Source organism: Triticum aestivum, chromosome 1A (genome assembly GCF_018294505.1).
Source record: "Triticum aestivum cultivar Chinese Spring chromosome 1A, IWGSC CS RefSeq v2.1, whole genome shotgun sequence".
NCBI lineage: Eukaryota > Viridiplantae > Streptophyta > Magnoliopsida > Poales > Poaceae > Triticum > Triticum aestivum.
In genome coordinates, this window is record NC_057794.1 from 23,233,736 (window position 1) to 23,305,824 (window position 72,089).

General features: G+C 43.2%; 1 protein-coding gene and 1 pseudogene across 7 annotated transcripts; both read left to right on the forward strand.

Moving 5' to 3' along the window:
* Positions 1–30,320: 30,320 nt before the first annotated feature.
* Positions 30,321–44,149, forward strand: LOC123187409 (protein MICRORCHIDIA 2). Of its 7 annotated transcripts, none has more exons than XM_044599315.1 (21): positions 30,321–30,368; positions 31,484–31,573; positions 32,013–32,047; positions 32,167–32,245; positions 32,359–32,448; positions 33,088–33,163; positions 33,273–33,351; positions 33,431–33,559; positions 35,084–35,182; positions 36,149–36,253; positions 36,337–36,486; positions 37,823–37,915; positions 38,732–38,783; positions 38,856–38,967; positions 39,828–40,036; positions 40,763–40,818; positions 41,228–41,313; positions 42,599–42,641; positions 42,723–42,849; positions 43,540–43,616; positions 43,735–44,149. In XM_044599315.1, exons 4-19 carry the CDS (start codon positions 32,230–32,232, stop codon positions 42,822–42,824), a joined length of 1,497 nt encoding a protein of 498 aa, XP_044455250.1. In that variant the 5' UTR covers positions 30,321–30,368; positions 31,484–31,573; positions 32,013–32,047; positions 32,167–32,229; the 3' UTR covers positions 42,825–42,849; positions 43,540–43,616; positions 43,735–44,149. The 7 variants fall into 7 exon arrangements, with proteins under 7 accessions (XP_044455250.1, XP_044455226.1, XP_044455209.1 ...); XM_044599291.1 differs by lacking the exon at positions 30,321–30,368 and adding an exon at positions 31,177–31,409 and having other exon boundaries at positions 43,540–43,620; XM_044599274.1 differs by lacking the exon at positions 30,321–30,368 and adding an exon at positions 31,177–31,409.
* A 1,694-nt stretch (positions 44,150–45,843) lies between these two features.
* LOC123072102 (protoheme IX farnesyltransferase, mitochondrial-like) lies at positions 45,844–48,780 on the forward strand (annotated as a pseudogene).
* The last annotated feature ends 23,309 nt before the right edge of the window (positions 48,781–72,089 follow it).

Consider the following 72,089-nt stretch of genomic DNA (forward strand, 5'->3'; position numbering starts at 1 on the left):
TTGGAAGAGATAAGTCAACGGGGAAGAAGGGGACCCCTTTTATAGTGAGGGACAAAGATCCAACCGTTATCCACCTACCAGCCCGTGGCCAGCGGTACTACCGCACCAGGCCAGCAGTACTACCATGGGCCCACGCAGTACTTCCGCTTGCTGCCAAGCGGTACTACCGCAAGGTCACGCGGTACAACCGTGCAGGCCCGCGGTACTACCGCTGCACCGGCAACAGCTAGGGCAGACTTGTAGCACAAGTGCTGAGGGCGGTACTTCCACGGGCGCGGTACTACCGCTCCCCCTTGCGGTACTACTGCAAGGCAGGAACCCCCTAGCCTGGGAGGAGTGTGGATAAGGAAACATCCGTGCCTACTTCCGCTCAAAGATGGAAGAAGCAAAAACCCGATACAGTACTACCGCAGAGGGGCGGTACTACCGCCTGACAGCTACGCACGGTACTACCACGAAAGGAAAGCGGTACTACCGTGGTAGGCGCGGATGTAAAAAATTACATCCGCCCCTACTACCGCGAGGGAGCGGTACTAGCCTGGTGTGCCACGGTAGTGCAGCTTCAGGGGAGCGGTACTACCGTGGGAACCTGCGGTACTACTGCGCCGCAGCACGGTACTACCGCGGGTGCCTACGGTACAACCGCTCACCTGGGAGCAGTACTACCGCGAGCCAACACAGCAGCCAGAAACAAGGTGACGAGATAACAACGGAGGAAGCTCCAAGGTGCAAGGGAAAGGAGGGGACTAGGAAGAAACGTGTATGTGGTGATTCCACCCAACCTTTCCGACGCGGACCCCCTCTTAATAGTACGGCTTTCCTACGACTCAAATCCACCAAAAAGAAACGTAGAAAAGACGTCGTCTTCAACAGTCTTCGAGGGGCACCCAACCTTGTGCCTAGCGATGAAACATCTGGGATACTCAAGGCACATGATTAGTCCGCAAACGCATTGTCATCAATCAACAAAACACCTTAGGGATAAATATGCCCTTACAATCTCCCCCTTTTTGGTGGATTGATGACAATACGGGATTTGCACAAGGAAAATAATATTAAGCAAACGCAAACCCCTCCTCTCTAGAATATAGACGGGCCCCCCCTAGATGTGTGCCAACTAGATGGATGCTTTGGACTGCACGTCACACATACTAGGACCAAAGCTCCCCCTATATTATAGAGACAAGGCATATCTTGCAATAGAAAGGCTAACACTAGACAAGATAGCACAAACATAAGTTAACTAAGATATACTAGAGTGCATATGTCTTACACCATATGTAGGATAAGTCTCGAAGGCACAAACCAAACAAAGGCAAACGAGGTTCAAACGACAAAGCAAACACACCAAGCACGACACAACGCAAATCCCTACACTCTCTCCCCCTTTGGCATCGAGACGCCAAAAAGGAAGAGAGGACACCTACACACACGGGGTGGCTCAGACAGAGAAGTCATCCCACTGCTCCTCGTGCTCCTCGTCAGACTCAGCGGCAGGGATGGACTCCTCGATGTCCTCCTCAAAACTAGTCCACTTGTACCCCTGCTTCGCCATCCATGCAGCCTCTGGTGTGATGACATCCTCAAAACCGCCAGAGACATCCTCTCCAAAGAGCCTCATGACCCTCTTGTCGCGGCGGCGACTCTCCTTGTCTGCCACGTGAGTCATATACTGTCCCTTTGCCTGCATGCAGAAGAGAGTCTTCATCTTGTCCTTTAACTTCTTGGCCCATGATGGCTCAGAGGAAGATGTGGTAGACCTAGTAGCACGGTCCTCAGCAACATTCTCCGCACCAGCCTCCTCCTCACCAACAGCCCTCCTAGCAGTAGAAGCCTCAGCACGGGGAGTAGTGTTGGCCCAGTTGGGCTTGACGCAGAGACTGATGGACTCATGCCGAATCCAGTCTGGAGCAAGGAACTCATCACCAGGGTACATCTTCTCCCAAGTTGTGGAGAGCAGCAGAAATAGGTACGGTCCATAGATAGGTACCTTGCGAGTGAACACCGCAAACCGAAGCTCACACCACATGATGTGTGAGACATCAAGTGGCTGAGTCTGAGACGAATGTGCCTCCGCACACAGGAGCAACATGTCCACTAGATAGGAATGAACCTTGTCCTTGTCGTCAATGCGTGGGAACAGAGTGTTGCGGAAGATGCGATGCATGATATCCAGAAAGGAATTCAGTACCCAAGTCGACTTGCCATTGGGGAGCACCTTCTCAACAAGGAATGGCCGAAGCATGTTCTTGTTAGCAGACTCAGAGTTGGCGTGGGGGCGAACACTAACGGGTGTGTGAAGCCCGTCATCAGGAATGTGAAGAAGATCCATGAACTCCTTCCATGTATGAAAGTGCAACTATCCCTAGGTGGTTTTGGTAATTCATAACAACATATAGCTCATTGAGCTAATGCTATTCCAAGATGATTATTTCAGGAAAGCTCAATGATTGGCATGGCATGGATGTGAAAGTGGAACCCTCAAAATGCTAAGGACAAAGGATTGGCTCAAGCTCAAAAGCTCAAGACTCTTCATTTTATATTTTAGTGATCCAAGATCACATTGAGTCTTTAGGAAAAGCCAATACTATCAAGGAGGGATGAGGTGTTGCTTAATAAGCCTCTTACTTCATGTGCTTAGTGATATGCTCCAAAATTCTCAAATACTTTCCCATATCCACATATGACCTAAACCCTAAGCCAAACTCGGTCCTACCGATTCTTTCTATCCGGTGCCACCGAGTTTCATTTGTCATAAGCCACTGCCAAACCCTAGCAATTCAGTTCTACCGATAGGGATCTCGGTCTCACCGAGATGGGATTGCAAACTCTCTGTTTCCCTTTCGTAACTTTTCGGTCTCACCGAAAGAGCGAATCGGTCCCATCGAGATTGCAATGTAAATTCAGTGTTTCCTTTTTGTAACTTTTCGGTCTCACCGAAGGAGCAAATCGGTCCCACCGAGTTTGCCTGACCAACTCTCTGGTTAGCTAATTACCAAAATCGGTCTCACCGAGTTTGTGTAATCGGTCTCACCGAGATTACGTTATGCCCAAACCCTAACCATATCGGTCCTACCGAGTTGCATGTCAGTCCCACCGAAAATCTCTAACGGTCACTAGGTTTACCTTTTCGGTCCGACCGAGTTTTTTGATTCGGTCCCACCAAGATTGGAAAACTGTGTGTAACGGTTGGATTTTGTGTGGAGGCTATATATACCCCTCCACCTCCTCTTCCTTCGTGGAGAGAGCCATCAGAACACATACACAATTCCAACTCATATGTTCTGAGAGAGAACCACCTACTCATGTGTTGAGACCAAGATATTCCATTCCTACCATATGAATCTTGATCTCTAGCCTTCCCCAAGTTGCTTTCCACTCAAATCTTCTTTCCACCAGATCCAAATCCTATGAGAGAGAGTTGAGTGTTGGGGAGACTATCATTTGAAGCACAAGAGCAAGGAGTTCATTACCTACACACCATTTGTTACTTCTTGGAGAGTGGTGTCTCCTAGATTGGCTAGGTGTCACTTGGGAGCCTCCGACAAGATTGTGGAGTTGAACCAAGGAGTTTGTAAGGGCAAGGAGATCGCCTACTTCGTGAAGATCTACCGCTAGTGAGGCAAGTCCTTCGTGGGTGATGGCCATGGTGGGATAGACAAGGTTGCTACTTCGTGGACCCTTTGTGGGTGGTTGCTTCTTCGTGGACCCTTTGTGGGTGGTTGCTTCTTCGTGGACCCTTTGTGGGTGGTTGCTTCTTCGTGGACCCTTCGTGGGTGGAGCCCTCCGTGGACTCGCGCAACCATTACCCTTTGTGGGTGGAGCCCTCCGTGGACTTGCGCAACCGTTACCCTTCGTGGGTTGAAGTCTCCATCAACGTGGATGTAGGATAGCACCACCTATCCGAACCACGGGAAAAACATCCGTGTCTCCAATTGCGTTTGAATTCTCCAAACCCTTCCCTTTACATTCTTGCAAGTTGCATGCTTTACTTTCCGCTGCCAATATACTCTTTGCATGCTTGCTTGAATTGTGTGATGATTGCTTGACTTGTCCTACAATAGCTAAAATCTGCCAAGAACTAAAATTGGGAAAAGATTAAGTTTTTATTTGGTCAAGTAGTCTAATCACCCCCCTCTAGACATACTTTCGATCCTACAATGTAGCAGACAGCTGACGACCGTTGGTCATCCTCCGCTCATCCCCGGGGTGAAAGTAAACGGAGGCAAAGAACTAACAAATAAGCTCAGGGTCATAGTCAAGGTGAAAGGAGATCACAGGCTCAATAGCAAACTGATCCACCAAGTCTAGAGCTTCTCCAAAATAGTCACGAAACTTGTCCTTCCTCATGTGATTCATGTCTATCCACTTGACATCCACGAAGGTATTCTGCTTGTTCTTGATCACATCCAAATAAATGAGAGTCTGTTGCTTGGTCCAAAACAACTCAGTGCCTCTGAGGACAGTACGGGGATTCACATAGGGGTTGATCTTCCGGCGTTCGACATACTCATTGAGGGAAATCTCGTCCATGCCCTTAGCAGGTTCCTTTTGCTTGCTGGCAGTGGTCTTGACATTGCGCTTGGGGGCATTGGAGCCCTCTGGTGCTTCATCTTGGGGATCACGCAGACGCTTGGAGCCAGTGTCACGACTGGGATTGGAACGGCAAGAGCCACCACCTGAGACACAAAGCGCAAAACACACACGACAAGCAAGAAGGATCAATGCAAAGACCACAACAAAGCAAAAGAAACATGTAGAAAGCACACAAGAGAATTGCCATGAGAGAGATTTGACCCCTACGGTAGAACTGCCAAGTGCTGCGGTACTAAGATTGTAGTACCGCTCCTAGTCGCCGTAGTACCGTGTAAGGTCACGCTAGTACCGGGTCTGGGAGCGGTAGTAGGATCTTAGTGCCACAGCTGGCGCGGTAGTACCGCACCTGATGGGCGGTAGTACCGCACGTGAGACACGGTAGTACCGCACCGCGTCATCTCCGAACAAGTTCAAATCTGAGAAAGCCCGTGAAACCATGGCGGTACTACGGTTGGACAAATCTATCACAGGACAACATATCAAGTATGATTCCTACGCAACATGACTCTCCTACAACCTACTCTTGCACAGATTTGGCCTAAAATCTCAAGAACAACATGCATCTCCCCAAAAACCTAGAAGCTAGAGAACAATCAAGAAAGAGAGGGATTTGGGGAAAAACCTTGTTCCGTGGCAAGAGGAAGTGGCGGGGAACGATCCCACCGGTCGGAATCCGAGGAGAGTAGCCGGAGAAGGAGATCCGGCGAGGACCTCCGGCGCCGTTCTTAAGCGAGAGAGAGAGAGAGACGTGGGGATAGAGACAAGTGAATGGGTATGGGGAGTTGGAACTCCCCTGCCCGAGTCATAACCCCCACGCCCACTCGACGGCGCAGTAGTACCGTGCATCATCGCGGTAGTACCGCTCGGCGGAAGTACCGCACCTGAGTGGTAGTACCGCTCTCCGGCGCGGTAGTACCGCACCCTCTCAACGTGGTAGTACCGCGGCAAGCCGCGGTAGTACCGTGGGCTCAAAAAGTTGCGAGTTTCAAGCACACGAAAAAAATGGTCTTTGCATGAGAACTTCGAGGCAACACGACACCACAAGACCACGCGACACACGAAGGCAGAAAGGCAAACGACCACACGAAACAACCACGAGACACCACCTCTCCAAAGAGAGGGCAGTGGTCGGAGCCACCTATGTTTGAGTCAATTGGTATGGCACCGCGAATAATTATCCTTGGGCCCATGACCAAAACTCGTCTTTGAAGCACAAGTACCATCAAACATGGCTAATGTGAAAGACTTGATCAATTTATGCATAATGGGGGGAAGGAGAGTTCATTGAGAGAACAACACTCCCCCTATGTCCATGCCTACATCTAAACAAGACAACAATTTGAGTATGGTGGAGTGTGCAAGGGTTCAAGTGTAACGCCCCGAGACCGATGTGCCAGGTGTCCTCCAGTTATTCGCTGTTGTTGCGTTGTCATTGCTTGCATGTCATGCTTTTCATATCATGTCGTCATGTGCATTTCATTTGCATACATGTTCGTCTCATGCATCCGAGCATTTTTCCCGTTGTCCGTTTTGCATTCTGGCGCTCCTATGTCACCCGGTGTCCCTTTCTACCTCTTTTCGTGTGTGGGTGTTAAACGTTTTCGGATTGGACCGAGACTTGCCATGCGGCCTTGGTTTACTACCGGTAGACCGCCTGTCAAGTTTCGTGCCATTTGGACTTCATTTGATACTCCAACGGTTAACCGAGGGACCGAAAAGGCCTCGTGTGTGTTGCAGCCCAACACCCCTCCAAAGTGGCCCAAAACCCACCTAAACCTCCTCCATCATCTAGAGCGTTCAATCACGATCGCGTGGCCAAAAACCGCACCTCATTTGGAGCTTCCTAGCTCCCTCTACCTCTATAAATAGACCCCTTCATTTTCGTTTTCGGATCTTTTTCCCCGAAACCCTAACTTCGTCCTCCTCGCGCCGCCGGACGAAATCCCCACCGCGCCCGGACATGTCCAGCCGCCGCCGCCGATGAATCCGGCTGCGCCACGTCATCCCGCCACCCTCTCTCTCCTCCCGCACCACGACCGGCCCGCCGGGGCCCGTGGCCGGCCCTCCCCGTTGCAGATCTGGGCCGCGCCCCGCGTGCCCGGCTCCCTCGTCTTCCTCCGCCTCAGCTTCGCCCCACTCTCCCCGCTGCCCCGCCGGGGCAGCTCGCCACCGACCAGCGCGCCCTCGCCGCCCGAAGCACTCCGGCAGCCCGCGCCGACGCCGCTCCGGCTTCCGCATCAACGCCGCCGCCTCCTCGTCGCCCCCTCGTCGCCGCGCGCCGCCCTCCTCCATCTCCGGCCGCCGGAGCAAGTCCGGCGACCTCGGGCCCCATCCCCGACAGGAACTCCGGTGACTCCGGCGAGCATCCTCGGGAGGCGCGCCAGCTACAGTGCGTGGATCTAGATCTGAGATCCGGTTGACCTTTTGACCTAATACCCGTAATTTTTAGCATTTTTCCGCATGTCATAACTTTGCACCCGTTGCTCCGATTCTTGTGTGTAGCATATCAAAATGTTTGCCTCGACGAGTACATCATTTCGTATCATTGCATCATTTTCATTTGGGCTCATCTTGATGCCCGAAATGCTATTGGAAGAGGGCTATGTGATGAATATGTCAGATCTGTTTCAGCAAATGCCCTTTTGTCATTTTTGCCATGTTTAATTGTGCATGATATGATCCTAAGCTCTACATGTGTTTTGTAGAATGTCATGCCACCTTTACAGGGGTGTATGCCATGTATTTTTGTGATCTTTGTGGTGACTAGCACAAGCATGCAAAGTAGCTTACTCAATGATGCTGATTTCAGGGACTTAGAATTTCACTAAGTCCTTGTCCTGTTATTGTTTTTATGTCATATGTTCATGTTGTTTCCTAGTGATCCGTGCCTCTTTTGAGGATGATTAGTAAGGATGTTTTGTTAATATTGTGGTGCTCTATCCATCCATGTCTATTTTTGCATTTATGGAGCACCCTAGCTTGAGTCAATCGAGCTCTACTTTTGCTATAAAATGTTTCTGGCAGATTGTTAACATGTTTAGCAATTTTGCCGAGCTTGTTGTTGTTGATCCGTGCATGCTATGTTGTTGTTCTTGCCATGTATAGCTTATATGCCATGTCTATTTGATGGGTGTATGTTTTTTTTGTCATGCAATGCCTCGTAGTGAGTGCATCGAGCTCGTAAACATGCCTACTCGTTATCTGTTTTGCCATGCTCCAGTTTTTCACTAAGTCTGAATCTATTTATGTTTTTGCTATGTTCACATGCTTGTAATTGTATTTTATGATCCCTTTTGGCTCATGGCAGTAAGGGACTTTTGTTATATGCTTAGAGTACCTTCATGACATGCCTTGCTTTGCCATGATATGATCCTGTAGCATGTAGTTTTCATGCTCTAAAGATTGCTTCCTGATGATAAATTCCTGACTTGTGGTTAATTTCACTAAGTCTGAAACCTGTTATCTTTTGCACTTTTGCCATGCTTGTTTGAACCTGTTATTGAGTGAATTAGCCGTAGCTCAGTGTTCATATTTTGTCAAGCATCATGAGTGGATCCCTGGCATGTATTTTGTTGTTATGTTTGAGTGTTGTAGCATATTTATCTTGATGCATTTAGTTGGTCACTTGCTGATTAACGCAGACCGGTGCCATATTTGTTTTGCTTGTCATTTCCAAACCGTGCATCCAATTCCGGTGATCTTTATATCGATTTCAACCGAAATCAACTCACCTTTACAGTGCCACTCTTGGTTTTCCAAGTTGAGGCCATGTTCTATCATTCCTTTCCAAATCATGCATATGCACTGCATACCGCATCCCGCATGTCATGCCATGTTCATGTGTTGGTTGTTTACTATGTTGTGTGCTTCTTTCCGGTGTTGCTTCTTCGGGTTGGTTCTATTAACCTCGCGTTTGTGAGGAACCATTCGACTACGTCCGTTTGTCTTCTTCATGGACTCGTTCTTCTTCCTTGCGGGATTTCAGGCAAGACGATCATACCCTCAAAATCACTTCTATATTTGCTTGCTAGCTGCTCGCACTTTTGCTATGCCTATGCTGCGATACCTACCACTTGCTTATCATGCCTCCCATATTGTTAAGCCAAGCCTCTAACCCACCTTGTCCTAGCAAACCGTTGTTTGGCTATGTTACCGCTTTGCTCAGCCCCTCTTATAGCGTTGTTAGTTGTAGGTGAAGATTGGAGTTTGTTCCTTGTTGGAACATGGATATTTGTTGGGATATCACAATATCTCTTATTTAATTAATGCATCTATATACTTGGTAAAGGGTGGAAGGCTCGGCCTTATGCCTGGTGTTTTGTTCCACTCTTGCCGCCCTAGTTTCCGTCATATCGGTGTTATGTTCCCAGATTTTGCGTTCCCTACACGGTTGGGTTATAATGGGAACCCCTTGACAATTCGCTTTGAATAAAACTCCTCCAGCAAAGCCCAACCTTGGTTTTACCATTCACCACCTAGCCTTTTATTTTCCCTTGGGAGTCGCGCTCCCGAGGGTCATCATTATTTTAACCCCCCCGGGCCAGTGCTCCTCTGAGTGTTGGTCCAACCTATCAGCCGCCGGTGGCCACCAGGGGCAACTCTGGGCTGGCCTACCGGAAGTTTGGACAATCCGGTGTGCCCCGAGAACGAGATATGTGCAGTTCCTATCGAGATTTGTCGGCACATTCGGGTGGCTTTGCTGGACTTATTTTACCATCTTCGAGGATGTCTTGTAACTGGGATGCCGAGTCTGATCGGATTGTCTTGGGAGAAGGAATATCCTTCGTTGACTGTGAGAGCTTGTGATGGTCTAAGTTGGGACACCCCTGCAGGGATTGAACTTTCGAAAGTCGTGCCTGCGATTATGGGCAAATGGGAATTTGTTAATGTCCGGTTGTAGAAAACCTGAAGTTGATCTTAATTAAAATGCACCAACCGCGTGTGTAACCATGATGGTCTCTTCTCGGCGGAGTCCGGGAAGTGAACATGGTGTTGGAGTAATGCTTGACGTAGGTTGTTCTAGGATCACTTCTTGATCATAGATTCTCAACCGTGCTTTGCCTTCTCTTCTCGCTCTCATTTGCGTAAGGTAGCCACCATATATGCTAGTCGCTTGCTGCAGCTCCACCTCATACCTTTTACCCTACCTTTAAGCTTAAATAGTCTTGATCGCCAGGGTGTGAGATTGTTGAGTCCCCGCGACTCACAGATACTTCCAAAACTAGTTTGCAGGTGCCGATGATACCGTGCAGATGACGCAACCAAGCTCAAGGAGGAGCTCTATGAAGATCTTGTCCTTTGTGTTGTTTCGTTCTAGTTGATAAGTAGTGGAGCCCAATTGGGGTCGATCGGGGATATGTGTAGCATTTGGGGTAGTCTTCTTTTATTTTGGTTCCGTAGTCGGACCTTGATTGTATCTGGATGATGTAATGCTTTATTCATGTATTGTGTGAAGTGGCGATTGTAAGCCAACTATGTATCTCTTTCCCTTATGTATTACATGGGTTGTGTGAAGATTACCCCTCTTGCGACATTGCTTACAATGCGGTTATGCCTCTAAGTTGTGCTCCGACACGTGGGAGATATAGCCGCATCGTGGGTGTTACAAGTTGTTATCAGAGCCTTCCCCGACTTAGGAGCCCCCTGCTTGATCGAATCGCTGGCGTTGTTGAGTCTAGAAAAATGTTTTGAGTCTTTTAGGATTATATATATCGGAGAGTAGGAATTCTTTTTACTCCTCAGTCCCTTTGTCGCTCTGGTGAGGCATCCTGACGTAGAGTTTTGACTCTTCTCTTCTTAAATTTCACTAAAAAAAATTTAGGATCACGCGGGTATCTTGGAATCGTTCCGATGGTTTTGTGACGAGAACATTGTTCTTGGTGCCTCCTGACATTTAGGGGTTGTGGCAGTGTCCCGGGGAGTTGAGCTCCGAGGTGTTGTCGTCACAATTTTATCGTTGCAGTTCTGGAATACCTGAGTTTGCCGACATTGAAAATCTCTTTTATGCAGTTGTTGGTGAGATAACCTCGACGCCACCCAGTACTGGGGCGGGAGTTCGGGAGTATTGCCATAACTCGTATAATGGATGCTTTTCGAAGGTTGAGGTAAACGATTTCCGAATGTTTCTTGGTTATGTGTTGAAGGATGGATACAGCTGGATGTAGGATTTGCTAGTTTTGGGTGAGATATTATGCTTCCCATATATCCCCAACACCTGATTGCATAACTAGAAAATTTTGGGAGTTTATAAGTGGGAATTCAAGTAGCTCTTAGGATATCTTTCCGACAAATGTATGATATGAAATTGGGGTTCGACGTCTAGTGGTCCGCCTATCCATGGTTGGTTTTATAGTGGTCTCGTTGTGTCTTAAAGAGTCCTTGGCTATGCCGACTCAGGGACATTTCGCATGTCATGTGCACTGCCTTGTACATGATGGTGCTGTACGATCGAGCCCGTGTAGGCCCCACCACGAAAACTTCGGACAAAATCTCTATCATATGTTTGTTCTGGCTTGTTCTGCAAGCCAATCCTTTGTTTTGTTTTGGGTTGTGGTATTCGAGTTGCTTCAAAGTCAAGTGTTGATTCCATACCTTTCCGAACCAGTGTTCTCATACTCCGATGTGAATACCAATCCTTCTTGATCATCGAGACTGTCATGTCAATCCTTTTCAACCAGTGTGTCTCTCTTCAAGTGGATCCGATCACTTCAACATTCGCAAGATCAATTATCAGTTCTTCTCAACGGTGTTTGTTTCATCCGTATCCAAGTTGCCTTTGTTTTTCCCGCCCACCCACCCCTTTTTCTTCAAGGACTCGGATTTCCTTATCGAGTATCCATCTTATGGATGTGAAGTTTCTTCGTTCTTTCCGTCAATGTTCTTATCCGGTGATTCTCAGGAAGATTCTAATGGAGCTTCAAGTTCGTCATTCTTCATTCTTTTCTTCTCCGGTGGATTCAAATCAAGCTTTGTCGATCATATCTTTTCCTCATTTCAAATGTTTCCTCATGCCAGTGCACCTCTTAAGCATCCACTTCTTGCTATTCAATTGTTCCGGAGTGCTGAAGATATTTCAAAGGTTCGTGTTTTCCACTCTTAATCCATTCAAGCTATTTTGAGGATGGTATATCATTCAAGCCATTTAATTCAACCGGTGCAATATCTTTCAAGTAATCATTTCAATGGTGTTTCTCTTGAGTGGGCCCTAACCCACAGGTCTTTCCCAGGGTCTTACCTGACTCTTCTTATTTTACTGGAGCTATCTCAAATTCTTTCAAAGTTTGACGTAAGAATGAGTTATCATCAGTCAATTGCCTTCTCCAAGATCTTTCAAATTCTTTTCATCACTAGTTCAACCTTTATAATTTTCATCCCGGAGTATCTCAACAATTTGGTGGTGTTCCTCATCGTCATTCTCAGATTTTGAAGATCGAAGAAGAGTTTACCTCCATATCTTATCCGTCTTCTCAGAGATTCGTGGTTCTAGTTCAAGGCCATCCTCTCATAATTGTTTTCGATTTTCAGAATTCTTTTCACCCATCTGAAGAAATTCAAAAGTCTTCTCAGTTTGTTATCCGGAGTTCATCAATTTAGGGCTATTCATTCTCAGCTGTCAGTTATCATTCTCCAATCTTACCGGTGCATCGCTCAAGTATTCTCTAATCAGTTCATGATCTCTTCGTTCTCATGTATCTAAATTCCCTCAAGCATCTTCATTCGTTTTCTAATTCTTCCCGGTGTTTCTCTATATTTTCTTTGTTCATTTTGAATTCTACTGGTGGCTCTTCTAAGATTCTTCTTCCTCCGTTATAATATCAATTGACTCCTTTTTTCCAATCCTACCGGTGGTTCATTGAAGACCTTCTCAAGTTTGCGCTACATCTATCTTAATCCTTTCTACGAGAATAAGTAGTATGCCAAATCCGTTGCTTGTCATCAATTTAAATTGATGAAGGATAAGCATAACATAATTCTTATTCTTGTTTCATCGAGTAAACTCAATTCCCTATTCCGGAGGCTCATCAAACTCTTGATTTCAATTGTTTCATCTTCTCTTTTCCCGGAGTTCCAACCTCTTTCAATTATTTCATCATGAAGATCCATTTATATCATCGCAAGCCTTCACCTTGCGTTTTCAATTTCTCCTTCCTTTCGTTTGATCATCCTTTTGTTACCGGAGTTCTCACGAAGTTTCTACATGATGGTTCATCAAGGATTCAATTCCTTCTCGAAGTGTTCATCTACATTCTTTCCTAAGGTGCTTAAGTTTCTTCATCCTGCAATCCGGAGTGCAATTCTTTCTTCCGTATCATTGGAGGTGGTATTATGCCATTCTTGATAATTTGAGTTCATGTTTCATGATTCGCAGGTTGTTAAGAATGAGATATTTTAAATCCATCAACCTCTTCATTGGATTTATCCTGGGTTATATTTCACCTAAAGCCTTCCCTAAGGACTGTTGCTAATTATGGTGCTTATAAATGACCCAAGCTCTTCATTTATCCTCCCGGTGATATAGTTCTCGTCTCCTTGTTGATATCAATCCAATCCATTGTTTTCCGTTAGTGGCAGAATTTTCACCTCATAGTTTTGAGATGTTCTTCATAAGCCCACTACAAGCTTACTCTTTTCGTTGTTGGTTTTCCAACAACTCCGTTGGACCCTTCTCCTAAAGATACCTTTTCAAGCTCTTTTGTAGCAGAAGTTGGCTTTTTCTTCTACATTCTTTTATCTCAATTATCTATATTCTATTCTTTCTCCAGGAGGTCTAGTGATGTTGCTCTTTTCACTCCTCATCTTGGTTTTTCAAGACCAGATCTTTTCCTTTGCTAATCCTTTTTTTTCCAACCAGAGTGTCGTGTTTTCATTCAAGTATCTTCTCATCTTGTCAAGTATTGCATCCCTTCTCAACCGGAGTGCTGCCCAAAGTTGTTCTTCCTTGTTCCTCTTTGCTAACGGAGTGCTTTCAACTACATTTATCTCCGTTGTATTGTTTTCTCGTAATGGCTTAACCTTTTCAAGGTTCCTTGGTTTCACTCGTTTGTCAAAGAAGCAACTTAGTTTTACCTCTTCTCTTTCTCTTCCTTTTCCCTCCGGTGCCATTCTAGATCTCGGGACGAGATCCTCTCGTAGTGGTGGAGTGTTGTAACGCCCCGAGACCAATGTGCCAGGTGTCCTCCAGTTATTCACTGTTGTTGCATTGTCATTTCTTGTGTTTCATGCTTTTCATATCATGTCATCATGTGCATTTCATTTGCATACATGTTTGTCTCATGCATCCGAGCATTTTTTCCCGTTGTCCGTTTTGCATTTCGGCGCTCCTATGTCACCCGGTGTCCCTTTCTACCTCTTTTCGTGTGCGGGTGTTAAAAGTTTTCGGATTGGACCGAGACTTGCCATGCGGACTTGGTTTACTACCGGTAGAGCGCCTGTCAAGTTTCGTGCCATTTGGACTTCGTTTGATACTCCAACGGTTAACCGAGGGACCGAAAATGCCTCGTGTGTGTTGCAGCCCAACACCCCTCCAAAGTGTCCCAAAACCCACCTAAACCTCCTCCATCATCTAGAGCGTTCAATCACGACCGCGTGGCCGAAAACCGCACCTCATTTGGAGCTTCCTAGCTCCCTCTACCTCTATAAATAGACCCCTTCATTTTCGTTTTCGGATCTTTTTCCCCGAAACCCTAACTTCGTCCTCCTCGCGCCGCCGGACGAAATCCCCACCATGCCCGGACATGTCCAGCCACCGCCGCCGTTGAATCCGGCTGCGCCACGTCATCCCACCGCCCTTTCTCTCCTCCCGCACCGCGTCCGGCCCACCGGGGCCCGTGGTCGGCCCTCCCCGTCGCAGATCTGGGCCGCGCCCCGCGCGCCCAGCTCCCTCGTCTTCCTCCGCCTCAGTGCCGCCCCGCTCTCCCCGCTGCCTCGCCGGGGCAGCTCGCCGCCGACCAGTGCGCCTCGCCGCCCGAAGCACTCCGGCAGCCCGCGCCGACGCCGCTCCGGCTTCCGCATCAACGCCGCCACATCCTCGTCGCCCCCTCGTCGCCGCGCGCCGCCCTCCTCCATCTCCGGCCGCCGGAGCAAGTCCGGCGACCTCGGCCCCCATCCCCAATAGTAACTCCGGCGAGCATCCTCGGGAGGCGCGCCAGCTACAGTGCCTGGATCCAGATCTGAGATCCGGTTGACCTTTTGACCTAATACCCATAATTTTTAGCATTTTTCCGCATGCCATAACTTTGCACCCGTTGCTCTGATTCTTGCGTGTAGCATATCAAAATGTTCGTCTCAACGAGTACATCATTTCATCTCATTGCATCATTTTCATTTGAGCTCATCTTGATGCCCGAAATGCTGTTGGAAGAGGGCTATGTGATGAATATGTCAGATCTGTTTCAGCAAATGCCCTTTAGTCATTTTTGCCATGTTTAATGTGTGCATGATATGATCCTGAGCTCTACATGTGTTTTTTAGAATGTCATGCCATCTTTACAGGGGTGTATGCCATGTATTTTTGTGATTTTTGTGGTGACTAGCACAAGCATGCAAAGTAGCTTACTCAATGATGCTGATTTCAGGGACTTAGAATTTCACTAAGTCCTTGTCCTGTTATTGTTTTTATGCCATATGTTCATGTTGTTTCCTAGTGATCCGTGCCTCTTTTGAGGATGATCAGTAAGGATGTTTTGTTAATATTGTGGTGCTCTATCCATCCATGCCTTTGTTTGCATTTATGGAGCACCCTAGCTTGAGTCAATCGAGCTCTACTTTTGCTATAAAATGTTCCTGGCAGATTGTTAACATGTTTAGCAATTTTGCCGAGCTTGTTGTTGTTGATCCGTGCATGCTATGTTGTTGTTCTTGCCATGTCTAGCTTATATGCCATGTCTATTTGATGGGTGTATGCTTTGTTTGTCATGCAATGCCTCGTAGTGAGTGGATCGAGCTCGTAAACATGCCTACTCGTTATCTGTTTTGCCATGCTCCAGTTTTTCACTAAGTCTGAATCTGTTTCTGTTTTTCCTATGTTCACATGCTTGCAATTGTATTTTCTGATCCATTTTGGCTTATGGTCACTAAGGGACTTTTGTTATATGCTTAGAGTACCTTCATGACATGCCTTGCTTTGCCATGATATGATCCTGTAGCATGTAGTTTTCATGCTCTAAAGATTGCTTCCTGATGATAAATTCCTGACTTGTGGTTAATTTCACTAAGTCTGAAACCTGTTATCTTTTGCACTTTTGCCATGCTTGTTTGAACCTGTTATTGAGTGAATTAGCCATAGCTCAGTGTTCATCTTTTGTCAATCATCATGAGTGGATCCCTGCCATGTATTTTGTTGTTATGTTTGAGTGCTGTAGCATATTTATCTTGATGCATTTAGTTAGTCACTTGTTGATTAACACAGACCGGTGCCACATTTGTTTTGCTTGTCATTTCCAAACCGTGCATCCGATTCCGGTGATCTTTATATCGATTTCAACCGAAATCAACTCACCTTTCCAGTGCCACTCTTGGTTTTCCTAGTTGAGGCCAATTTCAATCATTCCTTTCCAAATCATGCATATGCACCGCATACCGCATCCCGCATGTCATGCCATGTTCATGTGTTGGTTGTTTACTATGGTGTGTGCTTATTTCCGGTGTTGCTTCTTCGGGTTGGTTCAGTTAACGTTGCGTTTGTGAGGACCTGTTCGACTATGTCCGTTTGTCTTCTTCATGGACTCGTTCTTCTTCCTTGCAGGATTTCAGGCAAGATGATCATACCCTCGAAATCACCTCTATCTTTGCTTGCTAGTTGCTCGCTCTTTTGCTATGCCTATGTTGTGATACTTACCACTTGCTTATCATGCCTCCCATATTGTTAAGCCAAGCCTCTAACCCACCTTGTCCTAGCCCCTCTTATAGCGTTGTTAGTTGTAGGTGAAGATTGGAGTTTGTTCCTTGTTGGAACATGGATATTTGTTGGGATATCACAATATCTCTTATTTAATTAATGCATCTATATACTTGGTAAAGGGTGGAAGGTTCGGCCTTATGCCTGGTGTTTTGTTCCACTCTTGCCGCCCTAGTTTCCGTCATATCGGTGTTATGTTCCCGGATTTTGCGTTCCCTACACGGTTGGGTTATAATGGGACCCCCTTGACAGTTCGCTTTGAATAAAACTCCTCCAACAAGGCCCAACCTTGGTTTTACCATTTGCCACCTAGCCTTTTCTTTTCCCTTGGGAGTCGCGCTCCCGAGGGTCATCATTATTTTAACCCCCCCCCCCCCCGGGGCCAGTGCTCCTCTGAGTGTTGGTCCAACCTGTCAGCCGCCAGTGGCCACCAGGGGCAACTCTGGGCTGGCCTACCGGAAGTTTGGACAATCTGGTGTGCCCTGAGAACGAGATATGTGCAGTTCCTATCGGGATTTGTCGGCACATTCGGGTGGCTTTGCTGGACTTGTTTTACCATTGTCGAGGATGTCTTGTAACCAGGATGTCGAGTCTTGGGAGAAGGAATATCCTTCGTTGACCGTGAGAGCTTGTGATGGGCTAAGTTGGGACACCCCTGCAGGGATTGAACTTTCAAAAGTCGTGTCCGCAGTTATGGGAAAATGGGAATTTGTTAATGTCCGGTTGTAGAAAACCTGAAGTTGATCTTAATTAAAATACACCAACCGCGTGTGTAACCGTGATGGTCTCTTCTCGGCGGAGTCCAGGAAGTGAACACGGTGTTGGAGTAATGCTTGACGTAGGTCGTTCTAGGATCACTTCTTGATCATAGATTCTCGACCATGCTTTGCCTTCTCTCTTCTCGCTCTCATTTGCGTAAGGTAGCCACCATATATTCTAGTCGCTTGCTACAGCTCCACCTCATAACTTTTACCCTACCTTTAAGCTTAAATAGTCTTGATCGCGAGGGTGTGAGATTGCTGAGTCCCCGTGACTCACAGGTACTTCCAAAACCAGTTTGCAGGTGCCGATGATACCATGCAGATGACGCAACCAAGCTCAAGGAGGAGCTCTATGATGATCTTGTCCTTTGTGTTGTTTCGTTCTAGTTGATCAGTAGTGGAGCCCAGTTGGGGTCGATCGGGGATCTGTGCAACATTTGGGGTAGTCTTCTTTTATTTTGGTTCCGTAGTCGGACCTTGATTGTATCTGGATGATGTAATGCTTTATTCATGTATTGTATGAAGTGGCGATTGTAAGCCAACTATGTATCTCTTTCCCTTATGTATTACATGGGTTGTGTGAAGATTACCTCTCTTGCGATATTGCTTACAATGCGGTTATGCCTCTAAGTCGTGCTCTGACACGTGGGAGATATAGCCGCATCGTGGGCGTTACATCTAGCAACATTGCTCGAATCAATGATATTTAGCTCATGCCTTAACTCGCGAAATCTTGCTTCATCCAAGGGCTTCGTGAAAATATCTGCAAGGTTATCATGAGTGTTGACATAGTTGAGCTCGATCTCTCCTCGCGTAATGTGATCCCGGATGAAGTGATACCGAATCTCAATATGCTTCATCTTGAAGTGTTGCACCGGGTTGAGAGAGATCTTGATGGCACTTTCATTGTCACACCAAAGAGGCACTTTGTCACAAATGACACCGTAATCCTTTAAAGTTTGCCTCATCCATAAGAGTTGTGCACAACAACTACCAGCCGCCACATACTCCGCTTCGGTGCACGAGAGAGACACACAACTTTGCTTTTTGGAAGACCAACATACCAAAGAGCAACCAAGGAATTGGCACCCTCCGGAAGTGGACTTCCTATCCACCTTGTCTCCCACCCAATCGGAATCTGAATACCCTACAAGCTTAAAGTTTGCTCCTCTTGGGTACCATAAGCCAAAGTTTGGGGTATGAGCCAAATATTGAAAGATTCGTTTGACCGCCACATAGTGACTTTCCTTAGGTGCGGCTTGAAACCGTGCACAAATTCCCACACTCAACATGATATCCGGTCTAGATGCACAAAGGTAAAGCAAGGAGCCTATCATGGAACGATATACCTTTTGATCCACCGCTTTACCATTGGGATCTATATCAAGTTGGCACTTGGTGAGCATTGGAGTGGAAGCTAGCTTGACATCACTTAGCTTGAATCTCTTGAGCATGTCTTGAGTGTATTTGGCTTGGTTGATGAAGGTTCCTTCTCTTCTTTGCTTCACTTCAAACCCTAGAAAGAATTTCAACTCTCCCATGGAAGACATCTCGAACTTTGAGGTCATGAGAGCGACAAATTCCTCATTGAAAGCTTTGTTAGGGGAACCAAAGATAATATCATCAACATATAATTGGCACACAAACAACTCCCCTTTGACCTTCTTAGTAAAAAGAGTGGGGTCGATTAGCCCAACTTCAAAACCACGATCTTGCAACAACTCGGTAAGGTGGTCATACCACGCACGTGGGGCTTGTTCAAGGCCATAGAGTGCCTTATCGAGTTGATACACATGATCGGGAAAGTAGGGATCCTCGAACCCGGGGGGGTTCTTGACATAAACCAATTCATTAATAGGACCATTAAGAAAAGCACTCTTCACATCCATTTGTTGTAACTTAAAGTTATGATGTGAAGCATATGCAATCAACATGCGAATGGATTCAAGACGAGCAACGGGAGCAAATGTTTCTCCGTAGTCGATACCCTCGACTTGGGAGTAGCCTTGTGCTACCAAACGAGCCTTGTTGCGAATGATAATCCCGTAGGCATCTTGCTTGTTCTTAAATATCCACTTGGTTCCAATGACATTGTGGTTCCCCGTTGGTCTTGGCACCAATCTCCACACTTTATTGCGCTCGAAGTTGTTGAGTTCTTCATGCATGGCATTGAGCCAATCTGGATCTTCGAGTGCCTCATAGACCTTGTGGACTTCGACACAAGAGACAAACGCGTGATGCTCACAATAGTTTGCTAATTGTCTACGAGTGCTTACCCCCTTTCTTAAGCTTCCATGCACATTCGTCATGAGATGATCCTTGGTGGAGAGCTTAGAAGCAACCTTGGTGGCACGACGCTCCAATTCCTCCTCGAGGGTGAGACGATGAGTGGGCACTTGATCATCTTGAGCGTCGTCTTGAGCTTGTTCTTGTTCTTGAACTTGCTCGGAGGAGAGAACTTGACCTTGGGCATCACTTGGTGTGTCAACACCATCTTGAGCATGATCTTGCCCTTGGTCTTGTTCTTGAGGATGAGGGCCTTCATGTTGTTCTTCGGAAGCGTGTGGGCCTTGGGTTGGTGATGGCTCCACTTGAGTGGAGCATTGTCCTTCTCCTTCGGCCACAAGGGGTTCCTCAATGGGTAGGATAAAGCCAACACCCATTCTTCTTATGGCTTGAGGAGGAATTTCATCACCTACATCACAAGTGCCACTTTGCTCCACTTGGGAGCCGTTATTCTCATCAAACTCCACGTTACACGTCTCCTCAATAAGTCCCGTGGATTTATTGAGGACACGGTAAGCATGAGAGTTTGTAGCATAACCAACAAATATGCCCTCATAAGCTCTAGCTTCAAATTTAGACAACCGAACACCTTTCTTGAGAATGAAACACTTACACCCGAACACCCGAAAGTACTTGAGGTTGGGCTTGTTACCGGTGAGTATCTCATATGGAGTCTTGTTCAAGCCCTTGCGGAGGTAGAGCCGATTGGATGCATGACACGCGGTGTTGATGGCTTCGGCCCAAAAGTTGTATGGAGACTTGAACTCCGCCATCATGGTCCTTGCCGCATCCATCAACGTCCGGTTCTTCCTCTCCGCAACACCGTTTTGTTGAGGGGTGTAAGGTGCGGAATATTGATGCTTGATCCCCTCATCACTAAGAAACTCATCCAAGGTGTAGTTCTTGAACTCGGTGCCGTTGTCACTTCTTATTGTCAAGATCTTTGCATTGTGTTGACGTTGTGCTTCATTTGCAAAGTCAATGACGGTTTGTTGGGTCTCGCTCTTCCTCTTGAAGAAATACACCCAAGTGTATCTTGAGTAGTCATCCACAATCACCAAGCAATACTTCCTACCCCCAAGACTATCGAAGGATGGAGGCCCAAAGAGATCCAAGTGAAGGAGCTCCAAAGGCCTCTTTGAGTAAATGATAGTCGTGGGAGGGTGAGCCTTCTCATGTAGCTTTCCTTCGATACAAGCACTGCAAGCACGATCTTTAGCAAAACTAACATTCGTTAGTCCACGGACATGGTCCCCCTTGAGAAGACTTTGCAAAGATCTCATATTGACATGGGCTAGACGGCGATGCCAAAGCCATCCCACATCAACTTTAGCCATTAGGCATGTCGCGGTCTTAGTGGGTCGCTCCGAAAAGTTAATCACATATAGACCGTTCTCGACATGCCCAACAAAGGCTACTTTAAGAGTCTTGCTCCACAAGAGGGCCACGGTATCGATATCAAAGAAAGTGGCAAAGCCCATGATTGCAAGTTGACGAACGGAAAGTAAATTGTATGCAAGGGACTCAACAAGCATGACCTTCTCGATCGTGAGATCATGAGAGATGACTACCTTGCCAAGTCCCAATACCTTAGAAGATGAGGCGTCACCCCACTCGACATTGGTGGGCATAGATGGAATCTTGTGCACGTCCACCACCAAGTCCTTGCTTCCGGTCATATGATTTGTAGCTCCGCTATCGAGCAACCATGATCCCCCACCGGAAGCAAACACCTACAAGAGATCAATGCTTGGTTTTAGGTACCCATTTTGTAATGGGTCCTTTGATGTTAGTAACAAGGGTCTTTGGAACCCAAATAGACCATTCAATGTACTCATGAGGAGAACCAACGAATTTGGCATAGACATGCCCATCACTAGCACGACATAACATATAAGAAGGATTAAAGTCGCCGGCTTTGATGGGAGGAGTGGCATTGCCCTTTTTGACACCGCCACCCTTCGCATTGTTCTTCTTCTCCTTGGAAGCACTCTCTCCCTCCTTCACAAAGGTTTGCATGAGAGGAGGAGGTCGTTTGGTCTTGTCATTCTTCTTCTTGTTCTTGGACTCGGGCACGTACCCAACCCCTTCCTTGGCCACAACTCCCTTTTGGTTGATCAAGAGGTCGTTGAGGTTCTTCTTGCCTTGTATGCAAGTCGCAAGACCTCTCTCAAGTTGCACCTTTAGCTTAGCGTTCTCCTCAACAAGATGCACATGCTCACAACACGGGTTAGTAGCATTTGCATTATCAATTAACATCATACGAGGAAAAGTGGCTTTTTCCTTGGTTAGCTTTACTTGAAGTTGATCATGAGACTCTTTGAGGCTAGCATGAGCACCCTTCAAGACCTTGTGAGCCTTGTCAAGTAGATCAAACTCCTCTTTGAGTCTAGCAAGATCAACCTCAAGTTCGGCCTTCTCGGAGTTTAGCACATGAGAAACAATGAGAACATGATCATAATCTTTCTTTAACTTAGCATGATCAACGTTGTGTGACTCCTCAAGAGCCAAACGAAGACCACGCTCTTCCTCAAGAGCATTGGAAAGATCCGAAATCTCATCGGCATAGTCACGACTATGCCCTTCCATCTTAGTGATGGTATCTTCGTGAGCCTCGATCATGTCATTGGCTTCACCAAGTTGTTCCAAGAGAGCAACAAAGTGCTTCTTGGATTTACCCTTAAGTTTGCCCATAAAGGCCTCAAACTCATTCGCCTCCACATTAGCTCCCTCATGTTCATCAATGCTATCCGTCGAAGAAGGATGATTAATGATGGTAGTTTTGATGTTGGGGGTTACCTTGTTGGTGGCTTTAGCCATGAGGCACTTGGCGGTGATGCTCTCATTGGGTGAGTCGAAGAGAGACACCCGTGGAGTCGTCGCAATGGCAACTGAGGCCATGGCAGCCGACTCACCATCTTCATCATCGTCATCATCCTCATTGTACTCTTCTTGTACCACCAATGCCTTGGGAGGAGTCTTCTTGGTGAAGTTGCTCTTGTTGGGGAACGACTTGGCCTTGTCCTTTCGGATGAGCTTGCCACCATTGTCTTCCCTCTTCTCATACGGGCACTCCGCAACAAAATGACTCACATTGCCACAATTGTAGCAAGTCCTTACACGTTGCTTGCTCTTCGTGCCACTTGAGTTGTTTTTGTTAAAGTTTGGCCTTGAGTTTTTCTTGCTCCAAAATTGCCTTGAAGCGAGTGCCATGTGTTCATGATATGCATACTTTGTATCTTCGGGGTTGCTCTCCTCTTCTTCCTCTTCTTCTTCTTCAACGCAGAGCTTGGCCTTCAATGCAAGGTTGGGCTTCTTTGCCCTTTGAGAACGAAGCACCGCATTGTCGGCGGTCTTGTCCAAAATGTTCATGGCCACAAACTCATCCAACACTTCGCTTGAGGTCAAAGTGTGGAAGTCCGGCCTTTGACGAATGACGGAGGACATGGCCTTGTGGTAGGGCATCATTGCCTTGAGGAATTTGCGCTTGATCCAATTGTCATCCGTGTCCTTGCTCCCGTGATCTCGGAGTGAGACCGCGAGTTTGGTTACTCTCCGATAAAGCTCACGAGGTTCTTCATCTTCTTTCATTGCAAACTCATCGGCCTCATCTTGCACCACTTCATAGTTGGAGCGTTGAATGCTTGCGCTTCCCCGGTAGAGAGAGACAACACAAAGCCATGCGTCTTTGGCCAAGGCGAAGGGCCGAAGATGAGGTAGATCTTCGGGTGGAATTGCATCTTGAATGATGAAGAGAGCATTCTCATTGAATTGATTATCCGCGGCTTCTCGAGGAGTGAAGTTGCTTGGATCATGCGGATAGAAACCTTCTTCAATGATTCTCCAAAGATTAGTGTTCACATGATTTAAATGACGTTTAAAGCGGTAAACCCAAGAATCAAAGTCCTCATTTTTCACAATCTTAGGGGGAGGACCGGCATGATTCAAATGAGTGGAAGGAACCGGTCCACCATAAACAAGTGGTGGTTCCACATGAGCAAAGATGCCGGTGCCATTCTTACCACTAGAAGAAGGAGCCTTTTCACTACTAGCTTCCCCCTTATCGGAGGTAGCATCCGTCACCTTGTCGGTGGGATTACCCACTTTCAACGGTGCGGTGGATAGTTTAAGCCCTTCAAGGAATTTAGTAAACATGCTTTCAACCTCGGTCGTCATGGAGGTTTTCAATGTCTCCAAGGCCACATTGAACTCCTCACGAGAGACCGAGGTTCCCCCATCGCCCGTAGACGAGATCGGATTCACACCGGAGTGTTCCTCCACACCGTCTACGGTATCAACCATACTCTTCGGACGGTAAAGTCCTTAATAAAGAGACGAGGCTCTGATACCAATTGAAAGGATCGATATGGTTGACTAGAGGGGGGGTGAATAGGCAACTAACAATTTTTAGCTTTTCTTTAACAATTTAAACTTTGCATCAAAGTAGGTTGTCTAGATATGCAACTAGGTGAGCAACCTATATGATGCAACAAGGATAGGAACACAAGCAAGCAAGAGATATAACACAAATAAGCTTGCACAAGTAAAGGCACGAGATAACCAAGAGTGGAGCCGGTGGAGACGATGATGTCTTACCGAAGTTCCTTCCCTTTGAGGGGAAGTACGTCTCCGTTGGAGCGGTGTGGAGGCACAATGCTCCCCAAGAAGCCACTAGGGCCACCGTATTCTCCTCACGCCCTCACACAATGTGAGATGCCGTGATTCCACTATTGGTGCCCTTGGAGGCAGCGACCGAACCTTTACAAACAAGGTTGGGGCAATCTCCACAACTCAATTGGAGGCTCCCAACGACACCACGAAGCTTCACCATAATGGACTATGGCTCCGCGGTGACCTCAACCGTCTAGGATGCTCAAACACCCAAGAGTAAGAAGATCCGCAAGGGATTAGTGGGGGAAATCAAATTTTTCTTGGTGGAAGTGTGCATCGAGGCCTTCTCAACCACTCCCGAGCAAATCAACAAGTTTGATTGGCTAGGAAGTGAAATCAGGCGAAAATGGAGCTTAGAGCAACAATGGAGCTTAGGGTTGGAAGAGATAAGTCAACGGGGAAGAAGGGGACCCCTTTTATAGTGAGGGACAAAGATCCAACCGTTATCCACCTACCAGACCGCGGCCAGCGGTACTACCGCACCAGGCCAGCGGTACTACCGTGGGCCCATGCGATACTTCCGCTTGCTGCCAAGCGGTACTACCGCAAGGTCACGCGGTACAACCATGCAGGCTCGCGGTACTACCGCTGCACCAGCAACAACTAGGGCAGACCTGTAGCACAAGTGCTGAGGGCGGTACTTCCGTGGGCGCGGTACTACCGCTCCCCCTTGCGGTACTACCGCAAGGCAGGAACCCCCTAGCCTGGGAAGAGTGTGGATAAGGAAACATCCATGCCTTCTTCCGCTGAAAGATGGAAGAAGCGAAAACCCGACAGAGTACTACCGCAAAGGGGCGGTACTACCGCCTGACAGCTACACACGGTACTACCGCGGAAGGAAAGCGGTACTACCATGGTAGGCGCGGATGTAAAAAATTACATCCGCCCCTACTACCGCAGGGGAGCGGTACTAGCCTGGTGTGCCATTGTAGTGCAGCTCTAGGGGAGCGATACTACCGCGCCGCAGCATGGTACTACCGCTGGTGCCTATAGTACTACCGCTCACCTGGGAGCAGTACTACCGTGAGCCAACACAGCAGCCAGAAACAAGGTGACGAGATAACAACGGAGGAAGCTCCAAGGTGCAAGGGAAAGGAGGGGACTAGGAAGAAACGTGTACGTGATGATTCCACCCAAACTTTCCGACGCGGACCCCCTCTTAATAGTACGGCTTTCCTACGACTCAAATCCACCAAAAAGAAACATAGAAAAGACGCCGTCTTCAACAGTCTTTGAGGGGCACCCAACCATCTTGTGCCTAGCGATGAAACGTCTGGGATACTCAAGGCACACGATTAGTCCGCAAACGCATTGTCATCAATCACCAAAACACCTTAGGGATAAATATGCCCTTACAACAAGCATGCCAAGTAGGGCACTTGATGTTGCTGATTTCAGCCACTTAGTTTTTCTGCTAAGTCTTTTCCTGTTACATTGGGTTGCCATGTTGACTTGTTGCCTCTAGTGAATCCATGCATATTTTGATGAAGTTCATTAAGGATGTTTTGAAGATATGGTTATGCTCTATCTATTCGTGCCTTTGTTTGTAACTATGGGGTACTATAGTTTGTCATTACCTTGCTCTTATTTTGCTAAATATTATTGTTATTAGTCTGTTAACACGAAGTGCATTTTTGCCATGTGTTTTGCTAGTGATCCATGCACCCTATGACTATGCTCTTGCCAGTTTTAGCTTCATAAATGTGTCTTCTCACTGTTGGTTGCCTTGTGATGCCATGAAATGCTTTGTGGTGAGTGGCACAAGCTTGCAAAGTTGCTATCATGAATTTGTTTCTGCCATGCATGATTTTCCTCTAAGTCTGAAACCTGTTCATATCACTTGCCATGTTTGCATTGATGCTACCATTTTTTCTGTGCATCTTTGGCTTAAGTTTAGTAAGGGAGTTTTGTTCATTGACTTTAGTAATAGCATGAAATGCTCAAGTTTTCCATGATAGGTTCCTGTAGCATGTAGTTTACTAGCTCTAAACATTGCTACCTCATGTTGTTTATGCCATGTTCAGTATTTTCACTAAGTCTGTGAAACTGTTGTCATTTGCATTTTTGCCATGCTGTTTTAGACTTGTTCTAGTAAGTTCTAGCAGTAGCTCAGTGTTCATGATTTGTAGAGCTTCACCTGTACTTCACTGGCATGTGTTTTGTTTTTATGTTGGAGTGTTGTAGCATATTTTCGTGATGCATTTTAAGTGCTATGTTGTTGTTAAGCGCAGTTTTGCATCGTTCTTGTTTTGCTCGTCATTTGCAAACCATGCATCCGTTTCCGGTGATCTTTATATCGATTTCAACCGAAATGTCCCAACTTATCTAGTGGCATGCTTGGTTGGCCAAGCTGATGCCATGATCATCTTTTCCCTTCCGGAGTACCCATGTGCATTGCACATCATTGATACATTTCCGTCGTATCTACTTTTCCAAACACTTTTGCCCTTGTTTTGGACTCTAACTTGTATGATTTGAATGGAACTAACCCGCACTGATGCTGTTTTCAGCAGAATTGTCATGATGTTGTTTTATGTGCAGAAAACAAATATTCTCGGAATGACCCGAAACTCCACGGAACATCTTAGAAAAAATAATAAAAAATCCTCGCCAAAGATGAAGACCAGGGGGCCCACACCCTGTTCACGAGGGTGGGGGGCGCGCCCCCTACCTCGTGGGCCCCCTGGATGCCCTCCGACGCCAACTTCAACTCTATATATTTGTTTTCGGAGAGAAAAAATCGGGGAGAAGAAATCATCGCGTTTTACAATACGGAGCCGCCGCCAAGCCCTAAAACCTCTCGGGAGGGCTGATCTGGAGTCCGTTCGGGGCTCCGAAGAGGGGGATTCGTCGCCGTCGTCATCATCAACCATCCCCCATCACCAATTTTATGATGCTCACCGCCGTGCGTGAGTAATTCCATCATAGGCTTGCTGGACGGTGATGGGTTGGATGAGATTTATCATGTAATCGAGTTAGTTTTGTTAGGGTTTGATCCCTAGTATCCACTATGTTCTGAGATTGATGTTGCTATGACTTTGTTATGCTTAATGCTTGTCACTAGGGCCCGAGTGCCATGATTTCAGATCTGAACCTATTATGTTTTCATGAATATATGTGAGTTCTTGATCCTATCTTGCAAGTCTATAGTCACCTACTATGTGTTATGATCCGGCAACTCCGAAGTGACAATAATCGGGACCACTCCCGGTGATGACCATAGTTTGAGGAGTTCATGTATTCACTATGTGCTAATGCTTTGTTCCGGTTCTCTATTAAAAGGATGCCTTAATATCCCTTAGTTTCCAATAGGACCCCGCTGCCACGGGAGGGTAGGACAAAAGATGTCATGCAAGTTCTTTTCCATAAGCACGTATGACTATATACGGAATACATGCCTACATTACATTGATGAATTGGAGCTAGTTCTGTGTCACCCTATGTTATGACTATTACATGATGAACCGCATCCCGACATAATTATCCATCACTGATCCGTTGCCTACGAGTTTCCATATACTGGTTTACGCTTATTTACTTTCCCGCTGCTACTGTTACAATTACTACAAAATACCAAAAACATTACTTTTGCTATCTTTACTTTTGTTGCCGCTACCACCACTATCATATTACTTTGCTACTAAACACTTTGATGTAGATACTAAGTTTCCAGGTGTGGTTGAATTGATAACTCAGCTGCTAATACTTGAGAATATTCTTTGGCTCCCCTTGTGTCGAATCAATAAATTTGGGTTGAATACTCTACCCTCGAAAGTTGTTGCGATCCCCTATACTTGTGGATTATCAATCATATATTGCATCCCATGACATGTCTTGCATCATGTTGCTTGTGCATTGCACCGTGATTGATTGTTGTTCCCTTGCTTGTGTTCTTGCTTTGGGTAGAGCCGGGAGACGAGTTCATGAACGATGATTCTGTCGAGTACGTTTATGAGGAGCAAGCTTTCGACAACCTGAGAACTTTGCAGGCAAGATGATCACTACCCCCGATATCACTTCTATCTTTGCTTGTTAGTTGTTCGCTCTATCGCTATGTCGCGCTATCTACCACTTGTTTATCAAGCCTCCCATATTTCCATGTCAAGCCTCTAACCCACCTTCCTAGCAAACCGTTGTTTGGCTATGTTACCGCTTTTGCTCAGCCCCTCTTATAGCGTTGCTAGTTGCAGGTGCAGTGCAGGTTGTTCCATGTTGGAACATGGATATGTTGGGATATCACTATATCTCTTATTTAATTAATGCATCTATATACTTGGCAAAGGGTGGAAGGCTTGACCTTTTGCTCGGTGTTTTGTTCCACTCTTGCCGCCCTAGTTTCAGTCATACCGGTATTATGTTCCTTGATTTTACGTTCCTTACGTGGTTGGGGTTATGGGACCCCCTTGACAGTTCGCTTTGAATAAAACTCCTCCAGCAAGGCCCAACCTTGGTTTTACCATTTGCCTAATAACAACTAAAATTTGCCTAGGGAGTAATTAACCCGAGGATTCTTAATCAACAACCTGGGCCAGTGTTCCTCTGAGTGCTGGTCCAACCTGGGCGATGTCCGGCGCCCCCTGGGCAACCAGGGTCTCAGCCAACCCGACGTATGGCCCATCCGGTGTGCCCTGAGAACGAGATACGTGTGACTCCTATCGGGATTTGTCAGCACATCGGGCGATCTTGCTGGTCTTGTTTTACCATTGTCGAAATGTCTTGTAACCGGGATTCCGAGTCTGATCGGGTTGTTCCGGGAGAAGGAATATCCTTCGTTGATCGTGAGAGCTTGTGATGGGCTAAGTTGGGACACCCCTGCAGGGTTTAAACTTTTGAGAGCCGTGCCCGTGGTTATGTGGCAGATGGGAATTTGTTAATATCCAGTTATAGAGAACTTGACATTTGACTTAATTAAAATGTGCCAACTGTGTGTGTAACCGCGATGGTCTCTTTTCGACTGAGTTCGGGAAGTGAACACGATTGAGTTATGTATGAACATAAGTAGTCTAGGATCACTTCTTGATCACTTCTAGCTCCGCGTCCGTTGCGTAGTTTCTCATCTTACTCTTGTACTCGTATGTTAGCCACCATGTTTGCTTAGTGCTTGCTGCAACTCCACCTTACAACCACATCCTACCTTTAAGCTTAAATAGTCTTGATCTCACGGGTTTTGAGATTGCTGAGTCCTCGCGACTCACAGATACTACAAAAACAGTTGCAGGTGCCGGTGATACCAATGCAGGTGATGCCATCGAGCTCAAGTGGGAGTTCGACGAAGACTTCGGCCGTTACTATGTTTCCTTTTCGGGTGATCAGTAGTGGTGTCCAGTAGGGACGATCGGGACTTAGCATTTGGGGTTGTCTTCTTTTCATTTGGATCCGTCCGTAGTCGGACCTTGTGTGTACTCTGATTGATGTATGAACAATTTGATCATTATGTGACGTGGCGATTGTAAGCCAACTATTTACTTCCTTGTTCATTTACATGGGATTGTGTGAAGATGACCCTTCTTGTGATCATACCAAAATGCAGTTATGCCTCTAAATCGTGCCTCGACACGTGGGAGATATAGCCGCATCTTGGGCGTTACACTTTCCATCTGATCCTCACTAGCATTTTACGTGTGTATATGGAGAACCTCGCAGAGTTTGCTGGAGAAGGGCGTTAGAGATAGGAGAGGGTTGCCTGTGCCGGGGAGGAAGAATCGCAGAAGAGAGGAGAGATTGAGAGGATAAGGTGTGACCGCATAGGAGGGGATAAGGATGAGGGCGGAAGCGGTGACGCACGCATGGGGCCATACGACACGTGTGACGTGAATGACGCATTGGCTGACACAAGAGAGATTAGTCGGTCGAAACGAAGGCTTTTCCATTATCTAGTGTACATAGAGCTAAAGCTATATATATAGACAACTTTAGACACAAAGTAACTAATCACTTTTTTATACATGCCCCTGATCCATAGTGCCGAAATTAACCATCATAGTACTAAGCTAACCCCTTTACTACTCGTGGGGTCAAAAGGAAAAAAAAACCACCTTTCCCCTCGCATGCCTGCGGCACAGCCGACGTTGACGATGGTGGTCGATCCCTCGATTGCCGAAACTTCTGGAAGGCCGGCGCCAGTGAGGGCCCCTCCGCCCCCATCCGCGAGTTCCACGGTTCGTCTTCTCGATCCCCATCCTCTTTGGTTTGAGAAAGAATGTGAGGATGCACTTGAGGACGACATGGCAGTTTTGGAAGCAACTAGCCCTGGCACTACTGGTAACCTGACGGGGCTGAGTGTGGCGCCATGTCAGCATCAATGATAGGCCTAAGCTAGAACTGCTGAGGAATCAGGGGTGCCTCGACAGTTCATGATCTCATCGCCCTCGCCCAAAGTCATTGTTCGCAGTTTGTGTATTTGTGTGAAACAAGGCAAGAGTCTAAAAAGGTCCGTCGTTTGTGTTCTCGCGTAGGTCTTCGAGGCTTTTGTGGAGTCGATAGCAACGGTAAAAGTGGTGGTTTTGCTTTGTTTTGGAATGACCAATTGTCAATTGAGATCAAAGATATGAATGAAACAATTATTGATACGTACATCCGTGCCATTTCGTCTGATCGTCACTAACATCTTACATGTATGTATGAAGAACGTCACAGAGCTTTCTGGAGGAGGGTGTTAGATATAGGAGAGGGTCGACCGCGCCGAAAGAGGATGGAGAGATTGGGAGGATAAGGTGCGACCTCATGGGAGGGGATAAGGATGAGTGCGGAAGCGGTGACGCACGCATGGGTTCACATGGCACGCCTGACGCGAGAGAGATGGGTCCACATGGCACGCCTGACGTGAACGGCACGCCTGACGCGAGAGAGATGAGTCGGCCGAAAAGGAAGAAGGCTTTTTCATTATCTAGTATACATTCTACATAGAGCTAAAGCTATATATATATATATATATATATATATATGGACAACTTTAGACACAAAGGACTAATCACTATTTTGCACATGCCCCTATCCATAGCTTCGAAATTAACCAGCAGAGTACTAAGCTAACCCCTTCACTATTCGCGAGGTCACAAGAAAAGAAAAAAACCACCTCACCCCTCGGATGCCGGCGGTGATGGCCGGCGTTGACGGCGGCGGTCGATCCCTGGATTGCCGCAGCTTCTGGAAGGCCGGCGCCAGCGAGGGCCCCTCCGTCCCCATCCGCGAGTTCCACGGTTCGTCTCCTCGATCCCCATCCTCCCCTGGTCTCCGCGAAATCCCGACGCCAGTTTCCTCTGCCTGGTCTCAGATGCGCTGGAGACAGGGGACTTCGACCGCGCCCGCGTGCACCCCAAGTTCCTCCACACCAACGCCACCTCCCACAAGTGGGCGTTCGGAGGTTCGCCCCCTTCCCCTTCACCCTTGCCCCCATCCATTCTCTGATTTGGTCTGCTGTGGAGGTGAAATTGCTTAATGCACTTCAGTTTGTTCTAACCAAGGATACCGGGTGACTAGAAGATGAACTGCTTGCTGCTTTTGTTACCATATCTGGCCTGAGGGGAGATGAGATGAATTGCGTGCTGGTTTATCTGAGGTTCTTGGTTGCACTGATAATACTGAAGAACACATGCTATCCGTTCTCACTTCTTTGGTGTTTCCTTTTGGGGAAGAGTATAGTTTGACCACTGAGTAGAACTCAAATGCTTGCTGTTAAAATGTTTGCTGGATTAGATCGTAGAAAAACTAGACGGTGTGGTACTTCTCTTTATGTTTGGTGTTCAAGATACTTCTGCCACCATGTAAAGTATTTGTCTAACAATTTCTCTCTTGTTGTGCAGCTATATCTGAACTTCTTGACAATGCGGTAGATGAGGTTTGTAATATGAGCTAGATTTATTTAGCTTCAACATTGTTTATGCCCTAAAATCGTCTGATCTTGCTGATACAATGTTGCGAATAGATCTGATCAGATGTATGGTTTTCTTGTCCCAGATCTGCAATGGTGCCACATTCATAAAAGTGGATAAAAGCACCAACACGAAAGACAACAGTCCAATGCTAGTTTTTCAAGGTATCCAGATTCATCAGTACAAAACAAGAGAATGAACACAACTTGGAATTGGTTGGGGGTTGATCCTTAATGTTTCCTATGTAAATTCCTGCTCATTGGGGCTATTCTAACAGACGATGGAGGAGGAATGGATCCCGAAGGGGTGCGCCAGTGCATGAGCCTAGGATTCTCAACCAAAAAGTCAAAGACAACCATTGGCCAGTGTATGCATCATTTCTTCTTTTAATACTTTTGGCATGCTATCTTAGTTTAATTATTTCATTCAATATAAGCATGTGTTGCTTATGATTTTGTGTTATACTGTTGTACATAATGGCGTCCTGTCTGATGGTACTTTGTGCTATGCTTGAATCAATTACTCACTAAACCATTTTAAATGCACCTTTTTGTTGTTAGCTTATATTGATGGACTGTGGTTGTGGTGCAAGGAATGCAAAAACGTTGTTTATTCAAGTTTAAGTGGCACTGGAAACATCTTGATGTCGATTTATCCCTATCAAAAGATGGATTAATTCCTCAATGCCTCTTGATAACTAGTAGATTTTGGAAACCTTAGAATATTAAAATACTAAGCCGAGCTACAGTTCTTAGGCTCTATTCTTTACAATAATAAGTGGCCTTACCTTGTATCACCAATTTGTAGTCGGTATTACACAACTTAAGCCCTTCATTTGAGGTTTGAAATGTCCATGCAATTTCAAATCTGAAATATTTTCTGAGAAGTTCTAGTTCATATATTATAACAAAAAAAGTCATGCAGTATACAACTGATTTATGTTTTTTGAAAGTAACACTTGCTGTGCCTATTGTTGGCTAAACTCTAACCTTTTGCTACTCTGCAGATGGAAATGGCTTTAAGACAAGCACAATGAGACTCGGTGCTGACGCAATTGTTTTTACTCGTGCAATACGTGAAAGGTAAGTATTATCATTCCAGTTATTATTGATCTTTTTGGAAGCGCTCGTGGTTTTTTGTTCAGTCTTTTGTATTTGTTAATGATTGGCACACAATTGTTTTGTCCTGCAGTAAAGTTACCTTGAGTATTGGTTTGCTCTCTTACACTTTCCTGAGGAGAACAATGAAGGATGACATAGTTGTCCCCATGGTATGTCAAGTTGGTCCAGCAGTATATCTTTGATGCAGCCTTGCCTGTCTATAGCTGACGTCTCCCTTCACTGTTACAGCTTGATTTTGAAGTCCAAGATGGCCAAATAGCACCTTTGGTTTATGGTTCACAGGGTGATTGGGATAGTAGCCTAAAGATAATACTTGACTGGTCCCCTTTTTCTTCGAAGGAAGAACTGCTACAGCAGGTGACGTTCATGCCAAACGTTATTTAGTCATTCTGCAGTCATAATTTGAAACTAAGTAGTGAATGTTTGCAATGAGTGTATTACACTAGGGTAGTAGCTCTTATTTTTTAGAAGGATGGAAGAGCCAAAAAATAGTTGATGTTTCGTGGATGAGGGAGCCAACCATTAGCCGTCAAAGGCTCGGGATAAGTCTAACTTGGTTCCTCTACTTCCGCTAACATGTAAAATTGGTCCAATGCTCCAATACTTTTTAATTAGCCATGCCAGTGCACATAAAGATTTAGCCTACATATTTTAGGCCTCTATTTTCAGTATCTTTGCCTCTGTATGTTAATGAAGCATGCTTCAGACTTTGGTATGTTATTGCTGTTTAAAGAGAGCACTAAAATTATGTTGGTAAAATAGCATTCTAATTTTTTTTAGATATCAAGCAGTTAAGTACATATTGTATTTTAGAAGCTCCAAAGAAAAAAGAAAAAAGAATCCAGGATCCATTTGAGTCGACTAAGGTTTGTGTTGTATGTTGCTGTATATATGAAGAGCCATTGGCGCTCAGCAGCAGGGTGCATAAGCTGAAGGCCCAACCTGTCAGGGTAGCCAACAAATCAGATTATAAGAAATGGAATCTACGTTCCTCGTCTGTGTGTCTCTTCTCTCCTCCCCCCCCCAAATATCTCACTATTACCTTCGTATGTACCGAATTGAACGGCCCTGATTGCAAGTACTGATAATCACACTTAGGTCTGGCTGTCACACTTAGCTAGTTGGTTAATATCTTAGCTATGGTTCGTTACCTCTCTGTCTCATCTAGAGCATTATATTTCTAGCTTGGCATACCGGAGCTAAACCCAACACTTCTGTGCCAATCAATGGACCAGCACATTTGGAGTTGTTCCTGTAGCAACATATGCTGCTTATTATTGATTGAATACTTAGAATGAAGCTTATTGGACAGATTTTACCCCTCGCATTATACGTATGCCAGGTATGACTCTCCATTGCCAGGTGTTCAACTTCAATAGAGATATTTTCCTTCTTTCTTCCGGAATGGAGGAACATGATATCTCTATCAGGTCTTGGTTAGATCAGTTTGTGGAGCCTTCTGCTCCTAGTACCTAGGCTGCTTTCTTTTGGTGCCATTTAGCATCCCCCCTCCTTTTGTAATTTTCCCTTTCTGCTGTATATATTTTCCTCTCAATTAATAAAATTCACTGTCGGGGTCTTTCCTGAAGTTTTCAGTTAAATATAATATAGTTTGATGTTATTTTTCTTATAAGTTCTTTCTTGTCTTATTGTTTTCCAAAGCGGTGTATCTAGAATTATTTTTCTATAGCATGTATCCAGTTGTGAGTGTTTCACTTAGTCATGGTTCTTTTTATCTTTTATGTCAAGTTGATTTATTGTTACAGTTTTCTTAAGCTATCACATAACCATCTGTAAAATGATTAGCTTCTTCCTGAGAAGTGACCGATTTTCTGCATAGTGTATACATATGTATTAATAATTTTTCTTATGTGGATTCAGTTCGAGGATATGGATAGTCATGGAACCAAGGTGGTGATATACAATTTATGGATGAATGACGATGGTCTTTTAGAACTTGACTTTGATGATGATGATGAGGTTAGTTGCTCATGAAATTCTCTTTGGATGCATTTTTTCCTCGAAAATTCAGGAGCGTTGCGTTCCGTTTTCATCAAGAGGGAATAAAGAAAAGGAGTCACCCCCACCCACCCACCCACCCACTCATTTGCGACCCTACCGAACCACCCACCCATTTGCGACTGTAGGATCACCGAAACATTTGGACTGGTGTCATAACTCATAAGCATTACAGACCAGAGTTCCAACACCTCCAGATCCCAGCCTATCGTACCCTGATATGGAAATCCAAGTGCACCCTGAAGATTAAGAGCTTCGTTTGCCTCCTTAAGGACAGGCTCAATACCAAAGACATGCTAGAATGACACTGCACTCCTTCCGGGGGGTTTTAACTGTGTGCTCTGCAATTCTGAACGACATGCTAGAACGACAGGGGGCACCTCTTGGGGTCATGTAATTTCAGTCTTGGCTACTGGGCCAAGATTGGCATTCATTTCCACCCTCCCATGGAGCTTATGGAAAGCCTTGTAGACCAGGTCAAGAATACAATCAGGAGGCCTTTCGCTTTTGAAGTCTTCTCAGTCTCTGCCTGGGGTATTTACTACTTAGAAGCAAAAGAACGCCAGGATCTTTGAAAATATTTTCCCTTTCAGGGCATCTTGGTTTTTCAATTTAAGAATGGACCTCTTCCTTTCTTATAGAATGAAGGATGACCATGCTTCTTCTCTTAGAATATGGCTGGATCAGCTAGATGATCCTTAGGCTCCCTCTCTAGTTCTGTCCCCTCTTGTACATTCTCTCCCAACGTGCACATATTTTTCTCTAATTAAAATATATTTACTGTCACCCCCACCCCCCTACAGTGAGTTCAAAAGGGAAAAAACTGAACGTGAATAAATAGTTTTATTTTTTATTTGCAAAACATGGTTATTTTCCCCACATTGGCAGTTTGTTTTACGATGCTTTTTCTTGTTGCCTAACTTTCAGGACATATTGCTTCGTGATCAAGGTCAAAACAGTGGGGCGTCAACGAAGATTCAAAAAGAAATTATTCAGCAACATATATCTCACAGACTGAGATTCTCATTACGTGTAAGTTTTATTTCTTTATATTGTTCACTTTTCTCATAAGCCTTACCATATTGTACTAGAAATTCTTGGTTCTCAATATGCATGCATATAGCTCCATCCTTTACCTCAAGAAGTTTGAGAACTTCCAAATTATACTAAGAGGAAAGCCTGTCGAACAGATAAACATTGCCAATGAGCTGAAGTTTAAGAAAGTAGTTACTTACAAACCTCAAGTTGCCCATGATTCTCAAGTGGTAAGTGCATTTGTGCATCTGCTATTCCTTTTCAGGATATTCTTGTCGTGAACTATCGAGGTACCATCTAGCAGAAGATGAGTTTTTTGCTAGTCTTGATGGCAACCAATTAGATAACTACCCCGCGGAAGATGGCCAGAAGGCATTGCTTAAAGAGCATTAGTGTATAGAAACAGGTGGTAGATAGATTGGGATGAGAGAACTAGATGGGTTGAGAAGTAGCAAGTACTGATGAAAGCAACTTATGTGTTGCTTGTTCCAAAAGATCAGAATCCATATCTTATATTGTAGTACTAAACTTGACCCCAATATATGGGGCAAAAATGACGAATCTGTCCTCTCTCCGAAAGTTGAGGCAAAACGATGTGTAAAAAACTAAAATTACAACCAAAACCATACTGGCTGTCTTTGATTGTTTGCTGACCGTCGGAGCTTGAAAGTTGAACTGAACTGGCAGTATGGGAAAGGAAAACTGCAAATGCCCTCGCCATACTAGGCTTTGAAGACCACAATAGCCACTCACTGCTAGAAACAAGATTTAGTGAAGTAACATCGGTTGGGGCATTACCCCCTGCAACGCAGGCTTACAATCCTTCACCACTAGTCCAGAGGGTTGGGGAAACTGAGACATGCTGCAAAACACATCGAGATAAAAGATCGAGATCACCGCACCAAGAGACAGCCAACTGCTTCCATTGATTGACACACCAACTGCAGAGATCCGAAGAGAGCCAACAGATCTTGCAACACCTACCCTCACAGGCCCTTCGCCGGCGCCTGATCGGACTTCGTCAATGTAGGGAGAGGCCCGAGAGACCTTTTCGAACGTGTCATCACCGTCAGCACCTTGTCAATGCCGCTAGGGAAACAAGGACATATACTCCCTCCGTTCCTGCATATAAGTCTTTTTAGAGATTCTAATGTGGACTACATACGGAGCAAAATGAGTGAATCTACGCTCTAAAATATGTCTATATACATCCGTATGTAATCCTTATTGAAATCTCTAAAAAGACATATATTTAGGAACGGAGGGAGTAAGAACCAAGAGAAATGAAAGGAACGGGTACCCACTCCTCTGGCCACCGACGAGTTCGCCGGACAGGAGGGAGGGGGGGGGGGGGCAAGACGGTGGCATGGAGGAGAGCTTGGGTAATGGTTAGGGTTGGGAGCAATTTGGGGAGGGGTCTCATTTCATTAGTTAATAGAGAGTTATCTCTGTCTCAATGCCTTGGTTGGCTGTTCTCAAACATGTTTTAATATCTTATTGCGAAATGGTTCCTTTAATTTTTGTTTGCAAAAAGTATTTTTAATTGCATTTCAATTGGAACCACAGGTGTCAGTGAAGGTAGATATTGGCTTTGCAAAAGAGGCTCCTGTTTTGGGCATTTTTGGGATTAATGTCTACCATAAAAATCGACTAATCATGGTAAGCACTTTTCAGTTCTCACTTATTCGTTCATTTTCCTTTGTTATTGGTATTGTTTTATTACGTGTCATGTTCGTTAGATCACATCTCAGCATTTACAAAGTATGTTGCAGTGTTGCCCCATATGCAATATGGTGATATGTCAATGCAGAAATTTTTATATGTCGAGTATATGTATGGATATATACATGGAAGATGCATCATATATATAACTGTAAAAGATGAGAAGATGGAGTGCTTGTAGCTGCTATTTTTGAAATCTATATGGAAATCACCAAATGGAAGATATGTAGTTTTCTTAATTTTTCATGGCCATCAGGTCATGACAGTAATAGTCTGCGGTACATATTTTCAGGGTGACTCTGGTAACCATGGTCTAGACAACTGTAGTCATTGTAATCCGCAACTGGTTTTGTAGCACATCGTAAGGACTAATTGAACGCATCCTAGTGTTAGACCGTACCACTAGTCTTTCTTCAACCTTTCTCTTGAAATGTTGATGATCTCCATTATTATATTTAGACCTGTTATGTAAGGAATATCGAGCTGCCAGTAGAAGTTATCAATATTTTGAATGTTTTCCGCTAAAAAAAACTTTCAGATATCAATATTTTGAATGTTTTCCGCTAAAAAAAAACTTTCAGAATGTTATAGTTTCATGATTTATGTTCATCTATGCATATGAGAGGCCTAAATGCATGCTATCATGTTCAGAGTCGGGTCTGGCCATCTAAATATACAGTTCTAGTGATAAAATTATTGCAATGCAATTTGGGCTGGAATTGAGTTCTTGAAAAAAAAGAAAACCCTTTGCAGCCATTCTGGAAGGTCCTTCAAGAAGCATCTAGTAGAGGGAGAAGTGTTATAGGTGAGTTTCAGATCTTAGAACTGTCACTTTGCTTAATTTGTTTCTGTTAGGATGACACTTGTCTTGATTTAGGTGTACTTGAGGCAAATTTTATTGAGCCGGCACATGACAAGCAAGATTTTGAGAGGACTCCACTGTTCATTAGGCTGGAAACAAAACTGAAACAAATTATCGTTGATTATTGGTAAGCGCATTCAGACACCATTTTTTGTTTTGTTTTTGCACATCAACTGCTCAATGTAAAGGAAAATAGCATTGTGCCATGAAGTATATACTACACTATGCATACTTGCACTAGCTTCATATTGTTGAAGAATTTTTGATTGATTTATTCATATGTATCTAACACTTCTGTTTTAAACATTTAAGTTTTTGTAAACAATAACACTGTTTTATCTAAAACTTTGTTCTGTAATGCTCATCAAAGTCAGAGAAGTTTGACACCATGCTTTATAGGATGTCATTTATATACGAATGGCGGTAGTGCTATAGTAAATTGTCTTCACCAATTAATGTTGTGTCGTCAAGTTTAACAAACATTGAACATACAAGTGCAGGTCACTGTAGCTCTTTGTGGCCTCACATTTTCCCAAGTGGTAAAAAAGAGCCAAGTTTTTCTTGAGGAAAAAAAAGGGCCAAGTAAAAGCCCAGCTTCCATAACTCTTGTAAAAAGATCACTTCTCTCCGTACAAGGTAGTTGGGCTGGTCATTGCATAGTGATAGCTCTTAATGATCCTATTGATAGAGGTTGAGGTTATGTCTTACATGTTTGTTGTTGCTTCTGAACCCGTGTATTGTTGAAGTTTTTCCTTCTATTAATAGATCACATGCAGTCCTCCTGCATTGTTTGAAAAATGATCGGTATATTACAAGGTAGTCGGGCTGAGCCTGGTAAAATCTGGCAGAGACCTGTTATCTTAGACGTTTTGCAACAATATGATGCCTAACTGGCCAATTTTAAGAACATTGTTTGACTTGGGATACCCATCATGCACCCGATTGTTCTCATTACTTTTCCCATATTGACAAATGGTTTATTTGCAGGAAAGAAAAGTGTCATCTAATAGGTTACCAGCCAATCGATCCGAAATTGAGATCCCAGTATAAGGCTGCTCTTAAAGATTCGGGCGGCCCTAGTGTGAAGATTCGGCATGAAGCTTCCACTGCTCAGAAGACTGGAGGGCACCTCTCAAATTTGCTCCCACAGACATATGATGATGAAGCAGCTTTTAGACTGACAGCTAACAGGGCAGGTAATAGTAATAGTTGTATGTAGAAATAACTATAATACTGTCAAAGCTATTTCATTTTTTTGGTTGGAAAATTGTAGGGGAGACCCCAGCATTATTATATTTAGACCCCAACATAAGAGAAGAGGAGGGAGGGGCAACTAGCCCCACAAACTTGATACTAAGTACTAGCCACCTAAATTTTCTTTCCTCACTCAGCTCTTTGCTACAGTCCCTCCTCTCAAGCGCTCCGGAAGCTCTCTCTCAGAGCGAGTATAATAGTTCAGGCTTCAGGGTTATGTTTGGTTTTTCATCTCTGATGTTTCAGTTCAGTGTAGATATGTTATCCTGAGATCCTGCCGGTGGAGTTATATTTTAATGTTTTCTTGTTCCTACACCATTGCAATATTTTTCACTAATAGATCGCTGGTTTAGTTAATGGTCTTAAGACTCTGATTATCAAGAAAACAGTCCTCTAGTCCGGAGGGTCATAAACTAGGAATATCTTGCTATCTGGAATTAAGTTTTCTCTTATTTATCAGAACATTATCTCAATGTTATTTGTATAGTTTATTCATAAACAAGTAAATGATGTGTGAAATATTGCGTGCTATTTATAAATAAGTTTTTCCAAACAGAGCATGGTAACTTTTCTGTTTTCTTTCCCTGTTGTATGAGAGTCCAATTAGGTTATTGATTTTTACTTCTATATATAATCCATTCATGTTTTTATTATTTTCATTTGACCAGGTTCTGCTTTGCATTCGTCTGGCCAAGGTAGTATGGACTCAGCAGGCTTGGAAGAGGTTTGCACCCTTAGGCTTTGAACTGAGGCACGTTGTTCTTGTAGGTGTTTTTTCTTTGGACATTCGTTTCATCGCCCGTCACATCTCTTGTGGAAGAGAAAGATTGGTTTCTGATTCCACAATCTTCAGTGATGTTGTTGGTCTTTTGGAATAGCCATTGTCAACATGTTCCGTAAATTCCCATTGGTCCGCCCTTATCTTGGTTTTCACTAGTGTAGTGTCAAAGCCTAATTAAGCACAGTCATTTGGATACTTTTTCGCACTAGGCAAGTATATATACTGCTGCATGATGGAAATATACTTTTAGCTAATAAGTTGTGCTATAACACTTTGTAATCAATAATAACACCCCTCCAAGTGGATGTGAAATGTACTCATATGATCTTTTTTTATCTTGTGTGACATTCAGGATCTGGTAGATATTGGCTCTCTTGGTGTTCTTGATCCCAGTTGCAATGAGAAGTTGAGTGAAGAAAATTTGGTTCTGTTCACAAGGTAAATTTGAATGATTATGGTACACATATGGGGTTAATTGCAGCAGAATGTGTCGTATGTATACAAGCGTGAACAAGCCGAGCGGCGTAGATAGGCTCCACTTCATCTTGATGCAAACTCAAGCCGTGGTCGAGAACCTCAACTCTGTCAAAGCTTGCACTCGGCCTGCGGCCTGTTAAAACTCGGTAACAGGGAAGTGTTGAGATATTAGGATTCACGTTGACCTCATTTCACATCCCTTCATTTTTACCGTTCCCACTTCGAATCAATGAGAGAGACTGAGAAGCACATCACCAGCTTCAGCAGCTGTCGCTGAACTGATCAACCAACCTTCCATGAATATGCAATGAAGGAACTCAATCTATCATCATGCTCTTGGACAGACCAAAGAAATGAGAATCCAAGAACACCCCAGGATTTGAAGAAACTGTGCTGCACTCTATTATTGCCATGTCTATTCTGCCCAACCTAGGTCATTGGGTGTTGGCCTAGAGCCCTAGACCCCACTGGCCCACAGCTGCCACTGGAGGTGTCTTTGACATTCTGTACTGCTGCCGTTGCACCTTATAGGCCTCATCGGTTGGGGAAGAAAGTGGAATCAATTTGGAGGGTGATAGAAATAATATGACCCAGAGATGGTTAGGGCGAGGGATGGCGGTCGGCCATACACAGGCACAGTATGAGAGGTGGCTTGGGTTTCATCTTTATGGTTTGGGCATGGGGAGTGTGGAATGACTGAAGGGAAGTTCAGGATTGGGTGGGATGTGTTGTGATGGGAGTGAGGTTAGATCCTCAGGCTTGGGTTGGGGCATCTGAATATGGGTTGCAGGATGATCAAAAGGGCAGTGCTGCAATATAAAAGGTGGAAACTTACAAGCCTTTGCAAGCTAATCGAGGCCGGCTTGCTAATTCAGACAACGAGCCAAGCTCAAGTAGCTTGTCGACTCTGAGCATTTTATGGCCTGCATGATAGATTCAGAATTTGATATGCTGCATGCTCTTTCTCTCTCTCTACTATTGTCCATCTTGCTGCATAGATCATCACTATTTCAATTTGTATTCCCAGTCTAATTTGTGGTATGAGATAAATCATTAGACTGCCTGAGCTCAGGTTTGTGTGACTTAATCAGCCTGTTATATGTGCTCACTTCCAACACTTACCTTGTTATTACAACGTGGCTTAACATTTAATTCAATTAGTAGGACTTGTTAGTGGTGTGTTATTGCGTGAAATCCACATTACCAATTTTTTCTTTGCAAGCTGAACTTAAAACATCCTTTACAGGCGTGAAGATCTTCGGCAACGAGATACACAGTTGAAGCAGACGGTATGCCATAACATTTGAAGCGATTAGTTAGGGAAGGAGATCATATCGTGCCACCTGATGAGATCTAATGATTCTTTGTAGATTGGCGAGCTGGAGCATGAACTAGAGGAAACAAGAAGGAAGTGCTCTCAGCTCGCAGCTGAACTGCAGTTGCGGAGGAGCCAGCAACAACATTACATGTGAAGGTTATTTTTACTACTTCTGACAGGTATTATAGGAGTATTTTATTGACGCACTGGAAAATTCAAAATATACCTGTGTAGTTATTTAACCACACAGTTATCTGCATACTAAATGGCAACGTTACATGTGAAATCTTAAACTGCTATTACTTGAATAGCCTCCCTTGATCTCATCTTGGTTAAGTGAAGCCCTTAATTCTAGTTGTCAACCCTCATGGCTGGTATCCTGATAAACTGGAATGTACATCTAAAAATGACCAGTAATGCCTGAGGACAGGTTAACTGCTTCATGCTTATTTGTGATTTATTTGGACAGATCTGAACTCTTTCATTCATTGTTTGAATTTTTCTGTTGCAGACAGATGTTGTATACAACTATGCTAAAGTATTTATCCTATTAGGACTCCTTGTCTTGGGTGTCAAAATATGTTAAGAGTTTGTATGTTAAGGATCTGGGTCCAGCTGTCATCCATACTTCCATGTTGTGGCCGGCCACTGTTTCACTCGATGGCTTGACCTAGCATCACCTTCTCCACCAAAAAGAGAAAAACAGATACATTGTATTCGTTATCCGTCTTCGTTTCCACCCCTTGTTGCCCGGTGACTTTCAATGGTGCTAACGACTTTGACTTCGTTGCCCACATGCATGGTCTTCTACCATCTATTTGGATAGTTATTTTTCATAGAGAGACCCTGACATCGGTTTCCATTAACAGGGCCTAAACTATGGGAACCAAACTCCTGGAAATATGTGGTTTCATCAAAGCACAAATACTGAACAGCGATACGGATGGTATGTACGTTTCCGGAACCAATTTTTGCATCTTGAACTCTGTTGGTTTGTTAGGGTAAAAGATTGGAATTTTCGTATGTTCCATCTTTCTTGAGCTGAATGTGTGGATTCTTTGCAGGGTTGCTCATACGCATACAAATGATCAGCGCGATCGGTATAGTTGCCCTCTTCAAGGGAAATCTTCAGTGTGAAGTTCCTCTGTTTTCTTTTCTTTTCTGTTCTGGTGTGGTACTGGCCGCCACTGTTAGCTATGGTGTGGTGTGGTGGCAGCATGCACAGTTCACTGTAATATATACTGGGTGTTACTATTTCACATCTTTTTACATATCCTGTAGAGTAGAACACTATTGTGTGATAACTACTAGTGGAACAGTGTGTGTGTGTGTGTGTGTGTGTGTGTGTGTGTGTGTGTGTGTGTGTGTGTGTGTGTGTGTGTGTGTGTGTGTGTGTGTGTGTGTGTGTGTGTGTGTGTGTGGTTAATTCAGACTGCTGGTTGTGTTTGTTTTGTCCATTCTCAAGATTAATTTTCTCAATTTGGTTGTCGAAAATGTAAGTAGAACGAGATGAGATGCGGTATGGGCTGAAATCTAAATTCAAAGCTATATCATGTGTAAGTGACAAGTGGAGTGACAAGTAGCACAACACCAGAGGAGGTTGGATGTGGCCTTTGCAAAGAGTAACCCTTAACTAGTGATTTTGAACAATCATGAGCATGTGTACCACCTGCTGGCTGGTGCACCGTAAACGGAAGACATCCCGGTGAACGACTCCAGGCAAGGACTCAGTGGATACCTCCTCCAGCTGCCGGCCGGTGGATGAAAGTCAAGTCAAGAAATACTATGTCTTCTTGATCCATTCCTGTCTGTTATAGGGTTGACGCGAATAGATGAGTGATAGTATAATTTCCTTATGTACTTTTTCGTCATGTGTTCTTGATCTGTCTAATTAGGCAACCAGGGGGCACATCCCATCTGTATTCCAGTGATGTGTTCTTGAGCTATATTTTACTCCCTCTGTTCCTAAATATAAGTCTTTTTAGAGACTCCACACGAGTCTCTAAAAAGACTTATATTTAGGAATGGAGGAAGTAATAATTAGATAAGTAGTAAGGCCTAGGCAGCACACATGATCTGTATACTTGCATACCTAATCAAACCAAAGATGGCAATTAGTGCCCTAGGGTTGTATAATTAGTGGTCTAATAAAGTACTGGCTCTGGGTTTGTGTAGCGAGTGCCCTGGGGTTGTATAATTAGTGCCCTGGCGCGCTCTAAATTTGTTTCATTCATTCCGAAAAAGAAAAAAGGAGAAGCTCTTTGGCCCAAAGCGTCCACCTGATCTTTCCGGCCTCCTCATCGTTCGCCGTGTCACCCTCGCCGCCTATCTGCCTCTGCCTCCAATGTGCTGCGGCACTACGGGCGGTGCTACTGGGAGCTCTCCAAAGCCCGCCTCAGGTGCGCAATTTGCTCCCGTTTCCCTTCACATTTGAAGTTTTTCATAATGAAGTAGATATACGCTCTTCAGTTCTTGTGGCTAGATTCAGAAGAAATGAATAGCCCTTAACAGCTGAGCACGAACTCATTAATACCCCTTAACGGTGTAGGGTCTAGTATGGTGGATTGCGAACCTTGGGCTTCGTAGTACTGGCTCTGTGAGATTAACCTCTGATGCTGTTCGGTGAACATACGATGCTATGTGACAAACTAGCTGATGTAGCCCTTCTGTTTATGATGTAGAAATGGAGTTGTAAGTGTACTGGAGACTGGGTTCGTTTGACACATGACCTCTCCTCTTCTTGTTCTTGTTTTTTGCTTCACCATCCAGTTTGTTGTGCTTTTGGACCCATGCCATGCAATGTTAGGGCTTGGCCAAAACTTTTGTGCGCAGTGGAGATCCTAGATAGCAGATAGTGGCCGCTGCCAAATCATTACTGCCTTGGTCGGTCCACCTTGACAATGTATGCATAGCGGTCGATTAGTGGTTTAGTGTGCCCTGAAAAGCTAAGATGGTAAAAATGAACTAGCTTTTAATGTTTTTATCATACGGTGTTCAGTATCATTAGTTTTTGCCATTCATCAGATTTCATAAATTGTAATGGCACTCGACTTCTTGCAATATGTCCGCATATGGTGATATATATGAGTTTGCCATGGTCTGTGTCTTGCATTTTGGAACTCCTTGTAACTGACGAATTATTTGTTCTCTTGTTGCATTTATTTTATTTTATTATACGTTCCCTTTTTATGGTATCTAGTGCACTTGTTGTGGCAACATCGGGGGCTGGATATGTGCTCGGGAGTGGCAGCATCGTAGACATTGCTGGACTTTGCTACACATGCACTGGTACCATGATGGTTGCAGCATCTGCCAACACTCTCAACCAGGTATGTGCTTGTTTTTTGGGGTAGCCTTTTCCATTAATTCTTTGTGTTCACATTCTTGAATTCCTTTTGTGTTCATTGTCACGCAACCTCATACTTTAATATCACTTTTTGACAAGTTATTCTGATTTTCCTACATATTCACATTGTATTGGGACTTATAGATATCATTATACACCTGATTATCACGCTTAGAGACAATGAACTTGGTGCATCGACGTCCTTTTCAGGTGTTCGAGATAAAGAATGATGCTAAAATGAAAAGGACAATGCGACGGCCCCTACCATCAGGGCGTATTAGTCCTGTGCATGCTGCCATGTGGGCTACAAGTGTTGGAGCTGCAGGAACAGCATTATTGGCTTGCAAGGTTCGGCTCTTTGCTGTTTGCCTGTACTTGCTCTACACTTTGTTTGAATTGTGTACGGTCGCTGTAGTTGGTATAGTGCTGTTATTGGAACTGAACATTGCGAAACTTTGGCAATGTCTTGCAGGCTAATTACTTAGCTGCTGGGCTTGCAGCATCCAATCTCATTCTGTATACATTTGTGTACACTCCACTGAAGCAAATACACCATGTTAATACATGGGTGGGAGCAGTTGTTGGGGCCATTCCGCCACTTCTAGGGTATGTTACTGCTGAAGACACACATATGGACTTTCTAGGTTGAAGGGCGTATTTTATATGTTGAATAATGGAGCGTGTGTATGCTCTTCATCCCCTGGTTTAAGTTCTTATTGTGCTCCCTGATTTAGTCATTTAATGGCCTGGCCACTGGAACAACCTGGTTTAGTACTGCCATGAAGATCACTGCATGGCACGGCGTATGGGATTGGGTAATAGAACATGGCTTAGGGAGGACGAACGAGGGAGATGACAGATTGATAAACTATTCTCTTATCGAGTGATTAAATGTGATACATGCTAGTCCTTTAAGTAGGACGGCTAACTTGATCTGCAAGTCGTATTTCAGTTTAAACCGAAGTTTTAAAAGACGGTAGGCGCTAATTGCGAGTTTTGCCACCGCCTTGCGTTTTTCTGACCAAAGCACATGCTTAAGCATAATTATGCGCACATTAAGCACTAGGCGTTTTGCTATTGCCTAGAGCCTAGGCGTGCCTTTTGTTTACTATGGTTTAAACTCAAGACCAAACCATAGCTACCTTCCTAGTTCACCTGGGCTCTTCTTAGTTTAACTACACTCTTTGTAATGGACTCAACTGTATCCAACAAGGATAATTACTACTCCCTCCGTCTCACAATTTAAGAGCGTTTTGCAAGCTAAGAATTTTACGTAAACACGGATATGCATGTCTATGTGTGTGCGCACGCACACACACATAGTGACGACTCTCGCGACTACTCATGCACATCATCGATGTCTCGTTCTCCCTGCACCCTCACAAACTTAGTACTGCCTCATTTTGTTCCTAGGGAGGGAGTACTTGAATTACTCCTTTTCTTACCTTTCCTATCTCTAGCATAATCTATCCAATGCCTTCACGGATGAGCCTATATCCTGCTGCCTTGTGCACCCACGGCCATAACAGATCTGTTAGAATAAAAGCAACATATATATCGTAGAGACATCTGGACCTACCAGCTTAAACAAACAAATTGAAGTTATGAACTACTCTCAAATCCATGGCTGCTAACTTAAAGCACCAAATTGATGATACCGCTGCCTTGGAGGCTGTTTCAGGTGATATAAATGACATGTTAAGCAAGCAAATAAAAAAGGGGGTTGCTTATAGGCATCATGGGCATATATTCTGTACAGTATTGCACTCCTGTTTATTTATTGAATGAATATGAATCGAGCTGTGCAATATGTTTACATGGCATTTGGCCGGCCTTATTTATCTTGATACAGGTGGGCAGCAGCAGCATCTGAAGTGTCACTCAACTCTATGATTCTGCCTGCTGCTTTGTACTTTTGGCAGTTACCACATTTCATGGCCCTTGCGTACTTATGCCGTGACGACTACGTTGCTGGAGGGTAACTCAATTATTAATTCCAACTGGTTATTACTAGATCTATCTAGTGTAGAAGTTACATCAAAATTGTTACAGGCCTTTACATTGATTGACTTGTTGATTCAGGTACCGAATGCTCTCTTTTGCTGATCCTAGTGGTACAAGAACTGCATGGGTATCACTCAGGAATTGTCTCTACATGCTGCCATTGGGGTTACTTGCATACAACTGTAAGTAGTAATAATGCATATTGGTTCTCTAGTTTCCATTACTTGTAATAAAATTGGTCAAACTTGGGATATGTAATCATGCATATTGGGTATAACTGTAAGTACCAATGATCATATAGGTTCTCTAATAATTTCCATTTGCTTCTACTTGTAACAAATAAACTTGGTCAAACTTGAGATGCTACTCATGGAACTAACAAATTGTTAATCTGTAGGGGGTCTAACATCTGGATGGTTCAGTTTTGAAGCATCACTTCTAACGACGGGCCTTACCATTGGAGCCTTATCATTTGTACTGGATCCTACTCACAAGAGTGCAAGAAGAATGTTCCATGGCAGCCTTTTGTATCTTCCTGCTTTAATGGCAGGACTTATATTGCATCGGCTGCCTAACCAATGAGAATAGCGAGATCGCTGGAGTTCTTTGTGTTGCTGAGCTGCGGGACGACGAAGAAAGAGCTAGACAGAAAAGGGAACATCATCGTGCTCAGTCACGCCCTGCAGTTGACTATGTTTCTGTAGCCCCATTCCCCTTCTTACCTGTACCTATGTACATATCTGGCCAAGCTCATGAGTAATCAATGCCTTCCTAGCATTCCTTCCTTTTTTTTTCTGTTGTAAGGAAATTCTTTTTCGCTCTTCCACAAGAATTTTTCCTGCTCATGGGAGATCCACTTTGTATTGCTAAAAAAATCTGAGAATGATGAGCGTAATTTTTATTTGGAAAAAATATAAAGTTGAGCTGTCAGGGGGATTTCGCGGCAATGCTCATGATTTGGGAATTTCGTGAATGCAATGAGCATGTGGATAATCTAGGCATGAGTTGCACATGTAGGAGCTTTTACCCATGTTCATGCCACCTGTTCTAGTCGTAGCATCGTACTTCTGCAGGATGTTTTCTCTTGTATGGACAATGTGGTTACAGCGTGCATCTTGCGAGCTTGTAAGTTTTGTCTAGAGGCTATCTTGGCTTCGGCTTATGTAGGAGTGACAAGTCAAGGGAATACGGCAGCCGCATGGCCATGTAGTAACAACGTCGTAGTAACGATGGACGTTACTGCTGACTTGATCGTGTGGTGATGTAACCAGACTTGAAGGCGCTGTTAGTAACCCCAGGCCAAGATGGCTATTGCAGCATTTTGAGTGCAATCCTCTTTGAAGACGAAGGCAATGATTTTTCCAACTTGTATTTCCGACCAAGGACGAGGGAGATTTTTTGTCTACCAATGAGAGAATGAAACCTATGGTGTGTGCACATACATGTGTTCCGAGATGATCTGGAGTCCAATCATACGTTGACCATAGACAAGCTCCCTCGTCTGTGTTCTCAAATGCTATGGATTGTTTACATTTAGAAGAATAGCATGCTGGAGTGAAGAAGAAGAATGCCGTAGAAACTCCAAGAAGCTAGCAAACGGTTTTTAGGACTCTAGTAGTTAATGCAGGAGAATGTGAAGAGACATAAAAGGGGCCTGTAGAAGATCTGCCATTTCAAGTTACTCTTCCTTTCCCTATGCCTCCCATGTCTAGTGGCTTGAAATGTTTCCCCTTGTGGAGAAACAAAATCTCATTCTCAAGGCCCCCGATCCCTGATTCACTCCTTCAGGTTGCACTCCTCCAAGAGCAGACCCAAGATTGTTGAGCAGGGTGTGCAATGCCTTGTGGCCAACTCAATGGGAATGTTCTATCACCATCCATCCTTGTTTTCTTTCTCCCCTCCCACTTATACCATGATTCAAGAAGGGGATTAGATGAGGCAAGTAGTAGATAGGCTTGAGTCACATGAGGGAAGTAGATATGGATCCGAAGGTGAGCGGGGATAAATTTAGTGGTAAAGGTGGAGAGTATATATCACAAGAAAATGTGGAAAGTATATATCACGAGAAGATGTCTCAAGTTGAACTACCATGTGAAGCAATTTGCAGAAGAAAGGAGAGAAGGATAGGTAGAATGCAATGCTTTAGAAGGTGTGAAGAACCTATAAATAGGCAGGAATAGATCATAAGGATTAAGGGGTCATGGGGAGTGGATGGAGTTAAAATGTTGAAGCAGCATATTTCACCTGAATCGCCCCCCGGGGTCGCTCCCGCTCGAGCGACTCCGAAGGCCCCCCGCAACCCTAGTCAACCGCTCCCCATCTCGATTCCCATGGCCGCTGCCGCCGGCGGCGCCGGCTGCGGTGGCGGTGCCCGTCTCGCCGAAGGGCGAAGGGCAGAGGAGGCGCACATCTGCTATGTCTCGGGGCGGAGGAACATGGCGTAGGGTGTGCACGCGGGAAGATCAACGGGCGAGAAGACGAGGCGACGATGCTGGCCTTTGTCGGAGCGACTAGGTGGCTCTTCGGCGTGCTGATCCGTGGCGTGCGGGCGTTGGCAACGCGGACCCTTCCTAGGTTCAATCTGGGCCCGCGAGTCGCGGTCCGGATGTTGTTGTTTGCGTCAAGCGCGGGGCAGCGGCGCTGGGCCTGATCTGGTGCGACACTCGATTGTTCTATCTGTTCAGCGCCGGAAGACCAATGGCGGCCTCGTCTTCTCCCCGACGGTAAGTTGGTGGTGTGGGGGCCGCTGGCTTGGGATTAAAGGTGGATTGGCCCTGCTCATCTTCTTGCACCAAGTAGCAAATCTGCTTGAAATCAGCCTCCTTGATCTGCCTGTTGATGAGTTCCGGTGTTCCTATCGGAGATCTCCGACGATGTGCCTTACGCCACTCGATATCTAGATTGGAATTGATCTGGTCATGTGCACCCTCGCCTTCAGCCAGTGAGGTTTCATGAGGGCGTGGAGCGAAGCTTCTCCTTTTGGTCGATGTCATGGGACATGTCTAAATATAGATTTCCAAGAAATTGATAGAGGTGGAGAAAGTCATGTGGTTATGATCGAAGGTTTATAATGGCGGAGATGTGTATTGGCTGTGATGAAGACTATGCGGCACATGTTCTTCCTGTGTGTCGAGTGTTTGACGACTTGCAACACCAGCCTTGGCAAGAGGAGGTGGCAGCACAGGCAGACTGCATTTTTGATGGTGCTCCTCGAGTACCAAGTCGCGGTTTCTAGGGTGAAAACTCATAGTCTGGCCTTCGTTGGTTGTACTTGGCAATGACCTTGTTGAAGGGATTGTTTTGGAAACTTGGACTTTCTCCGGGGTGAAAACCCAGGTTCTTCGATCGGGCCACGACAACGTTTGTGCATTATTTCCTTCTTGAAGGTGTTGCTTTTGGAGAATCACTTTTGTAGTCCAGGTGTTGTCTTCGATGGTGGTTAGAGTGTTGTTGTTGCGAGTTTTTCATCACCGTGATGGGGGTCTTTGTTTTCTTTTTCTCTCTTTTTTATTTTCTTCTTGGCTGTGTGCATCCTTTATGTCTTTTTGACATTTTGTTGGTGCAGAGGCTGGGTGTAATTGGTATCTTCGTGATATTAATATATTCCCTTTATCGAAAAGTATATTTCACATGACCATGCATATAAACCCAGTTCTCGCACATGGGCATTACTCGTTTATCTAGTTTGCTATTATATTTCATAAACCCTCAACCAACATCAATAAAACTGATGCATGCAATTACATATTTTATTTTGTTGTGTTCAATTGCGCCATTACTTCACCATAGATTTCTCCATTAGTTGTGCTCCCTTACTTTTGTTCATTGTTCATCAACCATCACACTATTTGGTATCCATATGGATCAATGGTAGCTATTTGACTAGCCACGGGTGTGTCTTTATTCAGTAGAGCTAGTGTCACATCTTGCTCTGGGTGAGCCATAGTGGCAGAGCAAGGATTTCCGACATGGGAATGTGGAGTCAAATTGTTTTTTTCTTGTAGAACGATTTAAGACATAAAGAAGTTCATAATAATAACAAAGAAACTGTAAATTATAAATTGTGGCAATTGTGTCTCCAATAATTTAGTTACATTGCAAGAACAAGATGAATTATGTTAGATAGTGTGGTAGCATGGTGGACAGTCTTAGAAATTTAAAAGGTCATAATGCTATTACCAAATAACGGTCATAATCTAGAAATTTAGATGCATAAAATACATCTTGTTTTTCTTCCACTTCTTCACAACTTTTATAACGAGCCAATGAAAATTACGGTCAAATTTGACTGGATAATACAATAGATTAATAAAAACAAAAGTAAACAATGAATATAATCCTCTATTCTCGACTAACAATTTGGAGAAATGAATATTAAGAAAAATAAATAGAACATTCACAAAGAACAATCAGAGGATGGTTGATTTACGCACGCCGCCGTTGCCACTTGACTGCTAGATGCAAATGTGTCGTGTGTGCTATGTTGTGTCACTGCTAAGTGCGTACGCGGAGGAAGTGAGCAGGCGACACACAATCAATCATGGTTTTCTTGTGTTTGTTGTGAGAGATTACTCAAATATATTGTTTTGACTATTTGTTACATCAACCATCAATATTAAAGTTTTGTGTAATTTACTCATAGTGTAATTGAACACGATGACATAAAGTGACATCTTTATTCAAGAGAGAGAGAGGAGGTTTGAGATGAAAGTGACTTCCATTCGTTTCTTGCTTGCTATCCAATCCTTTGCTAGTCCTCGCAAGAAAACCATGAATCGTGTACTCTGATACTTTAAACTACGACCGAATCATGCTGATAGGCTGCCAGACATCATGATCTAGTATCACTTTGTTTATAGCTGTAGTATTGCCAAAATTCTATGTGGTACTGTGGTGCCGTAATACAAGTCCAGCTTTGAAAGCTGTGCTGCTCAGCTTTCTGTGTCTCGACCTAGACATCGAACTGAGTCAACAAGCCTTTCTGATTCCTCTCATTCCAATGAGCAGGACTCTATACATGAATTATATTATCCTAGATTGTTTTCTCTCTTGTATTTCTACTAGCTAGCTATTGTATTATATGGATGGGTATGAGAAGTGACAAGAAGAAAGCAATGCTACAGCCTCTTATATCATGAGCGATCGAGTAAGTGTTGCAAAGGAAAATGTACTATGACGTTAATTCAATGCAAGATTCCTGCTCTATCTACTACCATTGTTCATTGAAGATATATCATAAGCTCATTTGTTGGAAGAACTTATGAGTCCTGTACCAAACCGTATGAACGGGACTGAAAATGGATGAAGCTCTGATGTTACTCTCATTGGTGTCGTGTATATGTAGTTGGAGGTAATATCATACAATGTCGACCAAAGGCACTTCTCACCTTTTTGGACAATATAAGTAGAGAAGTAATAAATGTGTGTACACTGTTGGGAGACGGTAGCACGGGATACCTACAGCCGGTTTGGATGGTGGTTCAACAATAAGATAGGTGTATAGTCATGTGATGTAGCTTGGACACACTTTGAAAGAGAGTGACATGGCCTAGCTTCAACATGTCAGAGAGTAAAGGAAATTGCATCAGGCTGTATCACGCGTCTTAAGATGCCAGCCAACATTATGTTGAACCTTACATGTGGGTCTGACACATTATTTTCGTTCAAACGGTAAGGACTTTGTTTGTGTTTGTTGTGAGAGATTACCCCAATATATTATTCACTATTCGATACATCAACCAGTTTTGTGTAATTTACTAACAATGTAATTAAACATGATGACATCGTTATTGGACAGAAAGGAGGATAGAGTTGAAAATGGCTTTTATTTATTTAGTGCTTGTTATCCTAAATGACTGCCTCTACATATACAAAGCATGGCTTGGCTTGAAAGACAAGTATTGGACTCATAACATTACATCTCCTTTGATAATCGTCATAACAGAAACATGAATCATGTACTCGTATTTAAACTATGAACGAACATACCTATTGGCAGACAAAAATCGTGATCTGGTACCACTTTGTTTATTGTTGTAGCATCTCCAGGAAGATACGTGGTATTGCTGTGCCCTAATACAAGTCCAACTTCTTGAGACGTGCTTCTCTGAGTTCTGTCTCTCAGCCTATACATCCAACATAGACAACATGTGTTTCTGATTCTTCTCATTCCAATTTACATGACTATAAACTTGAATTTATCTTCAGCTTGCTTTCTCTCTTGTATTTCTTCTTGCTAGCTATTGTATTATATGGATGGGCATTAGATGAGTTGGGGAGAACACGCAATGCAACAACCTCTTATATATATCACGAGCGTTTCAGCAAGTGCTGCATGTCGTGTAACATGCAAAGGAAAATGTTATATGACGTTAATTCAATGCAAGATTCCTGCTCTATCTACTATATTGAAGACATATCATAAGTTCATTTGTTGGGAGAATTTACGAGTCATGTACCAAACCGCGTGAATGGGACTAAAACAAGTGAAGCTCTGATGGCACTTTCGTTTGATGTTGCTTATTTATATGTAGTTGGAGGTAATAGCATATATTGTCGACCCAAGACACCCCTCACCTTTATCAGTGGGGATCCAGAATTTGAAGTTACCCGGGATAAACTTTTAAAGGAAACAAAAAATCGATGCCATGATACAATTAAATAAGACATTCAACAGAATTAATTGGCCAAGTAGTATTGAACTTGGCAAGCTGATCAACAAAACTAATTCTTCAAAATAATTACATTATCAAAAACTAGCGAAAAATATATAACACAACCGAATATGCATATAAATTCTAACTTGGAGATCTACAACCTTCCATTAGGCCAATATGACAAGAAATCAAATAATGGAATTGGAGAAGCAGCCCCTGGAAGAAGACAAGTTTACGAGGAGAGTGGAAGAACCTGCTGCTTACTGCCTTGTTGGCTGCTAATTACAAATTTGAGCAGGGTGCGGTGTTATGGAGATGATGTCTTGCGTGCGGGCTGCGCCCTGAGCAGGAACGGGTGGACTTCATCCTTCCCCATCCAACGCCTTCGGTGGGACTTTGGCAGCGCCGCGGCAAGGCAGCGAGTCGACGTGCATGGAGGTGTTTTTGACCTGAACGATTTTCCGGATCGATCGTCCATTGAAAACTAGCGGAATTGGGAGCGTCAAGGCTCAAGCATGTATAGATAAAATGGGTTTAAGTTCAACTGGGCATGTACTGCCGGTTTCTGCGACTTAACTGATAGCCGATCTCATAAAACGAAATGGAATCTTCCCCCCTCTCATCTTCCTGCTTGATCTCCCCAGCTATGCAGACATACAACCCTGAAAACAAGAACAAAGCTTCACTCCCGCCCCCCATGGTAGCCAAAGTAGTAACGGGTAATCCTAGGTTCCAAAAGTTTACCCGTGGTGGCCGCCCCTACACGCCCCCATGCCGGACCTGCCCCTGTCTTTTTTGGACCATATAAGTAGATAAGAAAAATATTGCAGACCACATTCTCATAAGTTGGTGTAACAGAAAACTTGGAAGGCAAAAAAAAAACTTCGAAGGCAATAAATAAAGCATGCAAACGAGAATCTGGCACGTTCTTTGCTAACGTTCCTAACAAAAGCACCAAGCAAGCCCCATGTTCGTCCTAGCATTATTACTTTAGTGGCACTAGCAATAGGGCCTGTGTGTTGCAACAAGAGATTTTTTTTGCATAATCTCCAATGGCCATGACTACATTTTGCTCCATCACCGAGATAAACTATCACTCTCAATTTCATGAAATCAAGAATATTCTTTTAAACTCGTGCACATATCTGAAATTGTGAACATGTTTCAAATCCTTAAACACTTTTACAAATTTTTAAACATTTAATCAAGATCACGTTTTGAATTTATTAACATTTTATAAAATTTGCAAATATTTTTTAAAACAGTTAACATTTTCTTAAACAATTTTCTTCAATCGGTGAAAATTTCTAGAATTGATGATTTTTTTTGGAAATTGCTGGTACAATTTTTGAAATTCATGAACATTTTTTTGATCTAGACAAAGGGCCCGTGCACTCAATGGGCCATGACCACATTTTACTGCATCACTGGGATACACTATCACTCTCATTTTCTTGAAATCGTAATAACTTTTTTAAAAATCATGAACATATTTTTAAACTCGTGAGCATATCTGAAATCGTGAACATATTTCAAATTATTGAACATTTTTACAGATTTTCGAAAATTTTCTAAAATCAAGAACATTTTATACTATTTGCAAACATTTTTTTATAATTGTGAACGTTTGTAAAATATTTTTCTTCAATAGGTTAACATTCGTAGAATCAATGGACATTTCCTTCGAAATTGTTTGGTGGAACAATTTTTGAAATTCATGAAAATTATTGTGATTTAACGAACACTTTTGAAATGCATGACCATTTTTTGAATCAGCAGACATTTTATCAATGAATAAAGTATTTGTATGTCACGAACAATTTTTTATTTTTTAAATATATTTTTCAATTCGTCAACATTTTTGAATTGGTGAAATTTTATTCAATTTCATTAATGTTTTGGATACACAAACTTTTTTAATAAATCATGAACATTTTTTGATTCCCATGCATTTGTTGTGAGAACTGTGAATATGTTATGAATACGCAAACATTTTCTAAAAGTCACGAACATGTTCTGAGTCCATAAACATTTATGAATTATTAAAGACTTTATTTCAAAATTATCATGTTTATAAATTTTGTATTTTTCTAATTCAAATTATTTAAATTACAAAAAACGCTGATGAAAAACGAAAACGAAAAATAAAATACGATTTTTGGAAAACAGACCGCCCAAACATGGGCCGGCCCAAACATGCGCGTTGTTTGTTCTCCCAGCTCGCACAGAGCGCAGTATAAAATGTTTGTACTATGCCGGCCCAAGAAGGGATTTCCCTGTGTGAAACCTTTTTTATAACTTCTAGGTGGCATCGGCAGGTAATATTTTGCAACTTTGGGAGTAATTCCGATAATGTACCACCAGAAGCAATAGCCCTTTTATTATTATTAGTAGCAAAAAAGATCCCATGCGTTGGGACGGGAGAAAAAGATACCACTGTAACCCAAATAATCATGAGTCAAGAAACCAATAGGTCCATGTTCTTTATTTCGACATGACATCCCATCTTGTTGCCATTTATCGATCGTCGCATTCTCGCATACGATGATCATAGTGCTTACAAAAGCACAACGCGCTCTCTCGCGGCATAAGATGAGGTTTTTCATTAGCTACATTTATTTCATCTTCAATTTGTTTGTGCACTACTGATTAAGGTTGCACTCCAAATAACATTTTAAAAATGGTCAAGAGGTAAAAATAAAATTATATGCGGATTCTACATATTTTTCAAATCAAATTTCATATATAACATGTTAAAATTGATGTTATGGTCCAAAAGATATGGATATTTTTTTAAAAATTGTTCTATGTAGAATGTGGGTTAATTAGCATAAAAGGCATGCTGCTTTCTGTAAAAACACAAAGACTGATTTAATTTGTCACTTAAAACTGAACTATGGGTTGATTACCTGAAAGTGTAGGGGGTTTTGTGTAAAATCCGAAAAATGTTCTATTCTCTTAATTAAAATAGGACTGCAGGTTGAATATCAAAAAACACAGGGACTTCTTTGTAAAATGCCGATGACGTAGGACCACAACACGTTGTCTCCCTAAATGCCACTGAACTTTGTCTCCCTAAATGCTCTGTTGCAGGAGTTTGCTCTTTCAGGTGAGTTAATTGCAAAAAACAACCACATTTGTGGCTAGGTTTGCAAAAAACAACCACATGTTACGATGTATTCACTTAATGCTGCCGTCAATCTTGCTTGATGTACTTAAATTCAAGGTAGGAACAATAATAGCGAAAGTGCTATTGTGAACCAGAGCTCACAAGATCTCGGATGAACAGTAAAATCCAAGAAAATAGTAAACAAAATCAGAATTTTTTTGGCAAGAAACATTTATGTTTTTTCCTACACGTGTGCAAATTTTCATGATGAGATAACATTCGTAAAGGTGTGGGCAAAAAAATCAATACTTTATGTTTTCACGAGGGCCTAACTTTTGATGCATCTCTACATGGGATCGTAGTCATGCACAAGTTTTGTAATGAGAATTTTGCATATTTGTTTTTGGAAAGTGCATTCTGTGAGTCGCTAGAGACTAATGTGTTTTATGTTGGTCAAGCAAGATACTCAAATATTTCAATGTCTAGCTAGCGTCATTTGCTTTCCCCATAATTATTCTGAGCTAAATGATACAGTTTCTGTTGTAGCAAGAAACTGTATTGAACGTGAGTGTGAATGTGTTTCTATAATGCCTTAAACAGACTTTTACCCCCTAGAGTTTGTGCAATGCATGTCTGCTTTCGAGTTGTCCGTGATAATTCTTTTATCTTGATTAGTTAAAAAATGGAAACAATATCATAGTACTATTACTAAAGAGATAACTGTATGGTTATGCTGAGGACCTGTTGTGACAAATTAACAGCAGAGTAAACCTCCAAAAGAGAGTTCTACAAACCAGCATGCATTACCATTCTTCTTATTTCGTCACAGAATTTGATTGTATAATTCATCTACAATCATGAATTGATTTGCTCTTGCTGCTAATGTGTTCTTGTGAAGTAAAAGAACTGTCGTTATATGTCCTTTGGTTCAACTCTCGGTACCCATTAACATGAGAATTCATAAAATGCATGGCTGCAATACGATATATTGCTCGCAGTTACATCCAGTTAAATATGCAACTCTTTGTTTGCATTGAATTTGGGGCGTGGACCTGGTTGTCCATTCGATGTTCAATCCTGATTTGCGCAATGCTCATCCATGTCATGAATTAGGCGGGCATCAAGGCAAAGGTGATCGTTCATATTTTGATTCAGTTTTCTATGTATATCCATCTCTTTCTTATACCATAAAGTTGATGGACTTTATGCACATCGACAAAATATGGCAAAGCGCGTTTGCATCTAGTAAACCTGATGCGTGCATTTACCTACTTTATTCTATTTTGTTGTGTTCAATGGCACCATTACTTCACCATAGATTTCCCCATTAGTTGTGCTCCATTGCTTGTTGATTGTTCATCAACAATCACACTTTTTGGTATCCATGTGGATCGATGGTAGCTATATGACAAGCCATGGGTGGGTCTTTCTTCACTAGAGCTACGTGTCACATCTCGCTCTGGGTGAGCCATAGTGGCAGAGCCAGGATTTCCGACATGGGAATGTGGAGTCAACTTTTTTGTTTTGCTGTACAATGATGTAAGACATAAAAAGTTCATAATAATAGCAATGAAACTGTAAATTATTATTTGTGGCAACTGTGTCTCCAATAATTTAGTTACATTGCAAGAACAAGACGGATCAAGTTAGATAGTGATGGTAGCATGGTGGACAGCTTAGAAATTTGAATAGTTATAATGCTATTCGCACAAAAATGGTCAGAATGCATAAATTTAGATGCATAAAATACATCTTGTTTTTCTTGCACTTCTTCACAACTTTTACAGCGAGCCAATGCAAGCGGTAGTCAAATTTGACTGGATACTACAATAGATTAATGAACACAAAATTAAACAATGAATATAATCCTTTATTCTCGACTAAAAATTTGGAGAAATCAAGATTAAAAAAATAAATAGAACATTCACAAAGAACAATCAGACGATGAGTGACTTACGCACGCCGCCGTTGTCAGCTTGACTGCTGGATGCAGATGCATCGTGTGTGTTGTGTTGTGTTGTTGTTGAATGCGTACGCGGAGGAGGTGGGCAGGCGATCAATCGGGCGACAAGCGGCAAACTAATTCATGGCGATTCGCGACAACCAACTGATGATGCGGCGGTTGCTTCTGATGGCCGATGCGAGCGTGCGGCGCAGCGATGCCCAGTTTTATGAATTGGCGATTGTATTAGCTGAATCGCAGGCTCAAGGCGCTGTCGTCTGGCTCTAGTCAAGCTATCTGCTCGAGTTCACTCAATCTAGTTGCCCAGTGTTAAGGGGCACGGCTATGCTTCACTTCTAGCGAGACCGAGGGAATTCTAACGTCAAGCATAAGGCGAGTTGCACCAGCCCAGGCGCATGGGAGACCACAACCTTGTTTTTTTGTGTTTTTTGTCATGTTTTCTATTCCTTTTTTACTTTCATTTTATACTTCCAAATAAATTTATTACACAAAAAATTACATAAAGCATTTAAACAAATGTTAACCAAGCATTTGAATTTCTTTTAATGTGTATAGAGAAATTGTTTCTCATGCATACGAAAAATGTAATAAATAATATTCAATGTGTGTGAAAAAATTTGGACATGTATTTAAACAAAAACATATTAATCCAAGTATTTCAAAAACAATGTACTACAAGCATTTAAAGAACTTTAATTAAATATGTGAAAAATGTTTAATGTGAATAGAAAAAATGTTAAGCTTGTATTTTCAAAAAAAAATTATTCAAGCAGTTGAAAAATGTTAAATGTGTATAGATAAAAAGTTGACCACGTAAGTTAAAAATGATAAAATTGTATTTGAAAAATGTTAAATGTATATAGAGAAGTGTTGACTATGTATTTAAAAAATGTTAATTTTGTATTTGAAAAATATTAATGAAGCATTTGAAAAATATTAAATATGCACAGAAAAAATGTTGACCATCTATGAAAAAATTGTCAATCTTGTATTTGAAAAATGTTAAACAAGTATTAGAAAACAAAAAAAAAACTGATGAAAAACAAGAAAGAAAGAAAATGAAGAAAAAAGAAAAATGCCAGTGAAAACCGAGAAAGAAACAGAGAAAACCAAAGTAGAAACAAGGAAAAAAGAAACAAAATAAAAAACCATTAAAACAGAGAAAGAAACGAAAAACCGCGTTAAAAATAGGATAACCAGGGGAAAAACTGGCTCTTTTGTCCCTCAAGTTGGTCTCACCCTACTAGTTTAATACGAACCTGACTTTGACCCAGTGGTATGCAGCGCGGCCTAGCATCCAGAAGGCCAGGGATCGATCCACGCTTCAGGTGCGAGCTTGTTCTGTCTCGCTATAAGCGAGATATAGCTCTCACGTTCGTTAAGCCTCAAGATAAGGCCCAACAGCCCAATACAGGCCCAAGTATCACTGAATCATTTTCTTGTGCAACTAAGTGCAATATACCGCATATAAAGTCATATAGGAGCTTATATATTGAAAACTTTTACAGAAAATATTGGGTATGCATTCTGTAACCGTGATTAGCGTGGCTCCGTCCCTGGCCTTGGGCCCATATAAACAATAGTTGATGGTTAATCCCCAAGGTCCATGTAGGTGCATCATAAGGTGGTTGGAAGTTTAGTATCACCTCACAAGTGAAGACGAGTAGATACCTTTTTATAAGAGTTTCTCTTTCACGTACTATTGAAGTTTGAGAAGAAAAATGGTACACGCGCGCTCCTTCTACGCCGCCCGCCTCGTCATGCTTTGCCCGCATGTTGTGTTTCATGATCGAGCCGAAACGAGTTTAAACATATGTCATATGTGCACTTTACTTTTGCCGGTTAAGAACATGTAATTAATCTGAGATTAATTACGAGTCGCTAATGAAAGTGCCACTGTCCTAGACATTGGACAGTGGTTGTCGGCCGACTCGGTCGTGGACCTAGCCTTACAAATCCCTACTTGATGGCGAATATACCGAATATACTGAGGCATTGGCAACCTTGGCTGACACACTCAGTTCCTAACCCTACTAATGATCCACTATTCCACTCACTGTTGCTGCTTCCGGCAATCCCATCTCGTCGACCGCGTGCATGACCGTTCGGTAGAGCAGGTCTCAAGAACCCCGTCCTTTAAGATTCTGCACCAGTAGAAGGGCGATAATGTTTTTGTGGAGCGTATCGATGTGACTGCTTCATGTTCGTTTTCCTCCTCATCCTCTCTTTTGACTACTTTCCCAACACTGGTGCCATAGCCGACAATGATGCCAACAAGAAGAAGGCCGCGGACGACGCCGAAGCCGCTGCCTCATATAAAGAAACGAACGTGTACTCCAGACAGAAGTGTCGGCACAACGAGACAAACGCCACCAACCGACAGCCCGCGGTGCTATCGCGCCGCGCACAATAGCAATAGTGCTACCGCCTCGTAGTGTGGCGACAGGGCCCACAGGCAGACTACGGTTCCGTTGCGACTTGTCAGCTACCTCCGAAAGGTGTTACGTGGCGCCTGCCGCCTAGTCCTATGGCGGCAGGGGATGCCGCCTCCGCTTGTGGCGACAAGTGCCACGTGTCGGCTGGTGCTCGTGCCGCCATGACCCAGCTGGTCTTTTGTGCCAATGTGATGTTAGGGAATGCAGTAATTTCAAAAAGAAATCCTACGCACACGCAAGATCATGGTGATGCATAGCAGCGAGAGGGAAGAGTGTCGTCCACGTACCCTCATAGACCGTAAGCGGAAGCATTATGACAACGCGGTTGATGTAGTCATACGTCTTCACGATCGATCGATCCTAGTACCGAAGGTACGGCACCTCCACGATCTGCACACGTTCGGCTCGGTGACGTCCCCATGAAATCACGATCTAGCAGAGTATCGAGGGAGAGCTTCGTCAGCACGACGGCATGATGACGGTGATGATGATGCTACCGGAACAAGGCTTCGCCTAAGCACCGCTACGATATGACCGAGGTGGATTATGATGGAGGGGGGCACCGCACACGGCTAAAAGATCAATGATCAGCTTGTGTGTCCATGGGGTGCCCCCTCCCCCGTATATAAAGGAGTGGAGCAGGGGAGGGCCGACCCTCTACTATGCCGCTCCCTGGGGTATCCTACTCCCACCGGGAGTAGGATTCCCCCCCTTCCAAGTAATAGGAGTAAGGGAGAAGGAAGGGGAAGAGATAAGAGAAGGAAGGAGGGGGCGCCGCCCCTCCCCCTAGTCCAATTCGGACTAGGCCTTTGGGGGGCGGCCTGCCCTAGGCAGCCCCTCTCTCTCCCCTAAAGCCCAATAAGGCCCATATGCTCCCCGGCGAATTCCCGTAAATCTCCGGTACTCCGATAAATACCCGAACCACTCAGAACATTTCCGATGTCCGAATATAGCATTCCAATATATCGATCTTTACGTCTCGAACATTTCGAGACTCCTCGTCATGTCCCTGATCTCATCCGGGACTCTGAACAATCTTTGGTACATCAAAACACATAAACTCATAATACTTATCGTCACCAAACGTTAAGCGTGCGGACCCTACGAGTTCGAGAACTATGTAGACATGACCGAGACATGTCTCCGGTCAATAACCAATAGTGGAACCTGGATGCTCATATTGGTTCCTACATATTCTATGAAGATCTTTATCGGTCAAACCGCATAACGATATACGTTATTCCCTTTGTCATCGGTATGTTACTTGCCCGAGATTCGATCGTCGGTATCCCAATACCTAGTTCAATCTCGTTACCGGCAAGTCTCTTTACTCGTTCCGTAATGCATCATCCTGCAACTAACTCATTAGTCACATTGCTTGCAAGGCTTATAGTGATGTGCATTACCGAGAGGGCCCAGAGATACCTCTTCGAATATCGGAGTGACAAATCTAATATTGGTCCATGCCAACTCAACAAACACCATCAGAGACACCTGTAGAGCACCTTTATAATCATCCAGTTATGTTGTGACGTTTGGTAGCACACAAAGTGTTCCTTCGGTATTCGGGAGTTGCATGGTCTCATAGTTATAGGAACATGTATAGTTATGAAGAAAGCAATAGCAACAAACTAAACGATCATCGTGCTAAGCTAACGGATGGGTCAAGTCAATCACATATTCTCTAATGATGTGATCCCGTTAATCAAATGACAACTCATGTCTATGGTTAGGAAATATAACCATCATTGATTCAACGAGCTAGTCAAGTAGAGGCAAACTAGTGACACTCTGTTTGTCTATGTATTCACACATGTATTAAGTTTCCGGTTAATACAATTCTAGCATGAATAATACACATTTATCATGATATAAGGAAATATAAATAACAACTTTATTATTGCCTCTAGGGAATATTTCCTTCAGTCTCCCACTTGCACTAGAGTCAATAATCTAGTTCACATCGACATGTGATTTAACACCAATAGTTCACATCTTTATGTGATTAGTTCACATCTCCATGGGACTAACACCCAAAGGGTTTACTAGAGTCAATAATCTAGTTCACATCGCTATGTGATTAACACCCAAAAAGTGATCATGTTTTTCTTGTGAGAGAAATTTAGTCAACGGGTCTGCCACATTCAGAGCCGTTTGTATTTTGCAAATTTTCTATATCTACAATGCTTTGCACGGAGCTACTCTAGCTAATTGCTCCCACTTTCGATATATATCTAGATCGAGACTTAGAGTCATCCAGATCATGTCAAAGCTTGCATCGACGTAACTCTTTACGACGAACTCTTTGTCACCTCCATAATCGAGAAAGATTTCCTTATTCCACTAAGGATATTTTTGACCGTTGTCTAGTGATCCACTCCGGGATCACTATTGTACCCTCTTGCCAAACTTGTGATGAGGTTCATAATAGGTCTGGTACACAGCATAGCATACATTATAGAACCTATGACTGAGGCATAGGGAATGACTTTTCATTCTCTTTCTATTTTCTGCCGTGGTCGGGTTTTGAGTCTTTACTCAACTTCACACCTTGCAACACAGGCAAGAACTCCTTCTTTGACCTTTCCATTTTGAATTACTTCAAAATCTTGTCAAGGTATGTACTCATTGAAAATATATCAAGCGTCTTGATCTATCTCTATAGATCTTGATGCTCAATATGTAAGTAGCTTCATCGAGGTCTTTCTTTGAAAAACTCTTTTCGAACACTCGTTTATGCTTTCCAGAAAATTCTACATTATTTCTGATCAACAATATGTCATTCACATATACTTATCAGCAACGCTGTAGTGCTCCCACACACTTTCTTGTAAATACAGGCTTCACCGCAAGTCTGTATAAAACCATATGCTTTGATCACTTTATCAAAGTATATATTCCAACTCCGAGATGCTTGCACCAGTCCATAGATGGATCGCTGGAGCTTGCACACTTTGTTAGCACCTTTAGGATTGACAAAACCTTCTTGTTGCATCATATACAACTCTTCTTTAAGAAATCAATTAAGGAATGTTGTTTTGATATCCATTTGCCAGATTTCATAAAATGCGACAACTGCTAACATGATTCGGACATACTTTTAATCATCAATACGAGTGAGAAAATCTCATCGTAGTCAACATCTTGAACTTGTCGAAAAAAATTATGACAATTCGAGCTTTGTAGATAGTAACACTACTATCAGCGTCCGTCTTCCTCTTGAAGATTAATTTATTCTCAATGGCTCGCTAATCATTGGGCAAGTCAATCAAAGTCCATATTTTGTTCTTTATACATGGATCCCATCTTAGATTTCATGGCCTTAAGCCATTTCGTGGAATCTGGGCTCATCATCGTTTCCTCATAGTTCGTAGGTTTGTCATGGTCTAATAACATGACTTCCAGAAAGGATTACCGTACCACTTTGGTGCGGACCATACTCTGGTTGTCCTACGAGGTTCGGTAGTAACTTGATCTGAAGTTTCATGATCATCATCATTAGCTTCCTCACTAATTGGCGTAGGAATCACTAGAACTGATTTCTATGATGAACTACTTTCCAATTTGGGAGAAGGTACAATTACCTCATCAAGTTCTACATCCCTCCCACTCACTTCTTTCGAGAGAAACTTCTTCTCTAGAAAGGATCCACTCTTAGCAACAAATCTTGTCTTTCGGATTTGTGATAGAAGGTGTAACCAACAGTTTCTTTTGGGTATCCTATGAAGACGCACTTTTCTGATTTGGGTTTGACCTTATCAGTCTGAAACATTTTCACATAAGCATCACAACCCCAAACTTTAAGAAACGACAGCTTAGGTTTCTAGCCAAACCATAGTTCATACGGTGTCGTCTCAACGGATTAGACGATGCCCTATTTAACTTGAATGTAGTTGTCTCTAATGCATAACCCCAAAACGATAGTGGTAAATCGGTAAGAGGCATCATAGATTGTACTATATCCAATAAAGTACGGTTATGATGTTTGGACACACCATTATGCCGTGGTGTTCCAGGTGGCATGAATTTGTGAAACTATTCCACATTGTTTTAGTTGAAAACCAAACTCATAACTCAAATATTCGTCTCCACGATCAGATTGTAGAAACTTTATTTTCTGTTTACGATGATTTTCCACTCCACTCTGAAATTCTTTGAACTTTTCAAATGTTTCAGACTTATGTTTCATCAAGTAGATATACCCATATCTGCTCAAATCATCTGTGAAGGTCAGAAATTAATGATACCCGCCGCGAGCCTCAACACTCATCGGACCGTATACATCAGTATGTATTATTTCCAATAAGTCAGCTGCTCGCTCCATTGTTCCGGAGAACGGTGTCTTAGTCATCTTGCTCATGAGGCATGGTTCGCAAGCATCAAGTGATTCATAATCAAGTGATAACAAAATCCCATCAGCATGGAGTTTCTTCATGCATGCGCTTTATACCAATATGACCTAAACGGCAGTACCACAAATAGGTTGCACTATCATCATTAACTTTGCATCTTTTGGCTTCAATATTATGAATATGTGTATCACTATGATCGAGATTCAATAAACCATTCACCTTGGGTGTATGACCATAGAAGATTTTATTCATGTAATCAGAATAACAATTATTCTTTGACTTAAATGAATAACCGTATTGCAATAAATATGATCCAATCATATTATGCTCAACACAAACACCAAATAACATTTATTTTAGGTTCAACACTAATCCTGAAGGTAAAGGGAGTGTGCGATGGTGATCTTATCAACCTTGGAATCATTTCCAACACACATCATCACCTTGCCCTTAACTAGTCTCTGTTTATTTTGCAACTCCCGTTTCGAGTTACTACTCTTAGCAACTGAACCAGTATCAAATACCGAGTGGTTGCTATAAACACTAGTAAAGTACACATCAGTAACATGTATATGCAATATACCTTTGTTCACTATGACATCCTTCTTATCCAGCAATAATCTAGGGCAGTTTCACTTCCAGTGACCATCTTCTTTGCAGTAGAAGCACTCAGTTTCAGGATTGGGTCTAGTTTTGAGCTTCTTCATGGGAGCAGCAACTTCCTTGTGATGACCCACAAGTATAGGTAATCTATCGTAGTCCTTTCTATAAGTAAGAGTGTCGAACCCAACGAGGATCAGAAGGAAATGATAAGCGGTTTTCAGCAAGGTATTCTCTGCAAGTACTGAAATAAGTGGTAACAGATAGTTTTGTGATAAGATAAATTGTAACGAGCAACAAGTAACAAAAGTAAATAAAGTGCAGCAAGGTGGCCCAATCCTTTTTGTAGCAAAGGACAAGCCGGAACAAACTCTTATATAAGGAAAAGCGCTCCCGAGGACACATGGGAATATCGTCAAGCTAGTTTTCATCACGTTCATATGATTCGCGTTCGATACTTTGATAATTTGATATGTGGGTGGACCGGTGCTTGGGTGCTTTTCTTACTTGAACAAGCATCCCACTTATGATTAACCTCCATTTCAAGCATCCGCAACTACAACAAAAGTATTAAGGTAAACCTAACCATAGCATGAAACATGTGGATCCAAATCAGCCCCTTACGAAGCAACACATAAACTAGGGTTTAAGCTTCTGTCACTCTAGCAACCCAGCATCTACTTATTACTTCCCAATGCCTTCCTCTAGGCCCAAATAATGGTGAAGTGTTATGTAGTCGGCATTCACATAACACCACTAGAGGCTAGACAACATACATCTTATCAAAATATCAAACGAATACCAAATTCACATGATTACTAATAGCAAGACTTCTCCCTTGTCCTCAGGAACAAACGTAATTACTCACAAAGCATATTCATGTTCATAATCAGAGGGGTAATAATATGCATATAGGATCTGAACATATGATCTTCCACCAAATAAACCAATTAGCATCAACTACAAGGAGTAATCAACACTACTAGCAACCTACTAGAAACAATCCCGGACTTTGAGACAAGAATTGGATAAAAGAGATGAACTAGGGTTTGGAGATGATATGGTGCTGGTGAAGATGTTGATGGAGATTGCCCTCTCCCGATGAGAGGAGCGTTGGTGATGATGATGGTGATGATTTCCCCCTCCCGGAGGCAAGAATCCCCGGCATAACAGCTCTGCCGGAGCTCTAGATTGGTTCCGCCAAGGTTCTGCCTCGTGGCGGCAGAGTCTCGTCACGAAAGGTTCCCTCTGATTTTTTTCTCATCGAAAGACTTCATATAGCATAAGATGGACGTCGGAGAGCCACCAGGGGGCCCACGAGGTAGGGGGCACGCCCTAGGGGGGGCGCCCCCACCCTCATGAGCAGGGTGTGGGCCCCCTGGCCTTCATCTTTGGCGAGGATTTTTCTTTATTTATTTTAAGATGTTCCGTGGAGTTTTAGGACTTTTGGAGTTGCGCAGAATAGGTCTCTAATATTTGCTCCTTTTCCAGCCCAGAATTCCAGCTGCCGGCATTCTCCCTCCTTATGTAAACCTTGTAAAATAAGAGAGAATAGCCATAATTATTGTGACATAAAGTGAAATAATAGTCCATAATGCAATAAATATCGATATAAAAGCATGATGCAAAATGGACGTATCAACCCCCCCAAGCTTAGACCTCGCTTGTCCTCAAGCGAAAAGCCGATAACAATAAATATGTCCTCATGTTTAGAGGTAGAGGCGTCGATAAAAAAATATAATACGGACATGAAGGCATCATGATTATTCTCATAACAGCAACATATATAGATTTTGTCATATGATTACTTATGTTCAAGGGATGATCTATTCACAATGTAAAAGTATAAATCATAAACCTTATTGGGCTCCGACAAACTATAATCTCAGTCATTGAAGCAATTGCAATTTATCATAACATCGGAAAGAGTCTATGTCAGAGCTAAAAAGCAAGTCCACCTACTCAACTATCATTTAGTCCTCCATAATTGCTAACACTCATGCAATACTTGTGGTTACGGAGTTTTAATCGGACACAGAGAAAGATAGGGGCTTATGGTTTTGCCCCACAACCTTTTACCTCAAGGGTAATGTCAACAATAATGGTTCATGCTCCCCTACATCCAATTAGATATATATATATATATATATATATATATATATATATATATATATATATATATATATATATATATATATATATATATATATCATGTTCTTTCCAACATGCTGAGCTTGCCAAAGGATAAAATGAAAAGGGAAAGTTGAAGATCACCGTGACTCTTGCATAAGGTAGAAGATAATAATAAAAGATAGGCCCTTCGCAGAGGGAAGCAGAGGTTGCCATGCGCTTTTATGGTTGGATGCATAAAATCTCAATGCGAAAGAACGTCACTTTATATTGCCCCTTGTGATATGAACCTTTATTATGCAGTCCGTCGATTTTATTACTTCCACATCACAAGATCGTATAAAGCTTATTTCTCCTACACCAATCAATCATACATATTTATAGCAATTTTTATTTCTTTGCACCGATGACAACTTACTTGAAGGATCTTACTCAATTTATAGGTAGATATGGTGGACTCCCATGGCAAAACTGGTTTAAGGGTATTTGGAAGCACAAGTAGTATTTTTACTTGGTGCTGAGAATTTGGCTAGCATGAGGGGGAAATGCAAGCTCAACAAGTTAGAGGATCCATGACAACATACTTTATCTCAGATATAAGAAAGACATAACTCATTACGTTGTCTTCTTTGTTCAACATCAACTCTTTAGCATGTCATATTTTAATGAGTGCTCCCAATCATAAAAGATGTCAATGATAATATATTTATATGTGAAAACCTCTCTTTCCTTATTACTTCCTATTAATTGCAACAATGATCATACTCTTTCTATGTGAAGTCATTACTCTCAATAAGATCAATATGAACTCTTTGTTTCTTTTTATTCTTTTTCTCTTTTCTTTTATTCACCCAAGATCATGGCAAAATAATCAAGCCCTTGACTCAACACTAATCTTTATTATATATAGCTCACGGACTCGATTACAAAGAGAGATCATAAAGCAAAACTCAAAACTAGATCATGCCATAAACTTTATTCTAGTAGATCAAGATACTACTATTAGGCTCGAACTAAGAAAAAAAGGGTAAATATAGGAGTTGTGATGGTGATACGATACCGGGGCACCTCCCCCAAGTTTGGCAGTTGCCAAGGGGAGTGCCCATGCCCATGTGATTATATCTCCTTCTTTGTTGGTGAAGAAGGTGGAAGTGTTGTAGATGATGCGGGCATTGCGTCCATCTTCCAAGGCATAGGTTCTCCATCATAGAAAGATGATCGAGTCTCCGGGATTCTCAAATCTGCAGCCAAACTCATCCTTTTGAATATATATTCATACTCACAGTTTTGGTTTTGCAGGTCATAGATTTGGGCTTGGAGGTGCTCGATCTTCTCATGAAGCTTGAAGATAGTCTCCCTGATGTTGTCAGCATCCAACTTGTGGTTGCTAGTGAACTCCGCGATCATCATGTGGTTAGAGTTGAGTCCACGTTCCACCATCCCTTGGCACTTGAAAACTTGTTGCTCCACTGCTTCGAGCCTCGTCTCCATGCTTCCGGTCCCCTTTGGTCCCTCTTCATCGCGGATGTGCAGCAACCCATCACGCAACTCAATGGTTTGAGGGTGTCGCAGCACCTCCGGGAGGTAAGGGTTGATGACCTTCTCGAAGAACTTGTCCTTGGAGGCACTTGGGGCCGTCATGATAACCTAGACCTGTCAGAAAAACAGCTCGAAACAAGAACAGAGGAGATTTGCGTGATACGGGAGTCAAAACCTTCGGGAGGTTATATAATCAATTTTTACCGACCAAAATACGTAACATTGAAGAAAACGGAGTCCGGAAGGCAGACGAGGTGCTCGCAAGGTAGGGGGGCGCGCCCAGAGGGGTAGGGCGCGCCCACCACCCTCGTTGGGCCCTCGTGTCCTTCCCGGAGTGCTACTTATTTTTCTATTTTTATAAATATTCCAAAACGGAGAAATATTGCCTTAAAAATTGTTTTGGAGTCGGTTTACTTACCGTACACATACCTATTCCTTTTCGGGGTCTGAAACATTCCGGAAATTGTCCCTTATGTATTCCTCCGGGGTTATGGTTTCAATAATATTGGTTTCAACATTTATGGGATTACCTGAGATATAATGTTTAATTCTTTGACCGTTTACCACCTTCGGATTTGTGCCCTCGAAGTTGTTGATTTTTATGGCACCGGAACGATAGACCTCTTCGATAACATAGGGGCCTTCCCATTTAGAGAGAAGTTTTCCTGCAAAAAATCTTAAACGAGAGTTGTATAGCAATACATAATCACCTACATTAAACTCACGCTTTTGTATCCTTTTGTCATGCCATCTTTTAACTTTTTCTTTAAACAACTTGGCATTTTCATAAGCTTGGGTTCTCCATTCATCAAGTGAGCTAATATCAAATAACCTCTTCTCACCGGCAAGTTTAAAATCATAGTTGAGCTCTTTAATAGCCAATACACCTTATGTTCTAGTTCGAGAGGTAAGTGACATGCTTTTCCATAAACCATTTTATACGGAGACATACCCATAGGATTTTTGTATGTAGTCCTATAATCCCATAATGCATCATCAAGTTTCTTGGACCAATTCTTTCTAGACCTATTAACAGTCTTTTGCAAAATTAATTTGAGCTCTCTATTGCTCAACTCTACTTGACCACTAGACTGAGGGTGATAAGTGTTGGGGAACGTAGAATAAATTCAAAATTTTCCTATGTGTCACCAAGACCTATCTATGGAGTCATCTAGCAACGAGGGAGGAGTGGATCTACATACCCTTGTAGATCGCGCGCGGAAGCGTTCAAGAGAACGGGGTTGATGGAGTCGTACTTGTCGTGATCCAAATCACCGATGATCCT

Coding starts and splice junctions, on each gene's coding strand:
- LOC123187409 (XM_044599291.1), top strand. CDS start 31,298: ATGCCGGCGGTGATGGCCGGCGTTGACGGCGGCGGTCGATCCCTGGAT. Junction 32,246..32,358: donor TCCAATGCTAGTTTTTCAAG/GTATCCAGATTC, acceptor CTATTCTAACAG/ACGATGGAGGAGGAATGGAT. Junction 37,916..38,731: donor ATAAAAATCGACTAATCATG/GTAAGCACTTTT, acceptor AACCCTTTGCAG/CCATTCTGGAAGGTCCTTCA.